The 72,089-nt window shown below is 35.8% G+C and overlaps 1 protein-coding gene across 1 annotated transcript; it reads left to right on the forward strand.

The window, feature by feature from the left end:
• Positions 1-10,170: 10,170 nt before the first annotated feature.
• LOC149259975 (uncharacterized) lies at positions 10,171-52,907 on the forward strand. The gene is made up of 7 exons (XM_089455992.1): positions 10,171-10,319; positions 44,570-44,635; positions 44,706-44,873; positions 47,355-48,623; positions 48,689-48,957; positions 49,039-51,063; positions 51,118-52,907. The coding sequence occupies exons 1-7, from the start codon at positions 10,171-10,173 to the stop codon at positions 52,905-52,907; spliced, it is 5,736 nt and encodes a 1,911-aa protein (XP_089312118.1).
• Positions 52,908-72,089: the final 19,182 nt, after the last annotated feature.

Raw genomic sequence — 72,089 nt, forward strand, 5'->3', positions numbered from 1 at the left:
TGACAAACACCTTCATGCTTCATATTAAATTCAGGCATACTTATGACCATCTTCGTTGCCTAAGGTAAGGCATTGTAATGTAGGTGGGAAAATCTTTGGTGTCATAGCTCAAATTTAGAAGAGAAGTATTGCTTGTCGAATCTCCCAAAGGAATTCATCCAACTTGATAGAGACCATCAATCCTATATCTAAAACTAAATGCATCTTTTGGATTTCTTTGCCAAATACGTACATTTCCATCGATGAATTCTACCTTGAAGCCGTTATCTTCCATCGCAAAAACAAAGAACATGTTCTTCTACAAATCGAACACATACAATACTTCTTGAAGATGAATTGTTTGAACTTTATTCAAGTGAAGAATGGCAGTACCTATCTATTCCGTTCTGTCAGCTCACGGCAGGGTTAGGGTTTGAGCTGCTGCGCGCGCGAGCCTGGAGACTGCCATCGCTGTCGAACGCCGTCTGAAGATCCCGTGCCATGGACCCTCCGGATCCGCCTGGAGGGGATCCGGAGCTGCAACGAGCATTTTCATCTCTGGTTAAATCTCTCCCTCTGCAGAGACCTAGACCTGCAGCATCTAAGTTTGTAAAGAAGCTGGATGTTTTACAGGAAGTTCTCCTTCCTCCGACCATCCCTCGCATGGCAGCCCTCTCCCTTGCTGAGAAAGGGTTAATCGGGCAATTTACAGGACTATGGCCTTCTCCCAAAACTGTGCAACGATGGGTCGAACGAAACTAGTCGGACAAGATCCAAGGCAAAATATCAATAAGATTCTGTGGCAGAGGGTATTTTACCTTTCACTTTGAAACCAAGGAGGATAAAGACCTTATTTTCAGAAACGGACCATATTTTATGGATTCTAGGGGCCTCTATCTTAACAAATGGACCCCGTATTTCGATCTAGAGCTAGACATTCCGAATGCAGTTCCTGTCTGGGTCAGATTGCCCCATCTTCCTCTTCACTGCTGGGGGGACGATTCGGTTAAAGCAATAGGAAACGCGGTGGGAAAATATATAGATCGCAGCGAACCCAAAGACAACATGCAGGCTTGTGCGCGAATCTGTGTTGAGGTTGATTTGGGCCGCGGACTGCCGGAAGCAATCAAACTGAAAGTGGATGACTGGTGCCATATTCAGCAGCTGGACTACGAACAGATTCCCTTCAAATGCAAGGTATGTCACGAATATGGACATTTTGCAAATAGATGCCCTAAAATAGTTAATGTAGAATCTGAAGAGCAGGAAGGACAATGGGAAACTGTTAAAAGAAAAAAATCATCCCTTCCTCTCAAATCTATGGATTCTGATGTCCCTGGCCCATCCCATCAGCCCCCTCCCCTTCATCATCCCCCCCCCTCCCACCCCTCCTCTTCCTCCCAACAATCCCCTATTCAGCACCCTTCATCTCCCCTCCGGACCTCCGACCCTCCATTCCCCCTTCTTCTAATCCCTTTGCCTCCCTCTCTGAGGAAGGAACTGAGCCTGAAATCCCCTTCTCTGAACCTCCCCTTCATCCCTCCCCCCCCCACATCTCTCATCCTTCCCCTGATACCCCTTCCGCTCAGGTTACTAGAAGCTCCTCAAAGGAGCATGGAGCTCCCAGTGATATCCCCAAAAAGCATGGGCCGGGCAGGAAATCGGCCAAGCAGCATAGAGAAGAAAGCACCCAGAAAGATATCGCCATGGGCTCCCAGACTCCTATAGAATCCTTTATTCTTGGGCTCTCGGACAAAGAAAATAATAACAAAGGCAAAGAGAGGCGGGCACCTCTCCATGTAAGCAGTAAATCATGATGAAAATTCTTTCCTGGAACAGCAAGGGATTAGGGCACCCCTCTAAGATAGTAGCCCTCAAGGACCTAATCCAAAGTGAAAACCCTGAAATAGTACTTATTCAAGAAACAAAGCAATACCAATCTGAAATTAATAAATTCATCAGCCAGCAAAAGCGTTACAATGGGTGTGCAAGCGAAGCAAGAGGAGCCTCAGGTGGCATTCTAACAATGTGGAATTGCAACAAATGGAACTGCCAGTCCTCCAGAATACATCAGCATTGGATTTGTGTTAATCTAGAGAATAAGACAGATGGAACAACAGTAAAGATTTACAATATATACGCCCCGAATCATTATAGAGAGAAAGAAGAGTGTTGGAACACTTTGGAAACAAGTATAGGAGAAGAGCAGGATAACAACCTCATTCTTGCAGGGGATCTAAACTTGGTGCTGCATTCCAATGAAAAAAGAGGGGGAAATTTCAACCCCGATCCTTTCAGGAATCGACTTGAAAACATAATGCAGGAGCAAGATCTGGTCGATATCAGACCCAAGAACCGAAGGTACACCTGGAGCAATAGACGAATAGGAGTTGGCAATATTATGGAACGTCTTGATAGATTCCTCATAAGTATTGCTTATTTATCTTCCTTCACCACTGGCCAGTCGAACATCCTCAATGTCTCCGCCTCTGATCATTACCCAATCACGCTTACTCTGCATAGTCAATGCCAGCTAGGACCTCTTCCCTTCAAATATTGCTCCATTTGGAATCGTATCCCAGCAGCAAAGGATGTGGTCTGGCAGGCTTGGTCTCAGCATGTGGAAGGCTCCCCAACTTTCATATGAGAAACAAAATTAAGGAGAGCAAGATAGGCTCTAAAAGAATGGGCAAAGAACAACTATCAAGAGCCTGAGTTGAGCAAGAAAAAAATCAAACAAGAATTAGAGGATGTGCAGCATCACATAGAAGCCATTGGGCTGTCCCAACAAGCCAAAGAGAGAGAAACAAAATTATACTCTCAGCTGCAGCAAATTACAAAGGATGAAGAAATAAAATGGAGACTGAAGTCAAGACAGCTCTGGCTGCAGGAGGGAGATAAAAATACTTCCTATTTCCATAAGCAGGCTACAGTACGAAAGGTCAGAAACACTGTGAATACAATTAAAGATAATGAGGGGAACAACTATTATACTCAGGAAGCGATAAAAGAAGCAGCCACAAATCACTTCAAAAATCTTTTGACCGAGGACAAAAGTGAAGAGGATTACTCAAGTTTTTTACAGCACATGAATAAGGAAGTCACTCACGAAATGAACAACAGTCTCAAGAAGGAAGTCGAAGAGGAAGAAGTTCAAAATGCAGTTTGGAGCCTACACCCAGACAAGGCCCCTGGACCTGATGGGTTTCCAATCAGTTTTTATAGAGAGTATTGGCAAATGATCAAGAAAGACCTCTTAAAGATGATACGCTGGGTTCTAAAGAAAGGCAAAATGGGGGGATTCACCAACTCAACCCATCTTGCTTTAATACCAAAAGAGAATGAACCTTCCTCCTTTTCAAGATTTCGGCCAATTTCTTTATGCAACTCATCTTACAAAATTATCACAAAAATTCTGTCATCCAGGCTCAAACCTCATCTCTCATCTTTGATCTCCGAAAACCAAGGGGGATTCCTCCCCAATAGGCACATCTCTGACTCTATCCTGCTTGTGCAAGAGGCCATTCACTCCAGCCTAAGTAGAAAGGAGAAAGGGTTTGTCCTCAAGCTGGACCTTGCCAATGCCTTTGACAGGGTTCGGCATTCCTTTCTGTTCGCTGTCCTTCATAGAATGGGTTTTGACTCCTCCTTTATCACAATGATCAAAGCTTGTATTTCAGACCCTTGGATATCCCCTTTGATTAATGGAAGACCGTGTGCTGCTTTCCAATCCTCTCGAGGCCTTAGGCAAGGCTGTCCCCTGTCTCCCTACTTGTTTATCCTCATGGCTGAGTCCCTTAGCCAAACCCTGGATTTCAATCGAAGAATAGGCCTTATCACTGGTATCAAATTTGAGCATGGCACAAAAAATATTAATCACTCCCAATTTGCAGATGATACCCTCTTAATAGGAGGAGCGTCCATCACCATTGCAAGGCGCTTCAAGAAGATCTTAGACCAATTTATGGAATATTCAGGAGGGAAAGTTAATCAGTTAAAAAGTTGTATCTATGGTTGGAACACTCCCAGCCATACCATCCACAGCATTGCAAGCACTCTAGGAGTCTCCTACAAGCTCAATTGGACCCATTTCACTTACCTTGGAATGCCAGTAAGTTTGGGACCATTGAAATCTGAAACCTGGAGTGAAATCCTCGACAAAATAAAGAGGAAAATCCAACAATGGGGCACCATGTGGCTCAACCCAGCAGGAAGACTTGTTCTTCTGAAATCAGGCTTGGCCTCTCTGCCCATTTACCGTCTCTCTTTATACCAAGCACCTGCATCCTTTCATCAGAAAATGGAAAAGAATCTCAGGCATTTCCTCTGGCAAGGAGGCAAAACGGAAAAAAGAAAGTTCAACCTTGTCAGTTGGAAGAATGTCATCCAATCTCAAGAAAAAGGCGGGCTAGGAATAAGATCACCAAAAATACTGAATTTAGCTCTTGGAGCTAAAATAGTTTGGAGAATGATCACTGGTCCCACAGCTTGGTGGAAGACGGTCTTAGAGGCGAAATATCTGAACAGTACGAGGCAGCAACTTTTGGATACCAATATTCCCAACAGAGACAACACAAAAATATGGCAACTCTGCAAGAAAGCCATACCCTTCATGACTCAAAATATCTCAAAGGTCCCTGGAGGAGGGAACAGTGTCAACTTCTCTACAGATAGAATTCTCGGACAACACCCAATTGGAGCACAAATGGAGGCAATCCCCACAATAAACTGGCTCAGCAGTAAAGAAATAGTATACCTATCCCAAATATCACAATGGGGAAATTCTACACAAGCATGGATAGGTTGGGATTTTCCGGAATACCCTAGAGAGCTAGAGACCAGCTTTGCTGCTCTCAAGAACCTCCTTCACAGCAAAGCCCCGACGCAAAAAGGCAAGCAAGATGGCTACCGTTGGGATCCAACTGGAACACAGTACACGACCAAGGCTGGGCACCAATACTTATGCGATAACCTCTCCCCACAGGATGTTTGGAGTCAATGGAAGCTGGTATGGAGAGCAGAAGCACCCCCCAAAATCAAATCCTTTATTTGGCTCCTTCTAAAAGGGAAGGTTCTAACAGCAGAAAACTTAATAAAAAGAGGCATAATGGGACCCTCTCGATGTCCAAATTGCTGCATATCAGAAGAGACACTACAACATCTGTTCATAGATTGCCCTGTAGCCGAGGAATGCTGGAGGACGATGGCATCTCTCGGGAATGCTCCATGGGAGCCTAAGGCATCTATTGCAGACACTCTTTATAGCTGGAAGAAAAACTGTCCCTGGAAAGGAAAACAGAGTAAATTAACACAAAGGATTTGGAACACCATGGCAATAACCCTCCTTTGGCGAATCTGGTTAGCCCGTAACGGCAAGATCTTTCAAGAAAAAAATTGCAATATCAGAGTTATGTGCCACAAGGCTAGGATCTTAGCGGTAGAGACAATCACAGCCCATACCAAAGGCAAGATAGAGGTCACCAACTGCAGTGTCGAAGAGAGAAGTCTGATTAGCCATGTATAAGAAAACATAATCAGTGCTCAGGAGATAAGCCAAAGAAGGGTGCAAACGAAAGAGACACACAGGACATGGAAGCTGAGATTAAAGGAGGAGGAGTTCGCAACTTGGCTGAGGAACTGTAATAGGTTTTTACTGTTCTTTGATGGCGCTTCTAAATCTAATCCTGGCCAAGTAGGGGCAGGGGGCCTAATCTGCAATGCGAATGCGAAAAAATTCTTCAATTCGAATGGGGATTAGGAGAATTATCCAATAACAGGGCAGAAGGATTGGCTTTGTACCAAGGGCTCCTCCAGCTGATCAAGATTGGGATAAGAACAACAGTAGTCCTCGGGGATTCAGCAATCATCATCAGGCTCATGGTGCAACGACAAAGCACGCCGAACATCCTCCTGCAACAGATCAACTACAGGAACCAAATCCTCCACGACTCCATGCAAGAAGTCCGTTACTACCATATCCTCCGTGGACTGAATAAGGAGGCTGACATGCTTGCCAGCAAGGCTTGTGAGCGCTCCAAGGGCAACATGTACTGTAATAACATCTCCTCCTTCCAACCGCTCCCATGAACTACACGCAACCAGTCAAAGCTCATTGTACCACTGCTGACAGTATCTATGACTCCCGGCAAACAATCAGTGCAATGGACAGAACATGTATGGTTGATAGGAATTTAATCAGAATTCGGATTGGGAGATCTGCTCCGAGCGTGGGAATCAGGCGAATAGCAGGGGGAAATCGTCCCGTCAGACAGATCCCCTGTGCCTATCAGGATTTGCTTTGGGCTGAGTGGACCTTCTTTGGAAGTCGCAGACGGGCTTGTTCCTGCCTCAACAGCATGTATTCATTATATATTCCTATTTTGAGCTTCAGGATCCTTCATTCTGGAGAAGCCTTTTGTGACTGTAATCACTGCTTCAGAGACGCTACAGTCTATTCCCCTTCTGCCAGAGGTGCCGATCACAAGAACTCCGAGTATTCAGCGGGAGCCACTAGTGGCAAGCAGCAAGTCCAGCGCCCCCGCATCAGAGATAAGCTCAGAACAGACAGGCATACCCCAGTGCCAATGGAGCGTCCTGAACAGTGCTTCCACTGCCGTGACCTGCAGGCAGAATTTGAGGAGGTGCGCGCGCAACAGAGGACCCTGGAAGACCATGTCCGCAGTATGGAAACAAGGCATGCAGACCAAGTTCAGAATCTGGAAGCAAAACTCGACGAACAATGCAGAATTTTACATGAAAAGTATCGAGCCGAGATGAATCTCTTCCTGCATAGAGTTCACTCTTTGCATGAGCAGTTCAGCAGCCTGAGCAACAGATGTGCTCATGCTGAAGAATCGATCACCGTCCTCAGATACATGATGGATAAAAAGTTCAAAGAAGCGTCATCCTCCTCCAGTGCAAAACCGAACGAGCCAGACCCGAACCCGGAAGATTCTACAGCAAGGAAGATTAGTCACATAGAGATAGATTAGCCATGTGTTGCAGTTGTAAATTTTGGTGTTTTCAGTTTGTAAGAATCTATAGTAGTAGAAGATGCCTCATAGGTAAGAACACTAGAATCAGGATCAAGGAAAGGAACTTTTTTGTAATTCCTTGGATCCACAAGGCTCAAGAAGCACTATATGTATGGAAAACTGCCTCTCTTTTCTTTTTTCAGATTAATACATAGCAACCGAACTTGTTTAAAAAAAAAGAAGAAGAATGGCAGTACCTATCCCTTTCACGAGGTAGGTGGCATTATATCCAAGTATGATCTTCAAATTAGTATTCTTTTCAACCAAATTTGAGAGGGCCTCCTTGTACCCAATGAAATGCATTAAGGCTCCACTATCAATCAACCAATGATCCAATGTATCCGGAGGAAAGGCAATAAATAGAGCATAAATAAGATAAAATTCATCTTGTTTATCTACAACATTACTTTCATCATACCTAGCATTTCTTGTCCTCTTGGAGGTTGACCATTTCCATTTCGACCAACGGGGACATTCCCCTTTCCTTTGTTATTAAACCTATTGTTCCTTTGATTGTCATTGCTTTTTAAATTGTTGTGGTTGTTGTTATCATTATATTTTGGAGAATTCTTCTTGTGAAGACACTCTTTGGCATAGTGGTCAAACCTATTGCAACTGTAGCACCTTCCTTTTCTTCCTTCCTTGAATACCCTCTTAGATCCTTAACCCTGTCTCTTTGGACCGACATTATTCTTCTTCTTTGCATGAATAGAAAAAGCAATAGGTTCGTTTCCATTTGAGGGTTTGTCTCTCTCCATCATCCTAGTCTCCTCTTGAGTGCATCTAGCCAATAATTCATCAAAACCAAGTATCATGTCATGTTGAGAATAGTGGTGACAAATAATCCCAAGGTCTTGAAAGAGCTCCAAGTGCAATGAGAGTGAGCTCCCTGTTAGCAATAACTGCTCCAATAGATAGTAGATCATTCTTAATTTAATTTATTCTCATTAAGTAGGATTGGATAGACTCCCCTTTATCCATCTTGATGTCTTTTAAATTGTTTTTGAGAAAGATGATTTGATTTGCATGGTTTGCTTTGAACATCCCAACCAACGTATCATACATCTCCTTAAATGTTTCCAAATCAGCGATATAAGAAACCAAATTCTTTTGAATGGAGTCAATGATAATTTTCTTAGCTTTGACCTCACCTTTTCTATACTTTGTCTTAGCAACAACTGGTGTATTTGAAGGAGGCTCCGCCATTTTTCCCTACGCATAGTTCATTGCATCATGTTCTTCCAAAATCAAGTCCAAAGTCATTTTCCATGCATGACTGTCATATTTTCCATTGAGCTTATCCTTAGTCTTGAAGTAAGATGTCGAAGCCATTGAGGCTTGTCCTTAACTAATGGATCTCTCTTAGTGATTATTTTTATATCTCTTGCTTGGGATTTGTCTTCTGGGCTCTAATACCATGTTAATTTTAATTAACAATGGTATGTTCTCTGCTTAGCACCATTACTTCAATATCCTTTTCGTACTCCAATGAAAATTTCCAATTTAGTTTCCAATAGAAATCACATTGACAGTAACTATAGATAGAACATGAATAACAAAATGCAAAAGACAAGCCAAGACAAGAGAACACCATATTTGGAGAATGTCGAGGAAAAACCCCAAGATGGAGAAAACTCTTTGATCAATTTTTCTTATTACTATATCAAATGTTCAACAGAGAGAGAAAATATAATTAAGTCAAAATTGACTTGCCAAATGATAGTAAAAATAGCCTTGTCAAATCTGAAGTCAACAACAATCAAATTATGCCCCTAACCAGAAAGTCAACACTGATCAATGTAGCAGCGAACAATCCTTTATGTAGCTTAATCAAACCTAGTCAAACCTGACCTTCTTTGTTGGTCAAAGTCAGCCCAACACATTAATGAAAACAATGATCAAACTCTGCAGTCAACCTTGTGATTGGTCTGCAGTCAAAGTCAACAAAATGGCTCAATCACTATGCTAATAAATGTGGCCTGCCAAAAACAAAATTCTAACTCAAAAATCGCAGTCAAATGTGGTCAAAACATCCCTGGTCAACACTGGTCAAACCTGCAATAGACTCCGAAATTTCGGCCCTTTAATTCGTCTTACAATTTGTCATTCTGTTGCCACACATGTGAGGAAAAGAGATGCCCAATAAGTTGTACATACCAATCACATGATGAGAGAGAATAATGTGTGAGATGAGATGATGTCAAATGAGGTTTGAAGTCTCTCATATTTAGACAAGTCATTGAGGGTGAAGTGACATGTCTCTTGGGCTTCATGAGCCTACATGATGATGTGGCCGACCTTGACAATTTGCACATGTGTGGGCATAAATTCAAAAACACATCTCTGCTTATCCAAATTTAATGATCTTTAGGTTAATTTTGGTCCTCTCGAAAAGAGGAATTCAATGCAATAATCCTTTCCATCAAATGAGTCATTCAAAGTGGAATTTGGCCTTAGTTTCCAATTTTAACATCACTGAACCATTATGTATAGTAAATTAAGTTACGTTAAAAAAAATTACCATGTCATTGGTGCTCACTATGACTAGTCTGAATTTTGATGTGAGATGATATGCATATCTTGGTGCAACATACTTCCACCTAGTAATTATGCTCAAATAACGACTAAACATAGCTACTAAAAGATCAAAGTGAAGAATCTCTAGTTTGAAGTGGATTTGTTTGAAATTTGAATTTCAATAAAACATACATTATACGATGAGTAAATAGAATTTAAATAAGCTTATGTATACCAATCCAAAAAACTTTCATCAAACTATATTTCACATCAATTAGAAACATAGAGCAAAGAATTAAATCAAATAAGAAACATTATAAATTTCTTCATACTCAAAGATTAAACTCACATATTTCCAAATCAATGCAATTGTGATTGCATTAAGAAAACGACTATTAATGTCTAAATGAATATATCAATATCAAATGATTGGGCAAATCACAATTTTGCTAAATAATGAAAAGCTTGAATTGTAAATCAACAACATAAATTTTAATATAATTTAAACCATAGATAACTCTTTATATTATTCCATTCCTCTACATTGGGGAAAGAAAGCCTTACCTCGTGTATGGTGTCGAAAGGAAGCTAAGCCACCATAGAGTTTGTGGTCAATTTTTCTAGACTTTCTGTGAGCATCATGTGGCAGAAGCTTTCAGGGCGTGGGAGATACATAACAAAAACCATTGCAATTAATTGGAAGAATGTGGTATACAGAACTATGGATGCTCGAGGACTGGTATTATTCCCAACAAAAATTGCTGCTGCACGGGCTTTACCTCGTCCCTGGTAAGTGTCTGATTTTCCAAATCATGATATTAGTATTAGGCTTTAACTATGTTGCGGAGCTTTATAGGAATCGATCTTGTGACCTCGGAGATCAAATTATTGAATTGTTTAGTGTCAGTCTATAAATCGTAGTAATTCATAACCGTTTTTGTCTGTCAATTTTTTTGGAGGTTAAATTTTATGATTGTAAATTTAACCATACATATACCAGCAGAATAGGAGCTTTACTTAAATATTGAAGTGGATTAAGACCAGAATTTTGGTTTCTAATTTAGTGGCTGATAGGGAGCATTATCGACTCGGATTTGAACCTCAATCTCTCTGTCTGTAATTAGTGTTGATTATTGATAATATTTCCCCGGAGAGAATTATGTTCTATTGATTTGATTTTTCATATTTTTTTTTGAAATATTAATAATAATAACATTGGTAGGATTTGTTTAATTTAGTAATTTTTAATTATAATTTTTTGGAAAGTTTTTCATTTTATTTTTTAATCTAATATGTTTAGAATTTTGGTAAAGATTTATTAAAATCACAAGTTTGATAGGTGAATTTTTACAATTATAGTGTTCTAGGATTTTGGAGAGTACTAACTCTATATATGCACTCAAAAAAACCAATTTAAACGAGACAAATCAAAATTTGGCCACAAATTTTCCTCAAATTCCTACCAAAAACCCATCAAAAACTCTAAAAATTCTCCTTAAATACTACTTCTAATTTAATTTTCTATACAAATCTTTTCCAAAAAAATATTATCAACCTAAATAAGTAATCGTGAAAATTTCCATGCACACAATATTGATTACCTAAATGGCCAACTTTAAATCCCAACCTCATGCTCACTATCTATAACTAGGGTTGAGTATTTCAATGAGTAGCCAACTTAATACCTGGGTTGAGTATTTCAATGAGTAGCCAACTTAACACCTGAGCCGGGGTTAGAAGGCATTTTTTTGTACAATTTGTAACGATTATAGTTGTTTTTAATGCGATTTTCTGGATTTTCTAGTGATTCCATTATGCTGAAAAATTTGAGGTGAAATCTTGATTTGTGTTATTTAAACTGGTGTTTTCACTTATATATGGATTCAGCACTTGAAATATATGGATTCACCATCTAAAAAATCTCTAGAGTTAAATTTGATGGAATTCCGGTGTTTGGATGCAAATGCGGAAATATTTAATATTATAGGAATTTCTTTTGTTTGGAAAAGTTGGTATTCACGTAAATATTATAATAGTAAATAGGTGTATTTTAACTTGTAACGAAATAGCATTTTTCCCCGGAATCCATACAATTTCAATTTGTAAGAATATAATTTTATGTTGTTTAAAATACATTTTTGAATGCATAAATAGATTCAACGTTTTGAAAAACTTTTTGGAGCTAGGATTCTACAGATTAAATAATTTAAACTCAAGTTTTTAAAAATCTCTGCCGAATTTTGATTAAAATTAAGGAGAAAATATGTAATGAAAAATATCATTTAGCATATAAATTAGAATGACATAGTAAATATTGAACATGACTGGAATTTGTGAAATGGTTTTTTCAAATCTATTTTTACTTTTTCAAAATTTTGATTTACAGGTGCTTTTAATAAAATAAAGAAAACTGAAATTGGTATTTTATATAAATTTTAATTAAATTTATTTCAAATAATTATTATAATTTAATAAAAATATTGAATCTATATTTTTTGAAAATAATAATTGTATTAATTTTAAAAATAAAATAATTCTATTATGATGAAGATAGATGTCAAAATAATAAAAGAACAACAAAAGGGTCTGGATTTATTTGCAACACTATGAGGGCTTTGTAGTGCTCAATGGGTCTCTTCAAGCTTAATAGCCACTAGCTTGAGTGGCCTTGCTTCACCACCCCTTTCATCGACGCCTAATATAGCTGCCTTCAATGTTGTAATTTCCAATAGACCAAAATTATAGAAGAAGAAGCGTTTACACTTGTCCAAAGGCTTGAGGATATTTTGAAGGTAGAGATCAATGATTCTTAGTCCAAAATAGGGGCTCTTCAACTTGCGAAATGAGGTTTAGTAGGCCAGTTCATGGGGATCTGGTCTTCCTCACACTTCTTGAAGCAATCGGTAAATAAAACTTGGCAACGACTAATAAAGTGTCAAGTTTCCTTTGAGAACAAATAAGATTGATACTTGATCTTCAAAATCATTCCTTATTTCATGGGTGTCGAGGGTCTTTATTTAGATTGATAAAGCTTGGAATTTAACTCGGAATGTGATGTTCTTTCAACAATTCCAATCTAGGTTAACCCCCCTTGCTTCCTTTGCATTGTTGGAAACGATGCCATTTTTAAAAGTATTTGAAATGCCTTAGGTAAGTATATTGATCATGCCAACCCACAAGAGGGTTTGTTTTCATGTGCCAAGATCTGTGTGAAAATAGATGTGGACAAAGGACTTCTAGTCATAATACATCTCAACTTGGATAACTAGTCCCATATCCAAGAGGTGGATTATGACCAACTTCATTATAAGTTCAAGCTATATTATGAGTATGGACACTTTGCTACAAATTGCAAAAAAGAAGACTGAGGAGCAATGAAATCAAGTGTAAGAATGGGCTCAATGGAAACATTCCAAAAGGAGAAAAGGACCATCCAAATAGACTAACAACTAGCCATGACAGATCGATACAACAGGTAATAAAGGCAAGGGCATGGTATCTCTAGCCCAAGCAAAATCAACTCTATGAGAGGGTACCAATAATCAAGGCGCAACGAATTCTAATAGCAACAGTTTCAAAGCACTTAACCTAGATGAAGAGGAAGATGAGATTCCCTCAAGCAATATCCCTCCCTCTCTTTGGATGGACTCCAGAACCTCTCTTGGCCTTCCCAGGGATGGAATTTTGCCCCTTGAGGATGCCCATATTTATTTGACGAGCGAGATCAACTCTTCCTCGGATGAGGGTGAATTCCACCCTCTTAGGGTGGCTTGAATTGACCCCTCCCTTACCAGTTCAGTTGATGAAAAATTGAAGACAAAAAAAGAGAAGGAAAAAGATCACATTCATTGTAAGGTGGGAAGAGAAGAGAGGTTCGAATTGACAAAGTTGAAAAGGACAAAGAATTGGGAATAGGGGTATTTTCAATAGACACATCGCATGGAAACAAAATACAAGGAAAAGAGGTAGTTCATGCCCTAATTAAGGGGTTGAGGTATCTAATAGAAAATGATGAAATTAATCTCCTAGAATTGCATGGGGTTGGGGTCAGATAAAATAATTCCAGAGGTTAAATCATTAGTTCAAAAAGGAAACCCCCTTTTCTACTACTCCATGAGACTAAATTAAGATCTCTAGTCAATAATCTGGTCTTAAATGTGAAAGATGCAGTTAAGTGTCCAAACCTAAATGATCTAGTCGATCCAAGGAAATATATAGTAATCAAGGATTATATTTTGATGTAAGTTATATGTACTACAAATTTTGTTTAATTTTGGGGCTTTATTGGAATGTATTCGCCTCCAAAGACCCATATATGCTTAGTAGTGGTTGTATTCCTCTTCGAAGGATATTTTTTGTTCAAGAGTCTATAGATGATACTGAAGATGGAAGAAAATCACAATGTAACTCCCGGTGTACACCTACCATCCGAGCACAAATTTTGCAATTAATATAAATATTCTCATTGCAGTAAAAAAAAAAGATGACAATGATTAACATCCACTAAATCTACATGGTTTAGCATACCTCAAGAATGTAAAAGATTAATCAGAGTTCTTTAACATTTTATTTCTATGTTCAAAAAAAAGTGAGAGAAGTGATCCCATATCACCATTGTTTTGTTGAGTTAAAAGATTAAGAAGGTTGATAGCGTGACAAATATTTTGAAAATTAAATGGAATGTGAGCACAAGATGGACAATGACAAACTGCATTTTATCTTTTAACATTTTTAAGACAACATCAATGACAAACTCTTTCATCCCAGGGCTTTTTGGGAATTGAACAACTCTCAGTGTCACTATGAAGCTCATGGGAATTAGTTCTAATCATGACAATGTTCATTTTTTCTTAACACTAGTGAGAGACATAATTTTGATTTTAGAGAATGAGTTGACCACCTCCTTATAATTTTATAGTTTCATTTTTTCCTCTACCTCTTTATTCACCCACAATTTTAAAAATAATAATATTTTTAATATTATCAAAAATTTTATAAAATTATCTCCTTTCTTTATTTTCCAATAATACAACAAAAATAAACATAAATTTAAAATTGGATAAAAATTCCCTTATTGCATTATATTTTTATATAAACCTGATGAAAAATCAAAAATATAAAATAATATTTTGCACCACTTTCAATGGAGATGTCCCCACATAATTTTACTATCATTAATAATAATTTACAATTTATTTAGTGAATTAAGTCACATTGCAATAGCTACAATATTGAAAAGGTGACAACAGCCTTGGAGTTGGTTTTTTGGCTTGAGTGGATAACGACAAACTATTTCCCAGTGGTCCTGCTTAAGTTAACTTAGGAAATTTTTCTATTTTTCTATTAGAGTCCTTGTTCACAACCACTTACGAATTTTTCATAATTATAATGTCAAAAAACATTTTATTAAATCTCACATTTGGAAAACACATTCACCGGCCGAAATGAAATTTCGGATTGAATATGCATTTCGTTTGTCGTATTATAATCAGCATAGGCAATAAACCGATATTTAAAAAGCACACATGACACCACTCATACATCCATGCTTTAGTATCACGTGTAATACATATATATATAAATATAATTTTTAAATATAATTTTTTAAATATAATTTATATTGTCTTTTAATATATAATATGAAATTTAATAATTGTTTTAAGAATAGCAAAGTTTTAGTACTTTTAGACGTCCAATAGGTACGGAGTAAAGTTAATAATTAATATATGTACTAGTCCACAAAAGAGGTGTTTTAGAATTTAGTATGGTATAGACGTTGTCATCAACAAACATATCATTACATTAAAAAACTAAAAAAAATACAATGTTGAGTGTTTTTATAATCAATGCTTTTTTAATGCCTAATAGATTTATATAAAATAATTTTAAAGTGATATGTGGATAAAATCCTCATAAAATAAATTTAGATTGATATTTTAATCAAATAGGATAAAAAAGGTGTTGAATAAACAAAATTAGGGAATAATGTCGTAAGAGGTTAAATGTAATTTTCATTTTTATGTTTTTTTGGCATCTCTCCATGTATTAAAAATATGAGTTTGTAGCAAATCCAGGGTTCAGTAGATGCAATGGCAAGGAATGTAGGTCTTCGATGTTTTGGAGAAATGAAGAGGAACCAGTGCAAGACTTGCATGATATGGAATTTGAAGATCATAAATTTTATATTTATCTATGTTAGATTTTTAGCGAACCTAGTGCATGATACTTAATTTCTAGTAGAAAATTGATGAAAAAGGGCGGATAACTCTGCCAGGCTATGAACAAAGTCACCAAAGTCACCATAGAACTCTGCTGGGCTAGTGGGGGCAGTGGAAAGTAAGTATCTGTCACTATGAAAGTAAGTATCTGTCTGCTTCATATTGGTTAAGGAAATGTATTCCAAAGGGATCTGTCCAGGAAAGGAACAAGGTCTGCCCAGGATCTGTCTGAACTAGATGGCTGAACGAGAATAGGGAGGGATATGGATATAAGGTATCGGAAGAAAGAATACGAGCGGTTATTTGGCTAAAAGTAAGGGCTAAAGGAATGGTTATGGTGGGTGCCGAACTGCTACCTTAGCTGCTGGGGGATCTTCTACTGGTTCAGGATCAACAGATGAAATTGCTCCTACTTTTGGATCTAGAGCTATATGTTGCGGATTAAGTGCTAGGTACAGATACAGATACGGAACCCACAGAGGAGGTAGAGGCAAAGGCAAAGACGGAATTCAGCAAGTGTTTTTTATGGAAGTAAGTGAATGCTATATCGCTGCTAATCAGAGGTGTATAGGGTGTACTACGTGATGGTGTTATGTGCTGGGTAGTACTCCAGGAAGGGGGGTAGTGTGATCCGGTCCTGAGATGAGAAGAGGGCTTTAGCTGTACCTTCTAAGATCAATTCATCAAGTGGTCTAGAGCTAACAGTTCTACTAGGTCATAAGGTGAGGTTGTATGAACTTAATCAAAGGTAAGGCAAGGGTAAAGGGTTAATAGTAATAGTGCCATACCAACAAAGCATTAATTAAGCAAGTGTGATAAAAGGCCTATCCTCTCCTAGCAATGTCTGAAGCCCGTCCAGCTCTTCTATGTTGAAGTGCTTCCATCCCTCCCATCTATCCGTCCAATGCAGCAGTAAGTCTAAGTAAGGCAGTATCTAGGAACACGGTGGTAAGAGTCAATAAAAAGGTCAAAGTAGGCAGCATAGTCCCGGTGAAATGGTGGTAGTTATATATGAGCATGTGGTAGTTTAGGTTCAGTCAGTTCCTTGCACTAGGAAGCGCAAGCCCCTCCGGGACCTTGCTTTCCTAAGGATCAATGGCTAAGGCGAGCCTGGTTGTGTAGGACCGTAAGAAGAGAAGTGATATAAGTGTTGGTTGCCGCTATAGAGCAGCTTTTCAAGTTCAATCAGTTGCACATTCCATGGTGATATAGCTAGCTCTAGAGAGTCTGATGGATGATTCCGTGGTGTTCTAGCATGCATCCTTTGGCTTGTTTGATCAAATGTGCCTTACCACGACTTCCACCATCAGTGCCTTTGGAGAGATTTCAATTTACTTATTGGGTTTTGACTTAATTTGGGGGGGCCTTTAAGTCAAAAAAAGGGTCGAGCGACTTCGTTGATGGCGTTGGTCGAGAGTTCGACAGGCTCACGATGGCGGCCAGTCGAGCGATGGCGGCCTTAACAGTCGAGCGTTCGTACCTCACCCTGCCGGGGGCATGATGGCGTTGGTCGAGAGTTCGCTTGCTCACCCTTTTTCTTCAGTTCGATTCAGTGCGCGGAAAGACAACCGAGTTAGCTTAGTGTGTTTACTCGGTAGAATGTCTTCCCTTCTCTTCCCTTCCCTTATCTGCCTTGACCATGACCAGTGTTGCCTTCGCAGCGTACAAGCTTGACCAGAGATACTTGGCTTGAAGGCAGTATGGGGTTACCTCTTCGCATGACTATGGCTCGATAGAATCCTACGATCCCTTACGATCCAATCATCTCAGCAGACGTGTCCTAGGTGTGCCTGTTCGCTGACTAGGCCTAGAGAGAAACAATCCCATCATCCCATACGTTTCCTAGGCTCTGCCCTTGAGCATAACCTCCAACACCTTCATTCCGGTCATGAAAAGAATCCATCATTCCATTGGGTGTTCCTTCTCCGGATTGGAGGAAGGAGCGCTTCTTTGGTGTGTCCCAAAGTCGCTCAATAATTAAGACCTCTCTAGAATTTCCTTGCCCCCCCCGGCCCCTCCTTTTTGTTCTCTGGGCTTGCCTAACTAGAATGAGGACCCGAGATTTCTTATATTCTTGCCGGGGGTAATGAAGAAAAGGGAGGTTGGGAGGTAACAGTTGTTCTTCTTGCCGAACAGGGGGTGTTTTGGGCAATGAAGGAGATGGTAACCCCGTTATCGTTATCAGCCAAACTAAGAAACGACTTTCTTCCGGATGGATGGCCCGGTTGAGTTAACACCTTCCGGCATCGACTAGCTGCCCTATCTAGAAAGCCTTCTCGGACTAGCTATTATGGTTCTTCTCCCCTAACTTCTTCCTACTCCTACCTTCTACACCGATGGCATCTATAGTTAGAGATCTCGCTGGTCCTCCTCTATCTAGTTTGCTCTCCTCGCTGGTCCGGGGAGATCTCGCTGGTGCCTACCCCCACCCCCTGGTAACTCTGGACAGGAAAGAAACCAATTCCTTGTCGGATGCTCGCCCCCTACTCTTTTTGTTGGCGGTTGTTGACCGTGGGTGAGGGATGGGCCGGTTAGCAGAGCACCCCACCGAGCAGAGAAAACTTTCCTTTCACCAGCCAATCAGGGTTCCAATGAGAAAGGTAGCATTAGCCCTTACTGACCAGAAACACACCAAATTCTCCTTTAGGTGCTTCAACTGCGGTATGGGTAGAAGAAGCTGGTACGGAAAAACCTTCTGTATGGGGTTCAAAATGGTGAATTGAGGTAGAGTAGACTGATGATCCCGTAGTCATTCAGGCAGGCCGTTCTTTGGACAAGCTTGCTCCTGCTCCCCCAGACCATCTTTCTCTCTCCAAACCTAACGTGATAGTTTCCCATCATAAGGCTCTCTATCTATAGATTGAGCCATTACCAGTTGGACAAGAAGCTGATTCGTCCAGACAGAACTCAGTTGACTGAAAGAACCGGTCCGCGAGGGGTTATCCCTTCCCCGGTTATCCTCGCCGCAAGGTTATACCCCTCGCTACTATAGGTCTAACCGAGAGGTATTACTGATGCTGCATAGCGCTTTTTGCTCCAGACCCCTCCCTAGTTCCCATTCTCTCGCTTGTTGAGCGAGATCTGCTACTACATGATATGATCAAAATGGGGCGGGCGCTACTTATAAAGGCAGAACAGAATTTGTGTAGGCGCTATAGATCTATAGTGCATGCACAAATTATGAACCTCCACAAATGCATAACCTTACCTTTACGGTGTATTGATTAAATTCACAAGTAGGTCCCTAACACAAATTCAATAGATCACTTAATAACAATTTGTTACTCTTCCATTACCAAGAGGACAAAATGGAGAGGAGTGTTAGTGTTTTGTCTTCTTGTTGTGATGCACAAGGTGCCATTGATAAGTTTGAGTTCACTCCTAGTGTTCTCAATGTGACATGGCACGGGGAGGTTGAGCTCTGCGTCATTCATGGCATCAGTCATGGTCATCTAGTGTTATGTGTCAAAGGATATAGGATACAAAGGGGGTTTTAGCCCGTTGGAAGCTTCCATTGTATGGGCCCGCTTCAAGAATGATACACGTCTTCAAACCACCACTAAGAACCATTTTTAATATTTCTATGGCATTTCCTCATTTTCAGAGTGATCGAGGTGGGAGTTTTCATTAGGTATTTTGATTGTTTTCTCCTCTCCCAAATATTTTATACTTTGTTGCTTTTATGCTTCGTGCTTTTCTGTGTGCCTGATCCTGATGGCTTCAAAGTCTGCAAAGTTATTGTCATCGGTGCTCCCTTGTGCTCCATCCTCTTACGGAGCATTTCCTCTCTCTCCCAAATCTGGTCTAGACCATACCCTAATAGAGCTGGCTCAAAACCCCTTCCATATTTTTCTTAAAAACATAAATGGGAAATCCACTATTTTCTGGATTGGGGGTTTTGATGAGGTGGTTTCTTTGAAGAAATTGATTAAACTCAAGTTGGGAATCCCTGTTAAATCTCAATGTGCATCATTTGAAGGAAAGGTGCTCTGGGACCCCTTCCAGATTAACAATTATCACATCAGGAGGAAATCTACCATTTTTTGAGCTTAAGATTACATGGTGGAGCTCCAATCCATAGAAACTCCAATGGATCTACTTCTTTCAAGGATGTAGTGCAAGGGAAGTCATCTAATTTATCAGATCAACTAAAATTTAGTATAGCTCCATACATCATAGAAAAAATGAAGCAAACACCAACTATGGAGTTGAATATTCGAAAGGTAAACTCATCTTTTGTTGCTCTTCAATCCAAGACTATTATTTTCAGGTTCAATGGCTTTTGGCCTAAGTCTTATGCTCTACATCAGTGTTTATTTTCCTATTGGACAACAAATTGAGACATCTATTTATGCTCAAAATGACCTTTTATTATTCAATTTGATACACTCAAAGATTTAGAGACCATTATGAAAGATAGGCCCTAGCTCTGGGGAAGAGTTGGGCTCTTCATCACCTCATGGTTCTCATAGTTTCATGCCACAAGCATGGTGGTCTACAATGTCAATTTGGATGAGGCTTCCAAATCTTCCTCTCCCATTTTGGCACCATAAAGTCCTAGAGGAAATTATAAACACACTCGGAAAATACAAAATGATGGTTTTGGAGAGATTAGAGAATGTTCTATTTTCCTTTGCTAGAATTTGTGTGGAGATAGACTTTAGTAAAGGTCTACTTGATCACATTCAAATGAAAAACCAAAAAAATCAATGGAAACAAGTATTACACTATGAGAATATGACATTTAGATGTCGTACATGCCTTCAAACAAGGCATCTACAGAGCACAGGCCCATAGGCAAAAATATCCCTAAGAAGAAAAAGGGGCAAGTTCATAAACTAAAAGGTTGGCAGACCTACCTGTCAGAAGAAGAAGAATAAGAGGTAAACATGGAAGCTCCTCCAGGCTAAGTTGAAGTGGTTTCCCAAGCCTAGTATGGGGCTATGATCCATGAACAGAAAGACATTGAAATACAAGAGAACTCATGAATCACATCTATAGAAAAATGAGGCCCTTTTAAAAAATGGGTTGGGCAGTACAAAGAGAGAACATGTCTCTAAGGGTTCAAACTTAGATAAAGAAAACCCTCTACTGACATCTGCTATGGAATTGTCATTGGTACCAATTGACCCCAATCCTAAGGGTTGGCAAAATGTCGAGAAAAAGAAAGGAAAAAAGGAGAAGTTAAGTGATTTTTATCACACTTAACTTTATTTTTTTATATTTTACTTTCATTTCCATGAGCCATGAGGCTTATCTTTCTGAATGCTTTAAGCATATACAAAATGTAATTTTGTTACTTGTTTCAAGTTGAAAAAAAATGGATGAAGGTGATGGAGGTTGATTTCTTGGAAACCGTGCACTATAATTTGCTGAAATTTCTTGGGCATGTTACCATCATCCATGTACATCTCCCCATGAAACATCTTTTTAAATGGAGACACGGATATCGAGAAAATGAAAAAATATTGTAGGTGATAGAGGCTGATTTCTCGAAAATTGTGCACTGGAATTTGTTGAAATTTCTTGAGCATGTTACCATCATCCATATGCATCTCCCCTTGTAACATATTGGCAAATGGATGCATGGTTTTCAAGTTATGGCAAAAACAAATTTATGCTCTATGTATTTTTGTTTCTTGTAGTAAAACGAGCATCCTGCAGTTTTTTAGGAAAACAAGCAAATTGAATGGTAGAAGCTTGAGAATGATGGGTGGATGGTGGAAATAGATGAGGGTGATGGATTGACACGACCTTGGCCTTGTTGTGGAATTTGAGTGAAGGAGGAGAAAGTCAAAATTTGACTTCTTTTGACTAGGTTTGACCTATTTTTTCTTTTGTTTCGTGCCAACTTCTTTTTGTTCCTTGCAGATGTTGGAGAGTACATACATTCATCAAAGAGATGCATGGAGCAAGGATTTCTTTTATTTTTTTTCTCTTTTTTTTCTTCTAGGCCTACTAGCCACCTCAATGAGGTTTTCAGCTAGTAGGTCTGCCTAGGCGCCTCAAATGAGGTTTTCACCTAGGACCTTTTTCTTTTTTCTCTTTTTTCCCAACCCATTGAACTCCTCATGGAGGTTTTCAATCAATGAACCAATCTCAGGCGCCTCCAAGGAGGTTTTCACTTGAGTTTTTTTTTTTTGACCCTACTCTACTTGAAAAAAAATCACCTTCAAGTAGAAGAATACTTCCAATGGAGCCATGTGCACATCAAGATGACAGACAAACTGATGTGTAGGCTTGCAGTATATGATTTGACATGTATCTAGATTTCAGAGACCAAATGATTTAACTTTGAAAGGATCAAGCATAGTTGAAGAAGAGAGTGATGCTCCATCTTGTTGATTTTTTGGAACCAAACCTCAATATAACTTTGATGTCCTTGGTTTTCTTGTATATCTGGATCATTATTCATGTCTTCTTCTACCATGACCTTCAAATCTTCCCCTTTTTGCTGATTTTTCTCTTGAATACATAGAGGATTTAATTGTAACCATGAGGGAGCTCTCTCAATCTCTAATTTTGATGTTGCTCTTCATCAAGTGCAGCCCATGATTCCGTGGTCTTCTCATTTGAATATTCTTCTTCTGTATGTGGTACTTCAATGATATCGAGATAATCTTTTTTTCGCAATACTCTTCTTGAGCTGTGGTGAATGCCATTGATCTCAAGAGCAGATGTTTGGAAGTGTTGTACCTCGACATTGTAAGTGCGCCGAGCTACTTCAATTTGTGGGTTTGGAAATGGTGGTACAGGTAGTTGAGTGGAAGTGTATATTTGAGATGGATGTGGTTGTAGTTGTGGTTATGGTGGAGATGAATGGTAAGGATAACATGGAGTTGGGTATGGAGGATATTGAGGAAAATACTGAGGATATTGTGGATGGCTCCCATAAGTTCCTTGCCAACCTTGTTGCCAAGATTGGTTTTGGGGTTGAGATGGCCAATGTTGCCAAGGAAATTGTGAATTAGGATCTTGCATCATATCATGTTGAATAGGCTATCATGGTCATCTTGGAGCTACATAACATTGTTGCATTCACAATTGACTTGCTCCATTGTCCTCTTGGTGAACTTCCTTCAACCCTGGTAATGAGGAGCAACATTTAACATCATGTGATTCTGCATGGACAACACAAACATCTTATTTTTGCTCATTTTGTATTCCTAACATTTCTACTTGTTTGGTTAGATTGCTAAGAATTTCTGTTTTAAATTCATCAAACAAATTTCCAAATTTAGCTTGACTTACTGATCTTGATGTTGATTTACTTACTCTTTCATTTCCTCTTGATATGTGTTTGCATGTTTAACAAATTTCTTCAAATGATAATTGATATACATCACCTCTACTCATGAGATCAAGAATAATAATCCACTCATCCCTAATTGTTCTAAGTAAAAGGGTTTTTAGTGTGTCGGATCCCAAATGATTTAGTTTTCCCCTCTTAACATTATACATGAACCTCTCTATTAGATCCTCTAAACTCTCATCTTCTCTTTGATTCATTCTAAAGATTTCTTCTTTAAGATCATGATCTTTATCTTTTTCTATAAATATATTTTTCATATCATTCCATGATCTTATTGAATTAGTCCCTAAACTCATGAATCATTTAAGAGCTCTATCCTTCAATGTTGTCGGAAGCAATCTCAATTTTTGAGTGTTCAATAAGTAACCATATGATCTACAAAGGATTTCAAATTTAAAGAGAATGGTTTTTGTATCCTCTGACCTTGACCATTAAATTTTGAAAGAAAATATGGAGGGATGTTCTTCATGTGCACATTGCTATCAGTATCATGAATGGGGAATCCGAGAGGATCTTCCTCATTGTCATCATCTCCATCCATTTCTTCTACATTCTTTTCGATCTTCTTCTTCTACCTGCAAAAGTGAATGGTGAAGTGGATCTTACTGTACCATGTGATCAAATGGGGGGTGGGTTGGTGTTGGAGATTTTTTGTTTCTATGATTGCATGAAAACTATAGTGCAATGTGGTTTTCTACTTTTGAAATGAAATATGCCTAATGCAATTTTTTTTTTTTTGCAAAAAGTAAAAAGAAATGAATCAACTAGGGAAGAAAACAATGCATACTTTGACACCTCCTCGACAACCACGCTAAATACTGATGAACCTTGGTATTGCAACAAGAATGCTGCAACTCTCGAGGCTACCGACTTTAATTATCAACCCGAGGTTCGTACAAACTTAAGAGGTATCGACACTATATGTGCAATATATAATGTGTCCTTCCTTTAGTGTCATGATGTAATGGAGTGTAGGTACTGAAGTGAAATCCTAAATTAATTGCAGAAAATGAAATGTTCGAAATGGAACCTTAACCTATTCCAAGAAAGAAAGTACAAGGAAAGAAACCTAGTCTAATTGCATAAAGATCATGAACTAAATGTGAAAGAAACCTAGCTTAACCATATTTATCACTTGTGATGATTTAAACTAACTGAGCATGAAATCAGATCTGGAGAGTACTAATTGTTGTGTGCATGTGTAAATATAAAATAACTCATTTTTAAAAATATTTTTACTTTATAAATGAAAATGTTAATCTTCCCTTGATCTTTGGCAGGGGAGACAAGTGTGGAGCAAGAGGGTTAAAATGGTATTGATGGCATGGAGGTCAAGTAGAGTCCTAATCCCATCTTCAATGATGATTTTTCTCAATTCGGGCTCAAAACAGGCTTTCCTACAAGATGTAGATTTCCTACAGGATGCTAAAGTGATTTCCTACAGGATCACCTGATTTATTATAGGATGTTACAGATTTACTATACGAAATTATAATTCATCGAATGAACAAGCAAATCAAATCCAAATTGGATGGGGAATTTTTTTATTATTAATTATGATGTTATAGGTCCCCATTCCAAGTGGAATCACTCAAAAAGACCTTTGTTAATCCATGCTAAAAAATAGAAAAACATTACTAGTTGAAAATCTAGAAATTCGAAAACTAGTGAGCTAGTAAATCTAAAAAATGCCTAGCTTAATCAAGTGTGAATGTAGTGGGGTAATTTTGTTATGAACTAGAATGTTTTTTTGATCTAATGCAAGTGGAACCAACTCGATTGAAGCTCGTTAGCATGCTCTAAAAAATAGCAGAAATTTATTATTCTTTGCCACAAAGGAGTTCAAGAAATCTAGATTTGGGAATAAGAAAGCTAATCTAAGTAGCTCAATGATTACTATGACCTCCCAAATATTTTCCAAGGATGAAATAATGCTTGTGATCCTGCAAAAGAACTTACATTAACCATTTAACTCAATCCTACAACAAGAAATCATTAATACTAAATGCAGAAGTAGAAAGAAATAAAAACAAGAGATGCAAGTGAATGAGCAGTGAAAAGAATGAAAGAAAATGGTACAAAAGGGCTCTGAGGCTCCTGGGATGGTCAAGCCCAAGGAAACTCAGATACCTATGGAGGAGAACAAGATTTAGAAGTTGAACATGACACCAATCTTCATTATTTTCATCAATACAATTACATCCTTGCAATAAAATATAATGGAGCTACAAAAATATGAGTTCTCTCCACAAGAACACTAATGAAAATCTCTCCCTAAAGGAAAATTTGACTTGGTACTTATACAAAATGATTAGGAATCATTCTCCATGAATGGAGGAAGCTTTCCCCACCAAAATCCCTTGATTAGTGGATCTGGTTCCCAATAATAGGAATATGCATTAAATGGCAGGGAACACATTCCTAGATTTTCTCAATCATTGGAGTTCCACAATATGTTCCATAATTCCATAATATCTTGTTGATTTATTATTTATTATTGATCCTCCTATGGTAGGGAGCAAGCCCCTAAATTATCTCCTCCAAATCTTCATAACATGCCCAATATTCTCATAATATTCAACAAAAATAAATAATATTAGACACAAATATCCAATTATTCATAAACCTTCCTAATGAATATATTAAAGTTAAAAATACATTATCTAATGCAGAAAGAGAGGTTTAATGTGTTAAAGGATGGTCATAGGCCTTAATTTATGTTTAATTTAGAGGCATGGGCCTTAATTTATGTCTAATTTAGAGGCCCATCAATGTGTCTTTTGCCTCTCCCTAGACTTTATTTTATAACTTTACATTCAACTAAATCCATAACCCCAATTTCAAAAGTGATTAAAGGTTGAGATTAGATCTTGTTATCAATCAATTCAATTGCACTATAACTTCTTTACATTTAATTCATCAGTTTGAGTTAATAAGCTTTTGAAGTGTAAGTGTTAGGCCCTTATACTACTAGTGTAACCCTTTATTGTTATTAGTACAACCCCCTTATTATATTGTTGTACCCATGCAGTCCCCATATTGTTGCTATTGTGCCCCATAGAAGCCCACTATTGTTATTATTGTGCCCTTACATTATTATTGTTATGTCGACTCTAATTATATTATGACTCCTTAGACTCCTATATATATAGAAAGGATGTCTTGTCATTTGTATATCCAAGAATTGTTCATTTATGTAATGTAAAGGAGGTTTCCCCCTCGAAGAGACTGAATTCTAAGGCGTTGATCTATATTTTCTATCTTTTTGTGAGTTGGTTTCATAACATTTGGTATCAGAGCTTTGGATTCTAGGGTTTCGCTACTCCAAATAGGTCATCGTGGCATTTTCGCTATAACTTTTTTTTCTGCGACGTTTCAGAAGCTAAAAAAAAACCCATTTGAGATGAAATCATACTGAACCTCAGATCCGAATTTCAGAGGTTTTCACACTATATTGGTGGAGATATGATTTGAGGAAGTTGGTATTTTTGCAGATTCCTCAATTACATTCCAAACAGGTGACTTAGGGAAAATTGTCATAACTTTCTTTATGAGCATTGGATTGAAATTTTGTAAGAAGGTATAGAAACAGGATAGACGATAGTTTTTTGTGTATATTTTTCAGATCCAAATGTTGAAAAGGTGACACGTGGCACGTCGTACAAGTTTGCTCTACTGAACTAGTCTATAATCAGGTCACTGTGGGAGATTTGACATAACTCTTCCTTAGAGAATCCAATTTGGATCAGACTGGTGGCATTGGAAAGAGGAGGCAAAGGGCTACTGCAGGTCACTATTTTAGAACTTAAAGATCTGAAAGTATAGAGCTACAATTATTTCAATATCGAGCTCCTAAAATCAAGAAAAAGTAAGATGAGGAAGTGTGATGGCAAGGATCCGGTAAATTGGATACTTTAGATGGAGCAATATTTTGATCTACATGGTGTACCACTGTTACAAAAGGTATGTATTGCATCTTCATATTTAGAATCGGATCAATTTTTATGGTATAAAGGGCTTTGTTCCGTAAACAACTTGTTACGTGGTCAATTTTCATGGAGGAAATGATAGCACATTATGAGGATACAAAGAGCAACACCCTCTTTAGAGCAACACCACAACAATTAGAAAGAGTAAAAGAGCTTTGTTACATAATGGAAAGTAAATTTATGGTAACAAGGAATTCTACCCCTCACAACTATAATAATGGAAGTGTTGTTTCTCCTAGCTTTACACAACCTACAAGGGTTACACCACAACAATTGGAAGAGAAAAGAAAAAAAGGGCTTTGTTACAATTGTGATAGAAAATGCACTAAAGGTCATAAGTGTGCTGAGAATAAATTATTTTACATAGATTATGAAGAGGAGGAAGAAAAGGATCAAGAAACATCAAAATAAGAGTATATACACCAATAACCAACCCCAGAGAAAGAAGAAATGAATCCGACCATATCTTGTAAAGCATTGGCAAGAATTACCACTCCTTAAACTTTCAAGATAGAAGGACATATCAAGAAGAAAAAGGTTCAAGAAGTGAACGATCACATTGAGAAAGAAGAAATGAATCCAACCATATCTTGTAATGCATTGGCCGGAATTACCACTCCTCAAATTATCAAGATAGAAGGACATCTCAAGAAGAAAAACGTTCAAGAAGTGAAAGATCACATCGAGCATCAAGAAATGAATCCGACCATATCTTGAAAATCATTGGAAGAAATTACCTCTCCTCAAACTCTCAAGATAGAAGGACATATCAAGAAGAAAAAGGTTCAAGCAGTGAAAAATCAAATCGAGCATCAACAATAAGTTCTCCAACTTTTAAAGGATAACGCCACTTTGGTGCAAAATCGAATGAAACAATAGGTAGATCAACATTGTAGTGAAAAATGTTTTGATGTAGGTGATTGGGTATTTTTACTGCTACATCTCAAGCAAGCTATTTATGAGAAGGAAATGTTGGAAATACTACATGCACTTAAGAAATGGCCCTTACCAAATGGGAAGACACTTCAAGGTAAAAATGGATCATGATAGTCTTAAACACTTTTTAGAACAAATATTATCTATAGAAGAATAGAAAAAATGGGTCACAAATATATTGGGTTATGAGTTTGACATCATGTATAGAAAAGGGAAGCAAAATTTTGTTGCAGATGCACTCTCAAGAAAGGATGAGGATGTGGAAGCATTGTTTTTTGCTATTTCTATTATCCAACCAAATTGGATAAATGAAGCAAGGGATGAATGGAAGAAGGACAAAGAAGTGTGGCCACTTATTCAAAAGTTGCAGAAGATCTCAATTCAAACAATATTTCCCCCTCGAAGAGGCTGAATTCTAAGGTGTTGATCTCTCTTTTCTATCTTTTTGTAAGCTGGTTTCATAACATTTGGGATCAGAAACAAGAACCTGACAGCTACGAAATCGATCAATTTCAGAGTATCTCATCAAGTGGAAGAACTTACCCACTGAAGATTCCACATGGGAGGACAAGAATATTCTACAGAAGCATCAAGAATCACTCAAGCATTGAGGACAACACTTTTTGAAGGAGAGGGGCATGTTAGGCCCCTATACTACTAGTGTAACCCCTTATTGTTATTAGTACAACCCCCTTATTATATTGTTGTACCCATGTAGTCCCCATATTGTTAACATTGTACCCCATAGAAGCCCACTATTGTTATTATTGTGCCCTTATATTATTATTGTTATGTCGGCTCTGATTATATTATGACTCCTTAGACTCCTATATATAGAAAGGAGGTCTTGTCATTTGTATGTCCAAGAATTGTTCATTTATGTAATGTAAAGGAGGTTTCCCCCTCGAAAAGGCTGAATTCTAAATCGTTGATCTATCTTTTTGTGAGCTGGTTTCATAACAGTAAGGCACAATATATGTTAAGTCTTATTTTCTAATTTTTTAATCTATGCAAAAAATGATGAAAATAAATTTTGAGACAAGTTCCATAGATTACACAAGTTTTTGCATAGGAAATTTTTATAGGGTTCTATCCTTGTGATTCAACTGAGCTAACCTATTTAACTATGAACATGAGCTAATTTATTTAACTATAAAAATGATCATCAACTTATAATTTTTTAGTTGAGACAAGTGCCACAAGTTACACAAGGTTTTGCATTGGCATATTACTCAAGGTTATGTCCTTATGATTCAACCAAACAAAACTCTCAACTACATAGATGAATAAAATTTGAAGCAAGCAAACATTTTAACTATAAATGACTATGTGACCAATTTTAGACTAAACATAAACTAATATAATGAATTATAACCAAATCTATTATAATCTGCAAGAAAATAGAACTAAGCCTGCATCACAAAGAAATTAAACCATGTAAATAAATGAAAGCAACATGTGTCCTCGTCACAGGGGACCCTTCCTAGTTGGGTCACACGTTCTAAAGTAAATTCAGAGCTTTTAAAATGCTTGTAACTACAATTTCAAACTAAATCATAAACGTCATATGATACATAAGAATAAAATACCAACAAACTTTATATTAATTGCAAAGTGTTCAGATACATAAGACTTTCTTCCATGGAAGGAATCACAAGTATTTATAAAGTTAACAGACAATAATTAGTTGAGAGTTCCAATTCTTTACTCCAAAAGAAAATAATTGAATCACATTATGTGTGGGATATAAGGATCGAGTTGTTGATATGAGAGATTCGTGACAAGAGCATGAATCTCTCTTGTAGATTAGATGACTCAATTTTGTGGGATTTAATCCATTGTGTTGCTCCAACAAACTTATGCTCTATCACGTTACTCTGCCACTACTTAAGATTGTTGATTGACTCATTGACCAAGCCTTGGTGATGAAATGGATGTATTTTAGTTGTGATCCATAGGTGGAAAACCATCTCCTTATTTTGTGCCATGTCCTTTAGTTTTTAGTTTTGTTGGACCATGTTTGGAGATATGATAACATGTGTTTTGGTTGTAGAAAGGAAGAGTAGTTGCATAATATGTTAGTTTCTACAACCATGACATTTAAATTTTTTTATAAAGAAACATACAAAACTATAGATATTTGGACATTATTATCCTAAAATTCTTCACTTATAACCTCAATATCTTAGATATCGTTTCTATGCACAAATGATAGCATAGGATTGTGAAATTATGGCTATGGTAGCCTTCTAGGAGTAAACATAGGCAAAACCAAGGACAACAAAATGAAAAAAAGAACTTGTTTTGACCTCAACATTCCCCCATGTTGAATATTTTGAATGTCCTCATGCACAAGAAAAATTGCAAAAATTTGTAATTCCTTCCTTGTCACAGTATGCTCTAAGTAGCTTGGATTGGTATATCCAAGTTAACTCCTTGAACTCCCTTCTTCTCCATATCTATAGACCATCTTGGCATTCTGAAGAGGAATTTAGCATTTAAACTTTTGATCTTTGAATGCATTTTTTGATTGGATTCCTTGAGTTTTAAATTCTTCTTATATTAATGTTGCATCCTCTTTAACATCTTCTAATTTTGTGCCTTCAATATTTATTTCCATTCTTGATGTGTCTCTCTAAGACCTTCAATTATCTAATTTCTTGTCTCATTTTTTTCTATTGTATCTTTTTCTTCAAAAACATCAAATGGAGAACTATATATAAGCAATGGTATTAAATTGTGAATAGGAGATGTTGGTGTGTTAAAATAATGGAATAAACAATGGATTTTTGTAGATGGTTTTGTTGGGATTCCTTTTAAGGAAAATCAATACATTCATACAATTTCTATTTAGCAATATTGGTTCCTGGAATGGTATCCCTCTATTGCGGTGATGTTGTATCTGACAAAGGAGTAGAAATGTCAATTCCTAGGCTATATCCTTCTATTATGGAAGTGTTGTAGATGAAAAAGGTGTAGAAACCCTTGGTTTCTTATTGCTTCTTTATTTTATGATATTATATTGTCTTCTTCATCAAATTTTTCAATATTGATTATTGGGTGATTTGCAAATTGAACATTTTCATGCCTTGTCAATTCCTCAATCATACTATGAGTAATTATTCAAGGTATGTCTTCAAAATTAGGGTTTTTTTCTTTGAAATTTTTCCTTTTACCACCTCTTTGACTATGACTTCTTTAGTGGCTAGATTGTTCTTCAATTCTAGTACAAGTGTTTTATTCTTTTTACTTTTCATTACCCCTTTAACTGATGATTTCTTCTTTTATGTTTTTGCCCTAGATTCTGTGGTTCTGCAATTAAAACCATCTCTTCAATTGCCTCCTTGACTTGAGAACCTTCATGTTTGAAATTATTTATAGGCCCAGTGTTTTCTTTAAATTCACCCACGAGCTCAATCATTGGCTCATTTTCTCTCTAGTACAAGCTCAAGGTTTTCCTCAAATTCTCCCATAAGCTCAATCATTGGCTCTTTTTTTGACTCGCTATGGGCTTAATGTTTTCCTCAAATTTTCCCACAAGCTCAATCATTGTCTTATTTGCTGAATTTGCTATAAGCTCAGGATTTTGAGTCTTGGTCTTTGAAACCCTAGCCCAAGTGCTTCTGTTTTTATGACCTTGAGTACTTTGTGAAGCTTCAAGATCTTCTTTGAAATGATTCCTAAGAGGGATATCATCCCAATTGTCCCCCTTTTTACATAAATTTGCTTCAATTAGAATTTTAACAAGCCCAAATTGATATAGAGCACTTTCTATATTTTTAGGAAATTTAGGAACTTTTGATGCCATCTTTTAATATTGTTAAGGAGGTAATAAGCTAACTTTATCGCATGACCATTTTGAAATTGTATCAAGAGAAGAACATGATAAAACATTATCATACTATACCTACCTTCACAAGCGATACTTTTTTTAAGAAAAAAAAGAATGTCCCCCATTTTCCTTTGAATGTTGAACTAGCATGCCCTTTCTCCACTTTGTTGTTGTCATCTCAGAGTTTATCAAGAACATCCTCCATGTTTCTCCTTTAATTCTCTAATTTTTAATTTGGCTTTAACCAATCCTAAGAAATTCAATGGCTTCAGCTAGGAAATACTTTGTTAACTTCAATCGAATGTCTCCAATGTTTTCTTCCACTCCATCAAAGGATCGAGAGAAGGACCTTGTAACTTTCACATCATATCCCTAAAATTTCTCTAAATATTTTAACTAGCCTGTTTTGGAACCTATCCCAACATTTTGGACATGCTTTTAAAAACTCAATCCCTATAGGCTCAAATATTAATATAGATGTCAGCCTAGACGTTCAAGAAGTTTTAGTTTTCGTTCTTATGGAACTACTATCAAAGGTTGTTAGTTTGAAGCATAGAACAAGTGATCGGTGGAATGAGTATAATGAAAAGGTGGCAGAGAAATGAACGAGTTTGCGTTTACTATCTATGTTGGAAAATACAAACCATTTTTTATAGCAGTTGTCTATAACGCGACTTTTTGAAAGCTTTTCTGGCAGGTTTTTCCGGTGAAAATCCGGCAGCAATTTATTGGAATCGCAAGTTTGATAGCTAGTTTCTGCACAATCAAAGCGTCCCAGGGGTTTTTCAGGGTGTTGAATCCAAATATGTAGTTAAAAAACCATTTTAACTGCAACAAATCATGATTTAATCTCAATTTCTTCCACTGGATTCCGTCACCGGAATCTCCAAAAAGTCGCATTATAGACAACTCCTTTTTTATAATCATCAAACTATTAACTATTGATGAGATTGATAAGGTGGTTCCCAAGATGCTTATTTAATGATGTGATGGTTTGGAGTGAGATTTGATGAATATTCAAAATTATATGACCTGGGTGATTAAAATAAGGTTTTGAAGTTATGCCTCTTGAGGTTAGGTTAAGTTTGAAATATGTCAATGCATTCTATGCCTTATAGTTTCCTAAATAAAAATTATTAAAATGTTATTCGATGTTTCCTTTGACCAGTTTGGATTGGTTCATCGTGCTTTGAAAACAAAATTGCTTAATGTTGTTAGATACCTTAATGCAAGAGCTTTTGATCTTGCTACATGGAATTGATATGTGATTTATGGTGATCTTTATATCTAATGAAGTTTATCAGAGTAAATTTGTAAAGTCACTTCATTATTTTTTAAGGTTTTTCAGTAGCTATTGAAAGTGTTCATATAGAAAGTCTATAATCTAATAAGAAATGGTTGTGGGTTAAAATTTCTCTAAATTTAAATGAACAAATCCATGAATCCTTGGATTAACATTATTTATATGTTGTATTACCATTTTTTTTGCTTTTTAGCTTCTAAAAATAAACTTTTGCATGTTGGACATATAAAAAAATATGATTTTTTCAAAAAAAAATAAAAATATAATGGGAATTATATCTGCCAAAGAAGGGTTTTCATTTAGAATTCATGTATAGTTATGCCAACATCCCAGTTTTCATAACTATACTTTATTATTATTATTATTATATATAGAAAAGAAAATTAAGTTGAGTTAGGAGGGAAAGAAGAATTATCTCATTCTACCAACTCCATCTCTAAATGTTGAAGCATATTTTGAATAAATTGTTCTCTTGTTAGGGGCTTGTGATATAGTTTTAATTTATGCCCATTAACAAGAAAAGAGACACCCTATTTATTAATAGTTTTGATTTGAATTGATCCATTATCATAGACTGTCTTTATTTCATATGGACCTAACCAATGTGTTTGGAGCTTTCCTTTAAAATCTTTAAATCTAAAATCAAATAGGAGGGCCCAATCACCTGTTTGAATTTATGTAACTTGATAAACCTTTTATGCCATTTTGTCCTCTATTATTGGATGACATTGGTTCTTTGGATTGCATCTTGTCGAATTTCATCCAATTCATTAAGTTGAGCTAACATTTGCTTTTGTGCCTCTGAAAGATCTAGTCCCAATATTGCTACTGTTTTGAAGGTATTTATTTGAATCTCTATTAAAAACAAAACTTGTTTTCCATACACAAGTTCATATGGTGTATGACTAGTAATATTCCTCCATATAGTCTAATATGCCCATAATGCATTCAGAAGCCTGTATACGCAATCTTTTTGATGTAGCTAAATTTTCTAGGTCAAAATGGCTTCAATGACCTTGTTTGTTGATTCCACTTGTCTATCAACTTACGAATGATATGGAAAGGACTTTCAGTACTTGATCTTATACTACTCCATAATTTTGTACACAAACTTAGATGTAAATTGTGCACCCTGATCTATAAGAATCACTCTTGGAACATCAAATCGAGTAAATATATTCACAAAAAAAAATATTTTCAATGGCATAAATTAAAGGTTTAGCTTCTACCCATTTTGTTACATAATCAGTTCAAACAAGAATATAAATTTTCTGTCTAAATACTAGAGCAATTGGTCCTACAAAGTATAGAGCCCATTTTTTAAATGGTTTTATAAGTACCTATGCTTGCAAGGGAATTCCCTCTGCTTGAACTAGTTTTCCCATTCTCGGATAACTATCACATCTTTTAACATATTCCTTGGTATCTTTGAAAAGGGTAAGCCAATAAGATCCTGAAAGAAGGACTTTATTTGCAATTCTTCAGTCAGGAAAATTTCCTCCACATGGTTCATCATGGCATGCTTTTAATATATCAATTACCTCATATTATCTTACACATATTCTAATGATTAGATTAGATTATCTTCAAAAGTGTTATCCATCTATCCAGGAGTATGGTGCAATTTGTATGACCATATTTTTCTTTTCTCTTGATGTTAATTATTGGCGAAACTTCCTGGTAGCCAAATAATGAACCATATCTACATACCAAAGATTTTTAGTAGTAATTGCAAATAAATGTTCATTAAGATAGCTATCATCTACAAGAAATAACGTATCCTCATTTTGGATTCTAGAAAGGAAATCAACTGCTATATTTTCCTTTTCAGGTTTATCCAATATAGTAATATTAAATTCATGTAACAACAAGAGGAATCTAGTAATTATGTCATTAGTTATAGGTTTTCTTCATTAAGTATATAATAGTTGAATGATTAGTATGGATAAAAGTTTCATACCCAGTTATGTAGTGTCTGAATTTATTCATGGCATGCACTACTAAAAGAAACTCCTTTTTTGTAATTGCATAATTTAACTCTGCAGGTGTAAAAATTTTAGTTACGTAATAGATAGTGTAAGTATTTTGTTGTTCTTCATATCCTAAGAGAGCTCCTAAAGTTGTATTTGAAGCATCTATAGAAATATGGAATGGGAGAGACCAATTTGATCTTCTTAAAATAGGTTCTTCAGAGAGGTTTTTTTTTAAAGTATCAAAATCAAATTAACATAATGGGTTCCAACAAAACTCACTATCTTTGGGAAGTAATTTAAATAATGGCAAAGCTACTTTTGTAATGTATTCTATAAATCTTCTAAGTAGCATGCATATCCATGAAAACATTTTACATGCTTTTGAGTCTTAAGCGGTGAGTACTTGGTAATGACTTCAATCTTTGTCGAATCGACCTTAATCCCATTGCTTGAAATATAATTTCCAAAAATAATTTCGTTATTTAATATCATATGACATTTTTCATGACTTGAGGAAAGGTTAGTTTCTTGGAACTTTATAATAACTTTTTCAAGCCTTTCTAAAAACCATATACCATAAAATTATTCATATAAACTTCAACACAATTATGAACCAAGTCGGAAAATATACCTAAACTCGCTCTTTCAAATGTAGTGGGGGCATTGCATAGTTCAAAAGGTAAGACACTGTAAGAATATGTGCCCCATGGACATGTAAATGTAGTCTTGTCTTGATCTTCCAGTGCAATTTATTTTTTATTATAGCTACTAAAACCATCAAGAAAAGAAAAATATGCCTTGCCCTCTAATGTATCCAATACTTGATCAATGAAAGGAAGTGGAAAAATGATGTTTTAGGGTATCCTTATTTAGTTCTCTATAGCCTATACATACTCACCACTTACCATTTTTATTTGGTCAATTACCAATGGTGAGACCCACTCACTATTATAAATCGAATAAATGAAGTTTACACTTAACAAATTTTGCAATTAATCCTTTAGAATTTCCCTCAAATTAGGGTTCATCCTTCTCCGGGTTTGCGTAATTGGTTTATCATTTTACTATATGTGTGTGTGTGTGTGTGTATGTTGGGGTTTGTACTTCTTATATTTGTATATTTCCATGTAAAATCAAAGGTATGTTTTTGTAGCATCTATATTAATTGAACTTTTTGAGGATTTTCTATGTTAAAGTTAACATTTAAGGTTTTCCCTGGGTTATTCTCTATAGGAACACTACAAAATTTTGTCATAAAATTTAATGATAACATAGAATTAAATGATGAAAAATATTATATGGTATGTAACAACCCCTATTTAAAATATATAAATAATTACATCAATTTATGTGATTAATAATCAACACCCAATTATTCAACTATTTAACATAGAATTTTCAAAAAACACGAGTAGAGACAACTTACATGTATCGACAATATTCCTTACTTGTGCTTTTGGAGTTGAATGCTCTTTGAATTATTCTAACCACAATAAATATTCTTGGGATGACTCTCCACATAAACTTTCTACAGTTGTCTACCTCGGAGCCCCTCAATCAACATACTACTGCCAGGGAATTCTTTGTCTCACAAGACTTTTCTTCCAAGAGAATGGATAAAAGAATGGATGAATCCCATCCTCGTCATCATCCATTAAATAGACAAAAAAATGGAAAGGGATTTGCATGTACACTTTCCATGTGTCAACATGCCAACTTTTATTTCTTTATTTTAAGTTTTACTTAATTTAATATTTCTCTTAATTTAACTCTTTCTTATCTTATTCATTTTTACTTTTTGTTAACTTTACTAATTCTTTATATATATATATATGTATGTATATATATAAAACTCTAGTTTATTATTTTCTATCTTATTTATTTATTATTATTATATTCTCTTAATTATTTATTACTTATTTACTATTATTATCTTTTCTTTATTATGTACTATTTACTATTATTATCTTCTCTTTATTGTTTATTATTAATCTACTATTATTATCTTTTCTTTATTGTTTATTATTTATTTACTTATATTTATTTATTGTATTGTATTATATTATATTATTTATTATTATTATTATTATGAGTATTACATACTCCCCCTCTTTAAGGAACTTTGTCTCGAAGTTAAGTTGAATTATTTAACATTTTATTTTATTTAGTTATTTATTATTTCACATTTGCCCCACACCCTCTGCTGAACTAGTATAACCAGTAGGCATCGAAAGTTTCCACAACACCTGAGAAATCCCAAGGAATCTTTGTCATTTTTCCCACTTTTGGAACTAGGCATAAGGCTCATTGGTCTATACCATAGCCTATGGCTAGTCCCAAGGCTTAGACCTCATCTGCCCCAAGGCAGGCATCCGGTCCTAGTACTCAATGACTATGGGCATCTCATAAGGCTGGCCCACTTCATCCACACTCACTAAGGTGTATAGCCCCAGGCATCGAATTCCTTACACCCCCACCAGACTTTGGTATCCCTATCCAATATCAGGCACTTGGCCTACAATATCAGGCACTTTACCTCCTCAAGATGGTTCCATAGCCCCTCAAGATCTATCCATCAAGGCAAAGGAACCACTAGCATATGTAGTGTTGATTTTTTCCCCATCCTATATGGTGTTACATATTCTCCCTCTCAGGTATGGGATCCCATGAGATCATCCAATAAATTGGCCCTCTCGATCCATTTGTGGATTTCATGTCAATAACCACATCTAAACATACATCCAATTCATTAGCTATAACATCATATTATCATAGAAAATAATCCACATGCCAAGTATTGCATGTCATCATGAGAACATAACATCATTGTTATCACAAAATTATGCATGTCATAAATCTACATACAACTACCACATGCTTCACATCATAATATCCTCCTAAGTTATAACATCGACATTCAACATCAAAGACATATCATCACATAATAAATGAACCACATGTCAATATACCTTAACATAACATCATAATCCCTATGCATATCATATTCATCATAAGCATACAACATCATTATCGTAACAACTATATAAATAAGAACCACATGTGCATCATTATCCTCACACCATCTTATCATGAAACCTCATCCCAAGTTAACTAGAATCATAGTATATGATTTAGATGTATCAATAAAATTTAAACAATAAGACATGATCTAGATGCTCCATAAAAGTATCTACCTTAGCTAAGTTAAGCACTCTAATCTAGTTCACCATACAATTCAAATAGATAAGGAAAGTCATTAAAAATAACATTTGCATCTTCCCAAGTAGTTGACCCTAGGCTATATTGGTCCCATTATACCTTGACTTGCTCAAACTCATGATTCCTCAGCCGATGAACCAGATAGTCCAGTATACATAATGGTTCGGCCTGAAGAATTCCTTCTCGGAAACCTATAATTTCTCAAATTTCAACACATGGGATGGGTCAGGTACATATTTTCTAAGCATAGAAACATGACACCCATTACGAATATTTCTTTGATGGAATGGAAACTTGAGCTTATAAGCAATTGGTTCGATCCTCTCTAGGATCTTAAATGGGACAAAAAATCTAGGGTATAGCTTTAATCCCTTACCAAATATAAAGGAACTCTTAGAGGGTTTGACTCTAATAAAAACTTGGCTATCTTCATCAAAGATTCTAGCAATTCTCTTTGCATCAACATAGCTTTTCTGATGATCTTTGTCTTCCTTTAGCTTATGTTTAATTGTAGTCATTTGTTCTTCCATTTCTTGGAGCATTTCAGGTCCCAATATGAATCGATCCTCTAGCCGCTCCCAGCTTAATGGAGTATGACATGGTCTTCCATATAAGACTTCAAAGTGAGTTGCCTAAATTGAACTATGATAACTATTGTTGTATGAAAATTCCACTAAGGTAAGGTATTTCTCCCATTGGTTTTGTTAATCCATGACATACATTCTTAGCATGTCTTCTAATACTTGGTTTACTCTCTCTGTTTTCCCATCTATCTTTGGATGATATGTAGGACTGAAGTTGAGTTGTGTACACATAGATTGTAAAAGACTTTGCCAAAATCTCATAGTAAAACGTGCATATATGTAGATATACTCCATGAAGGAAAATTAATTCTTTTAGGAAAACTTGAGCAATCTCTAGTGCCTCAAAGGTTCTCTTAACTAGAATTAGGTGAGCACTCTTAGTTAATTTATCAATAATGACCATAATGCAGTCATGTCTTTGGGAAGTCATAGGCAAGCCTCTGACAAAATCCATCGAAACAATTTCCCACTTAGTTTCTAGTATATCATGGGGTTGAAAAAGACCTCCAAGGTGACGATGTTCAACTTTAACCTGTTAACATTTAAAACATCGGGCCACAAACTGCATTGTATCCTTTTCTCATTCCTGTCTTAAAAAACAGTTCTTTTAAATCTGCATATATTTTTTGGACTCCTGGATGTGCATCATATGGAGCTTGGTGGGCTTCCTTCATTATTAATTTCCAAAGTTCATCATCAGTCAGCACGTACATATTAGCCTTATATCATAGCAATCCATCCCACTTGGATGCCACTCGTACTCCTTGTAAGATGAATTTTATTTGTTGGTATTGTTGGTCCCCTATTAGGTGGTTTAGAATCTGGCTTCTCAAGCTTACCTTCATTGATAATATTGAATGAACTCTGGTTCTCCTACTTAAAGCATATGCAACCTTATTTTCCTTCCCCTTGATGTAGGATATCCTGAAATCATATTCACTAAATAGCTCACTCCAACGTTGTTGTCGAGCATTAAGTTCCTTTTGGGTCAAGATATGCTCAAGACTTTTATGATCTGTTCTTAATTCAAATGGACACCCCATTAGATAATGTCTCCATAATCTCAAGGCCATTACAATTGTACCTAATTCTATCTCATGTGTGGCATAATTGATTCATGGGTCTTGAGTTTATATGAAGCATAAGCAATAACCCCTTCATCCTGCATCAAGGATGCACCTAATCCTTCTCCTGGTGCATCTATACATACACGAAAGTTCTTGTCCATGTGGGGCACCTTTAATATTGGGGCAGTTGTTAATCATTGTTTTAGCTCATTGAATTTTGTCTCACACTCACCTATCCATTCAAACTTAACCCCTTTCCTTCGAAGGTTTGTGATGTGGCTGGATATCCGTGAAAATCCTTCTACAAATATTCTATAATAGCCTGCCAACCCCATAAAGTTATGTACTTCTTTGACATTCTTAGGAGTAGGTCAATCCATTATAGTTTCAATCTTATTATGATCCACTGCAATGCCTTTTGCCGCTAATGGTATGGCCTAGATATCAAATTTCCTTCTCAAAGAAAGAAAACTTAGAAAGTTTCTCGTATAGCTTATGTTCTCTAAGGTATTGAAGTACCAATCTCAAGTGCTCTTGATGCTCCTTCTCATTGCAAGAATAAATGAGGATATCATTCAAGAACACTTGAACAAAATGGTCTATATATCTGCGAAAATATTATTCATCAAGCTCATGAAATATGTCGGGGCATTAGTCAAACCAAATGGCACAACAATAAACTCATAGTGTTCATATCATGTTCTGAATGTTGTCTTAGGTATGTCCTCCTCTTTGATTCTTAATTGATGGTAACCTCACTGTAACTCTATCTTGGAAAATACTGAAGCTCCTTTTAGTTGGTTAAATAGGTCATCTATGTGAGGAATGGGGTACCTGTTTTGAATGGTGGCTTTGTTTAGATCTCGGTAATCAATATATAACCTAATATTTTCATCCTTCTTCTTCACAAAAATCATTGGCACACCCCAAGTTGATACACTAGGTCGGATGAATCCCTGATCAAGAAGTTCTTTAAGTTGTATACTCAAATCATTAAGCTTTGGGATAGTCATTTGATAAGGTGTTATGGACATGGGTTATGTTCATGGTTTCAAGGAAATGGAAAAATCAATTTCTCGAACAGGGGGCAAGCCTAGTAGCTCTGTAGGAAATACCTCTTCAAATTCTGATAGTAGCAGGTGCAACTTATTAGAGGACTTCCCATCGGCATGAACCATCTCTACTGCGTAAATATTGCATCCTTTCCGCATACACTTATTAACCTTCTTGGATGATATGAGGCGCAACTTAACATCATGTTTAATTCCCTTGATTACCATGGGTTTTCCCTAGTCATTTTTGAAGAGAATTGTCTCATTATAGCAATCCACTATAGCTTGATGAGACTCAAGCAATCCATTCCTACAATTAAGTCATAAGTCCCCAGAGTCGTGCTTTACAGGTTCATCTTAGTGTCACATCCCCCAATGTTAACAATGCAATCATTTACTAGTGATCTTATAGATTATTGAGAGCTTGATTCCATTTCTACCATCCTAAAGTTACTTTGTTCACGAGTTGTCAATCCACATCTAAGCAGTGTTGAAGGATAAATAAAACTATCATTGGCACCTAGATCTATTGACACAGACAGGGGAATGTTATTTATCATACCTGTAGACTCCACAATTGTGGCTTGGTGCTCGACTTGGTGATGGTTTATGGTGGCATGAATTCGATGTGGGTTATCTGGTCTTCCTCCTTTTTCTTTATGTCATTGTTGTTTAATCCCTACTTGATACCTCGAGCAGTCCCTTCTATAATGTGGACATTTGCATTCCCAACATTCTGGTTGAGCTTGATTCTCACTTCATCATTGTCCTTGGCCACCAAATCCTCTACCTCCACCATTAGTTATTCTCAAGTAGGGTTGACCCCTATGTCCTCTTAGAGGCAACCCAAAAGTTTCACTGGAAATCCAAGAAACATTATTTCATCTTCCTTGGAATCCATATGGGTGCCACCTTGTTCTGTTTACCCTCACCTTGGGGGTTTCCTTCCTTGTGCTTCCATCATCCACCATTTTCTTTTTCATATTTATCGTCCTCAGGACTTGTTTGGCTAAACTAGTGGTTGCTTCCATAGTGGTGGATTTCCACATGGTGACCTCCGCTCGAACCAAAGGATCGATCCCACACAAGAATATTTCATCTTAACTTTTATATCTGCCATATAGTCCACATGATGGACCAACGCATAGAATTCATCTTCATAGTCTTCGATAGGTCTACCATTATGTTGCACTGCATGGAAAGCCCTTATTTGTTGGTGTTTTTATTCCTCTGATAGGTACTTGGTTCTGAAGGCTTCCTCAAACATTTCCCAATTAACTTGCAGTGGGGTGACTCACGTCTTCGTTTCTTCATTTACCCACCATATTAAAGCTTCTCGTTTTAGTAGACTCATTTTTATTTGGGCCTTTTCCCTTTAAGTATATGACTTAAAGCTAAGTGCTCTATTGACACTAATTACCCAAGCTTCTGCTATTGAACCCCCATCTTGACCTGTGAACTTTGGTAATTTAAATTTTTTTACTTCTTTCATAATATCGAGGTTTGTTTTTCTATCTTCGGCATTGAACTGAGAATTTAAGTCTTGTCTCCATTTTTGTTCCAACTCTCCTCATTTACCTTGATCATTTCTTTGACCTTGACTTGTGACCCAATCATTAAAGATATTTGTCATTTCCCCAAGGGAACATAATATAGTTTGCTCAGCTAGAGTTCCAATCTTTGTAGTGGCGGGAGGTGGGGTTTCCACCTTAGGGGTGACTTGGGTTTGTCTTCGACGCTTAGGAGCCATGATCTCCCTTGTATCGAACCAAGTTTAAATTCCACATCACTTCCAATGTTACATTTATCCAATACAACATTGCATAGCAAAATTCACTCTTACACAAAATAACACATTGAAATAAAATAAAAAAACATATAATCAATTTAATTTATAGTCACAAAATTAAATAATAAATAAATATAATAAAAAATTATCTATTTATAAACTTTATTATATAAATTACATTTTAGTACATAAATAATATTAAATAATAAATAAATAAACACAACTATTGATTTATGAATTCAATCACTAAATTGTAATTCAAAACCAACTTTAAAACCTAAGCCTAATTTATTGCAAATTTCAATAACATCATAATTTATTATGAATTTCAATAACATTAAAAAACAAATATAACAAATATATGTGAACACGTCTATTATTAGTCCCTGCCGGGGACTATAAGCGATCGATAGATCGCTGACTTTGGGTTGACCGTGGCGAATTTTGCAAATATTTGCGGTTTTTCCTAAGTTGCACTAAGGTTTACGGGGCGGAAGCGAATGGGGGTCTTATTACGCGCTTCGCATGGATCGAGGCGAATGGCAGGTGGCGCGCGTGAGGGGCACGTGGTTGCATGCGCTCTGGTGGTCTGATCGCTCGCAAGGTGTCTGTCCTCGAGATTGGGGAATGTTCTGCCTGTGTTTTACTGTCTTCGCGACATTTGGGTTGGTATTGTTAGTTGCTTGTTTGGCTGTGCAGTCTGTGCGATGTTTGGTCTGCGGTAGAGTTGCGCTTGGGTATTGTTATTTGTAGTCTGTGCGATTTTTTGCCTGCGGTGGAGTTCCTGCCTGCTGGGTGTGCGTTTGGTAAGTTCGGCTAAGTTAATGGCATTCTGGTTGAATATTGAGGGTGTGTGTTCTGGTTAAATACTGAGGGTTTCTCTTACCTGCATGCAAGAGTCCATGGTTATTTGAGAATTATAAGTTAATGGCATTCTGGTTGAATACTGAGGGTTTGTGTTAGCTGTGGTCGGCATGCGCTGTGGTGATCTCATCGGCGGCCAACTGTTCCTCTTCGAGATGCTGGAAAGTTCGGCTTGGGTTTTACTGTCTTCGTGGCCTTTGGGTTGGTATTGTTACTTGCTTGTTTAGCTCTGCAGTCTGTGCAATTTTTCGTCTGCGATGGAGTTCCTGCCTGCTCGGGTGTTGTTACTTGCTTGTTTAGCTCTGCAGTCTGTGCGATTTTTCGGCTGCGGTGGGGTTCCTGTCTGCTCGGTGTGACTTTGGTAAGTTCGGCTACTGTATGGCATTCTGGTTAAATACTGAGGGTTTCTGTTACCTGCATGCAAGAGTCCATTGCTATTTGGGTTTTACCCTGTTCGCAGCCTTTGGGTTATTATGATTGCTTAGTTGTTTAGCTGTGCGGTCTGTGCGATTTTTCCTTTCTATTTGTTCTATTGTCTGCGGTGAAAACACAATGCGGTTGCTGCGTGCTGTGTTACCTGCATGCAAGAGTCCATGGTTATTTGAGCATTATAAGTTAATGGCATTCTGGTTGAATTCTGGGGGTTTGTCTTAGCTGCATGGGTTTTATGCAAATTTGCGTAAATGTCTGCGGGAAGCTATGATTGTTAGTTGTATTGTTTAGAGGTTAAGTTCGGCTACTGCATTATAAATTAATGGCATTTGGATTATTATTGTGAATACTGAGGGTTTGTCTTCTGGTTGAATACTGAGGTTTTCTCTTAGGTGCATGCAAGAGTCCATGGTTATTTGAGCATTATAAGTTAATGGCATTCTGGTTGAATACTGAGGGTTTGTCTTAGCTGTGGTCGGCATGCACTGTGGTGGTCTCATCGGCAGCCAGCTGTTGCTCCTCGAGATGCTGGAAAGTTCGGCTTGGGATTTAGTGTCTTCGCGGCCTTTGGATTGGTATTGTTAGTTGCTTGTTTACCTCTGCAGTCTGTGCAATTTTTCGTCTGCGGTGGAGTTCCTGGCTGCTCAGGTATTGTTCCTTGCTTCTTTAGCTCTGCAGTCTGTGCGATTTTTCGTCTGCGGTGGGCTTCCTGGCTGCTCGGGTATTGTTCCTTGCTTGTTTAGCTGTGCAGTCTGTGTGATTTTTCGTCTGCGGTGGGGTTCCTGCCTGCTCGGTGTGGCTTTGGTAAGTTCGCCTGTATGGCATTCTGGTTAAATACTAAGAATTTCTGTTACGTGCATGCAAGAGTTCATGGTTATTTGGGTTTTACCCTGTTCACGGCCTTTGGGTTGTTATTGTTACTTGGTTCTTTGGCTCTGCGGTTTGTGCGATTCTTCCTTTCTATTTGTTGTATTGTCTGCGGTGAAAACAGAATGCGGTTCCTGCCTGTTCTGAGGGTTGCTGTTACCTGCATGCAAGAGTCTATGGTTATTTGAGCATTATAAGTTAATGGAATTCTGGTTGAATACTGAGGACTTGTCTTAGGTGCATGCGTTTTATGGAAATTTCGGTAAATGTCTGCGTGAAGCTGTGATTCTTAGTTGTATTGTTTAGAGATTAAGTTCGGCTATTGCATTATAAGTTAATCGCATTTGGATTATTATTGTTACTTGGTTGTTTAGCTCTACGGTCTCTGCGATTTTTCCTTTGTATTTGTTGTATTGTCTGCCGTGAAAACACAATGAGGTTGCTGCGTGCTCGGTTAACTCTGTCGCAAACGTTTGGTTGCGGTTCTGTTGTTCTAGGTGTGGTTTGTATCCCGCAACTTTGTGCTGTCGCTTTGATAAGTTCGGGCACTGCATTATAAGTTAATGGCATTCTGGTTAAATACTGAGTGTTTCTGTTACTTGCATGCAAGATTCCATGGTTATTTGAGCATTATAAGTTAATGGCATTCTGGTTGAATACTGAGGGTTTGTCTTAGTTGCATGGGTTTTATAGAAATTTGGGTAAATGTCTGCGTGAAACTGTGATTCTTGGTCGTATTGTTTAGAGGTTAAGTTTGGCTACTGCATTATAAGTTAATGGCATTCTGGTTAAATACTGAGGGTTTCTATTAGCTGCATGCAACAGTCCATGGTTATTTGAGCATTATGAGTTAATGGCATTCTGGTTGAATACTGAGGATTTTGTGTGCAGACTTCGTTAACCAATTTCGTCATTTGCACATTTTCTCATGGTACTGGCATAGGCTGGCTTGTGCATGCATATGGTCTGGACGAGAAGGAATTCGAACGCTCGGCTTCGTTGCAGGTACGGTGTTATTCTACTAATTGCTTTTTGTCAATAAGTTAAACCTTAGATTAAAATGTCATGTTAGCTAGTTATAACCAGATTGGTTCTGATATGATGTTTAACTACCTTGTTCTCCTTAGAGAGAAAAAATTGTTTTATTATGAAAACAAAATTACATTTATTATATATGTTTCTGCATTTCACAGATATCCTTAAGCATAGGAAGTGATAAAAGTATTGCTAGCAACATATCTTGTTTCATAAACAGTTTCCAAAAATGTCAATATGACAGCCCTATCATAGTCATTCTAACATATATCGGAGCTTTGAAACGAGTTTTATCTCATAGGAAATTAGCTGCTAGATATGTCCATAAACAGTCCCATAAAAAAATATAGATATAGAGATATGCTTAAGCATAGGAACTGATAAAAGTATGAGTGAGAAGATATGTTGCTTGATAACCAGTTTTCAAAAATGTCAATATGACAGCCCTGTCATGGTCATTCTGACATACATCACAGGTTTGAAACCAGTTTTGTCTCATAAAGAATTAGGTCCTGGATATGTTCATAAACAGTGCCATAAAAAATTATAGATATAGATATTGACATTTAAAAGACATTCGATCAGCTCTCCTTCCACTCTCTGTTGAATGGGCCAAGCTCATGGTACCAAGTATAATCTTGCTTTTGACAGTCCATCAGTTTGCATGTTCCTGTCTTTGTAAACATGTTCAAACATGATCTGTTAAATACTCTGTTTAAGCAAGTCGAATCTCCTGAAATATAGGTTGAAGTTTATAATTATCCAATCGATTTGTTCCATTCATCCGATTCACCACAGTTTGTGAATCATCAAAGATCTGTAATTTTTGCGCATCTTCTTTCACATGCCACAATTGCCAACAGTCTTGCGACAATTTGCTTAGGCAGATTGTTGCTGTGTTTGCCAAAGCCGTTCTTTGAACATATTACATGTTCATCATTTATATGGATTGTACCTGCAGTGTCCGATAATGATGGATCTTGTTGAGAAGCGTTATGGAAGTATGCTTATGCACTACTCGTATCTGGTTCAGTTTCCAAAAATGTCAATATGACAGCCCTATCATAGTCATTCTAGCATATATGGGAGCTTTGAAGCGAGTTTTGTCTAATAAGAAATTAGCTGCTAGATATGTCCATAAACAGTCCCATGAAAAAATATAGATATAGAGATATGCTTAAGCATAGGAAGTGATAAAAGTATGGCTGAGAAGATATGTTGCTTCATAACCAGTTTTCAAAAATGTCAATATGACAGCTTCTCAAAATTTATTCACAATTTTGGACTTTGCTGCGCGCGGCCCGACCCTTCGCTCTCAAGCTAGGGTTCTGAGTGTCTGCGGCGTCGCTCAGGCTGCTGCGCCTCTGCGCACAGCCTCGCCCCTCCCTCTGCAGCCAGATGGAGGCTCCTGAGAGCTCTGCCCCCCCTGCGGATCCGCCCCCCGAAGTTAAAGCGTTCAGAAACTTGATAGCGAATGGAACAAATCGGTCTCCCACAGCGACTCAGCAAAAATTCATCAAAAGGATGGATTCGATTCCCTCTGTTGCCCTGCCAGAGGAGGACACCTGCAAAGCTGCTCTGAACTTGGCAGAAAAAGGCCTCATAGGCCAGTTTACAGGCCTATGGCCCTCCCCCAAATCCGTGGAGGATTGGACCCAAAGAAACTGGCAACCTCTGATAAAAAACGGAGTGAAGAGTTACTTCGTGGGCAAAGGGTACTTCGTTTTTGTTTTTGAAAGCTCGGAAGACAGAAGCTTAATCTTCAGAAATGGCCCCTATTTCATGGGGCCGCAGGGACTGTATTTAAATCAATGGAACCCAGACTTTGATCCCTCTCAAGACGTCCCATCTGCTGTGCCGGTGTGGGTAAGACTCCCCCATCTGCCCCTTCACTGCTGGAACCAAAAATCGTTTCAGACTATTGGGAACGCATTAGGCAAGTATATAGACCAGGCTGTAAGAAGAGACCAATATTCTTGTGCGCGTATTTGCGTCGAAGTGGACCTTGAAGAAGGATTGCCTGAAGCGATCAAGCTTACGGTGGCAGGATGGACGCACATCCAAGAGCTCGATTATGAGCAGCTCCCCTTTAAATGCAGACACTGTCATGGCTACGGCCACTTTGCCAAGAATTGTAAGAAGAAAGCTGAGGACCAGGCTGAAAAACAGAATGGAGAGCAATGGACCCTAGTCCAGAGAGCAGCCCAAGCAAAGAAGGACACAGGAAAAAGTGCAGCAACAAGAGACAGGAACAAAGTCATCCCAACTCAGGAGACAGGAGAAAATGTAAAAGGAACCGAGGAGGCGCAACCAGATCCACCGATCAAAGACCAGGCAAAAGAGAACCATGAGGAAACCCATCCTGTAAGCAATGAGGGAGGGGGAGACATTCACATCGAAGTCACCCAAGGCAGCCCCTCAAGCCCCACTTATGCAGAAATCACGAAGAAAAAGCCAGCTGAAAGCTCTGAGTCCTCAGAGAAAGAACTCTTTGAGAGACCTTTAAAAAGACCCGGAAGGAAATCCCGCAAGGAAAAAAGAGAAGAAGAAGCAGAAAGGCTCAAAACACAAGGGAGCCAATCCACGATAGAAATGACAATCGGAAGAAGTAACAGGCCCAGGTCATCCAAGGGCGGCTCCACCCCAAGCATAGGTAAATAATGAAGTTAGTCTCTTGGAATTGCAGAGGACTGGGGAACCCCGCCAAAATAGAAGCAGTTAAGGACCTCTTAAAATCGGAACCTACTGATATCCTCATGCTCCAAGAGACTAAGATAGCAGGACAAGCCCTGCTAGATACCAGCAAATCAAAATGGAAGAAAAACTCAGGCATAGCTGTCAGCGCTCGGGGATCCTCGGGAGGTCTGGCAACGCTCTGGAACGAAGAACAATTCCAACTCATCAGCACTCATGAGACCTTGCACTGGATATATACAGAAATAACCCACATTTCAAGTAAGTTATCTATCTCTCTAGTCAATCTATATGTACCTGTCAATTATTCAGAAAAAAGAGACTGCTGGAAATCTTTGGCAGAATTTCTTGAACAGGAAACCCCTAATAACATCATTCTCGCTGGAGATCTCAATATTGTTTTGAAAGCAAAAGAAAAAAGAGGAGGTTCTGACTCCAAGGACCCTATGGTGGGTGTAGTGGAGGAACTTGCTCAGCTCTGGGATCTCCAAGATTTTAATCCAATCCAAGGCTTATTCACCTGGTCAAATAACAGAACTGGAACAGATCATATCTCTGCTCGCCTTGATCGTTTTCTAGTGCAATCCCTCCTCATGAATAAGAAAATCATAACAACAAAAATTCTGCCCAAGTTGTCCTCGGATCACAAGCCAATACAGCTCTGTTTAGAAGACGAAGAGGATTTGGGTCCCATCCCTTTTCGTTTTTCTCCTCAATGGATTGAAAGAGAAGGCTTTATGGACACGGTGAAAGCATCTTGGAACATATCCATTTCAGGTTCCCCAAGCTTTGTTTGGGAGCAAAAATTGAAGCTCACCAAAAAAGCATTGAAGGAGTGGATCAAGAAACCAACTCCCAACCCCACCTCTCTTAGAGTTGCAGCAGTCCAGGCTTTGCATTCCCTTCAAAATGACATGGAATGTAAAAACATTAATGAAAACCTCTTGGACAAGGAAATAAAAGCGCAGAGAGCAGCCTACCAATCTTTTAGAAATGAGGAAGAATACTGGAGATTAAAGTCTAGGAGCCTGTGGCTGAAAGGAGGGGACCGCAATACCTCCTACTTCCACCGGCAGTACAGAGCTAGATTGTCAAGGAATCATATAGCAGAAATAAAGACTATGGCGGGCCAAATCTGCAAGGGCAATCAGCAAGTCAAAGAAGCTGCAGAACTACACTTTCAGAATCTCTACAGCTCGGATGACCAAGGTGAAGAAATGGAGGAAACAGAATTTCTCAACCATATCCCCTCCTCAATCTCTCTGGAGGACAACGCAGAATTATGCAAACCTGTTACAGAGGAAGAAATAATCAAAACTATCTGGTCCATGGATTCCGACAAGGCCCCCGGGCCGGACGGATTTACCATTCACTTCTACAAAGTATGCTGGGATATCATAAAAAATGATCTACAAAAGATGATAAAGGGATTCACGTCTAAAGCCAAAGTAGGCGGCAACACTAACTTAACCTACTTAGCTCTGATTCCCAAAGATTCTAACCCGGAAACATTTACCAGATTCAGGCCAATTTCATTATGTAATGCTTCCTATAAGATCTTGGCAAAGTTGTTGGCCAACAGAATGAAGCCCTTGCTCCCTAGAATCATCACTACATCTCAAGGAGGCTTTGTGAAAGGTAGACACATCCTGGACAACGTCATTCAAGTTCAGGAGACCGTACACTCAAGCAAGCAGAGAAAAGAGAAAGGTATGCTCATAAAGTTAGATATGGCGAATGCGTTCGACAGAGTCAATAGAACATTTCTAAGTAAAGTCTTGCTCTCCTTTGGCTTCTCCATTCAGTTTGTCAATCTTCTAAAAGCCTGCATGAACAACCCATGGATAGCTCCCCTCATAAACGGCAGACCTGCAAACTTCTTTAAAGCCAAGAGAGGCATCAGGCAGGGATGCCCGCTCTCTCCCTATCTTTACATCATACTGGCTGAAGCATTAAGTCGAAAACTTGAAGCTGAAAGACTGTCAGGATCCATTCCGGGCCTCAAACCTTCCAACAGAGCAAGCCCTATGAACCATGCATTATTTGCAGATGACTCGATCCTTCTGGGGGGCGCCTCAATCAGAATTGCAAAGGCCTTCGGCACGGTCATTAGGAGCTACTGCAAAGTCTCAGGAGCACTGGTAAACGAAAGCAAAAGCGAAGTCTACAGCTGGAATACAGATCAACAGGAGCTCAATAACATAGCTAACTCTCTTGGATTCAAAGGGCATTCACAATGGGAGAGAATCAGATATCTCGGCCTACCCATAATCTCAGGAGTGAATAAGAGATCGCTTTGGACCGACATAATCTGCAAATTCAAGTCCAAGATCTTGAAATGGGGAGGATACTGGCTGACAAAAGGAGGTAAGGTCATACTAATCAAATCTTAGCTCTCTTCTTTAATAATTTATCAAGCAGCCTTTCTGCTCGCCCCCAGAAATATCATGGACCAAATCTCCTCTCTCCTTAGAAATTTCCTCTGGCAAGGAGGCAGGGGCAATGATAAGAAACTTCATCTTGTAAATTGGGAAACGGTCAAGAAACCCATCGAGGAAGGAGGATTGCAAATCCGAGAACCTTCTCTGGTCAATCTCGCCTTAGGCAGCAAAATCCTGTGGAAAATGTTTAAAGAGCCAAGTCTTCCTGTAAGTGTCATTCTACGATCAAAGTATACAAACAGAACTGATTTGAGAAACCTCCATCTGGACTACATAGCAAACAGTACTCTGCTGTGGAAGCTCTGTTACAAAAGCAGCAAAATCTTCAATCGAAACATCTACAGAATCCCAGGGAATGGCAAGAAAATCCGACTCTGGCAGGACAGGATAATGGGGCGAAATCCTCTAAGCGAAAATGAGGAAATCGCAGGACTAAGAGACTGGTTAATTACAGGTGGGAAGTTAAGTCTGTTTGACATATCCGATTGGGATCAGAGAGGCGATTGGGTAGGTTGGGCAATCCCTGCTCCACCAGCACATCTGCAACAGCAACTGAATTTATTTCTGGACCTGATCGAAGAGGCCGCACCGATACATAGATCGATGCAAGACCGATGGGGCTGGGGCCATTCTGGAGATTACACAGCAGCTGAAGGCTATAAAGCATTCCAGACATCGGGAAATAGCAAACACAGTCCGGCGTTCTGGAAATACGTTTGGGATCCCACAGCGCTCCCGAAAGTCAACTTCTTTGTCTGGACACTGATACACAATAAGATTCTAACAGGTGACAATCTAGTAAAAAGAAACTTCGCTGGCCCTCACTGGTGCGCCCTTTGTAGAAGCAACGCTGAGACAGCTCAACACCTCTTCATCGACTGCCAGTACGCAAAGGATGTATGGAATTTTACGCTCCAAGATTTGCTTATAAGCTCCCCCGCTCAGATATCAGTTCCAGACCTCTTTGCCGAATGGAGCCACCGTTACTCTCGGCATATCCCTCAAAAATCGATTTGGTATAAAATCTGGAACGCATTGCCCAAATTTGTCTGCTGGAAGATCTGGTTGGCCCGTAACCAGAAGGTCTTTAAAGATTACCATCTAACTCGCTTGCAAGTAGCAGCTAAGGCTAGATCCCTTCTTCTAGAAACGGTGCAGCAACAGTATTATAAAGAGGATGCATCTCTTCAGCAGATAGAGAAGCGGTGGATTGGAAAGCTTGACTTACAAAACAGAAAAATCCTCTTTTCTCCTAATCTAGAGCTCCCACCCTGGAAGAAGAGAGACGCAGATGAAACATTCCAGATCTGGTGGAGAGCCCAAAACTCTTATACAATCTTCTTTGACGGGGCTTCTAAAGGAAACCCCGGTCCCTCGGGAGCCGGCGGGATCATCTTCTCCCCTGAAGGGCGCTCCAACGATTCTTTCTACTGGGGTCTTGGTTTGAAGACTAACAATCAAGCAGAACTGCTCAGCCTTCTTAAAGCTTGTCAAATTGCCAGAGATAAAGGGATCAGGGACATTCAGATTTTTGGAGATTCGGAGATCCTCATAAAGAAGCTGAACGCTGGAGAGTTATTCAGAAATGCAGGTCTCAATAGAACACTGGAAAGACTGAAAAGAGTGCTCTCATCCTTTGCATCTTACAAATTCTATCATATACTAAGAACTTCAAACACCGAAGCGGACTTGATGGCTAACAAAGGGAGCGCTCTGGACAGAGGGTGGTTGTTCATCAATGAGGACAAATTTGTAGAAACTCCTCCATAAATGTTTAGATATAGCTGCTGTTTTAGAAGCACAAGCAGGATGTAATCAGGGCTGCTTCGGCAAAGCCCCACTCTTTTTTCTCTGGATTCAATAAAAAAAACCATATCCGTTAGAGTTAAAAAAAAAAATGTCAATATGACGGCCCTGTCATGGTCATTCTGATAGGCTCATAACGAATAGCAGGAAACTTTTTACCTTGGTATATGTTAGAGTTGCAACCTAGCATAAATCAGAGACAATACTTTTTATATTTTGACAGTTGAATTGGTGCACCACTTATGTAAAACTCATAAATAGGCTCATGGTCAATTTATTTGACAAATGCAATTGACAATGGTGTTAGCTTTCAGAAATATTCTTAAAGTTCTGTTGCATTTGTTCATTTTGTCTTTCCATTGCTTCCTTTTGTTAACTTCATTTTGTGTTTCGATTGTTCCCTTTTGTTTACTTGCAGAAATATTCTTAGAATTATGCTCCATTTTTTTCATTATGTCTTTGCATTGTTTGCATTTCCAATTTCTTTGTTATTTAAAAATATGGCTTGCTAGAAATTTGATATTTGTTTACCAAGATAATGCAATAGCGTATTTTTTTAATATACATACATTTTGTTCAAAACAGTCACATTCAGTTTTTGCTAACTTCATTAATTTTTTTTGCAAAGCTGTACAAGACAATTGCAAAAGCCAGCTCTGGTAAGCAATTGCAAATGATGGAACAAATAATAGATGTTGACAATTACAATTTCAGATTGCAATGCATTTTGCCTGAGAACATTGATATTGTATTAAAAAGAAATGGTCTTTTTAGACTAAATGCATTTTCATATACTGTAGGAGATTGTCTATTTGACTCGTTCGAAATGCTTCTACATTTTCGTTATACTTCAAATGAATTGCGAAATGGGTTAATAGACCACTTTCTTTTTTGCTTAAAGAACAATGACGTTGAAGCAATACAGTCATATCAATATGAACTAGCACCTGAGTTCCTATACGAGTTACATGATGTTAATGATATTGGTACATATCTTCATAAAATGCGTTATTCTGCATCTACAAATATAAAGGAATCTGAACGAGGTTTATGGGGTGATACCTTTTGCATACGTTGGTTAGCTAAATGGCTAGATATATCAATTGCAGTTTGGTCATTGACAAGAAAAACGAGATATTTGCTCTTCAATCAACATGAAAATGCAATTCCATATTGCATTCTCTTTCATGATGCAAATCCTGTTAGTGGTCATTATGAACCATTGGTTTACCAAAAGTTTCCAATTTGCATTTGCAATGAGTCTAATATCTACCTATCACCTATTTGCAAAGATGTTGAAAGCAATTGGATGCACATTGCAAATAATATGCTTTTAAATGGACTCACAATTGCAAAGCAAGTGACATATAATTGTGGTGACAGTCTCTTTAATGCAATTTGCTATTTGGTAGCAACAGAATTCAATGCAGAGTCTTTGCGACTTTACATTGTGCAATCTTTTTGCAATGCAGTTATGCATAAGAATCAAGAGGCATTGCATTGTTTACAGCAATACCTGGTAGTTGATGCGATACACTATACAATGAATAGCAATTGGCAACAATATCTGATAAATATGGCAATGCCATATGAAAAAGGACAAGTGGAAGGCGGACCATTTTGCCTGCAATGGATATCTGTCATATTCAAAGTCAATATCCAAGTATGGTCCTCTGTTACTAATAGCTTTGTCAACTACAGTTGCGCTTATTCAAGATGCAATGATATTGTTAACATCTTGTCATTCATGAAAAATACATCGCATATTCACTATCATGCAATGATACAAGAATATGTTCACAGTTCTCAACAATTGTCCATGGAAGCAAATGATGTTTGTAATCAATTGCACCATGGGCATGTACTAGAAAAAGAGCAATGTATATCTCAAGTACATTTTAGCAATAATATTGCATTTGAGATAGCATGTCATTTAGAGCAAATGCAACCAACTAAGGATTGTAGGCTGAATTATCACAAGCTAAAGCAATTCATACGTGCAAAACGCAAATGCAATGACAAATGCAAAAAACCATTTTCTAATAAGAAGTCAAAAAAGAAAAATGCAATACAAATTTATATCGAAAAAGTTGAAGACACGCCTAGGAATATATGTGCAGTTTGCAACAAATTGCATTTTGCAAAAAATATTAGGTTCTTCACTACAGATTTGCAAGAAAAGCATATGGATTTGACGTTGAACAATAGGACCTTTAGCAATGAAAACATATGTGTTTCTTGCAAGAAAGCACTCGACAATGGAAAGCTACCACAATTTGCAGCACCCGAACAAATAAGACGTAACATTTCATTGCCAACTGTAAATATACTTTCAGACCTAGAAGAAAGACTTGTGTCATTGAGAATTGCATTTGCACAAATCAGACAATGGGGACATAGACGGTCACAAATTGGCTTAACAGGATCAATTATCAATGTACCAGTTCATATGGACATTGTGCAAAAAGCATTGCCACAATATCTAAATGATACAATGACAATTGCAGTTGCATTGAAAAGAAGATTGCAATACAAAAATGCATACCAAACAGGTAAAGTACGTCCCATTATTGTCATGAAGGCATTGAACGAACTATGTTCTAGAAGTCTTTATAAAGCTAGAAACATTTGTATAAATGAGAATTGGGCCCATGTTTTACAAGAGGATAATGAATACATTGTACAAAATTCAAACAGTGACAATGAAAGTGATACAGATAGTGATGCAAATAATGAAGCACCACATGAAACATTGGTGCATGGATTAATAGAATCACAACGCATCTACGATCTGCAAGACAAGATTATTGAAGTGGCCCCTGCTGAAGGACAACGACCATTAGGCATCTTCAAGGACAAATATGCAGAAGAAATGAACTTTCCAACATTATTTTATGGCGATGCACGTGATCATGACATCACAAATAGGTTTACTTACCAAAAAATTGTGCAATGGGAATTGTTACAAGCAAGTGGTGACTTCCAATATCATACAAGAAATTTGTTTTTCAAGACAATGCGAATAATAATTGATAAAGTGCTTTCTTGCATATGGGTGCGAATAAGAAAGGGACAACTAAAAGGCAGGAAAATATTAGCAAAAGATGTCAAGTATCGAGCAAATTTAGAAAAGTTATTGAAATCTGACATTGGATACATAGATTTCAAAAACATTCGCATATCTTCTGACCATTTGGAACAAATTAGGAAAAACATATTTGCAATGATACGACAACTAGGCCCTCCAACTTTCTTTGTGACATTCACAAGTGCAGAACATCGATGGAAACCATTAGTAGATACACTTGTCACATTGTTTAGAAATAAAGCAAAAAAAGTGCTATTGATATATTAGAAGATGATGACATTGACTACCTTATATGAAAATATCCAGTCACATGTAGCCAATACTATAGACATAGAATTAATGCTATAAAGCGATTGATATCTCAAGATACTACATTCTTTGGAAAAATATCTGATTACTATTTTGTAACAGAATTCCAAAATAGAGGAACTGAACATGAACATGGACTGTTATGGATAGAGAATGCTCCAATATATGGAAAAGAAAGCAACTCAGAAATTGAGAAGTTTGTTGACAATTACATCACTTGTAATACAAATCATTTGGAGCCAGATGTTGCTAAATTGCATAAACATCACCATACAAAAAGTTGTAAGAAGCGAAAAAATTCAAATTGCAGATACAACTTCCCCGTGCCACCAATGAAATCAACAATGATCATTGAACCAACCAATGCAGAAAATACAAAAGTTGTAGAGAAATCAATATCGTTTTTTGCATTCTTGGGGCAAACAAACTACAATGATTCAACAACACATGATGATTTCCTCCTAGAAATAGGGCTGCTACAAAATGAGTACATAGAACTATTGCAACATACAGTAAAGCAACCAACAATTTTCTTGAAACGAAAACCTTCGCACATTTGGAATAACAGTTTTGCAAACAATATCCCTGCTTTATGGAATGCAAATACAGATGCACAATTTGTGCTAAATGCATATGCTGCAGCATCATATTGTAGTTCATATATGGCCAAAATTGACAAGTCTATGACAAATGCATTTAGAAGAATACGGAAAGAGCATCAAAAAGATGAAATTGATGCTATGCAAATGATTCGTAAACTTGGAAATACATTACTCAATCTACAACAAATGTCAGCTCAACAAGCAGTGCATATAGCACTTTCATTGCCATTGAATTCTAGTTCAAGGGAATGTATATTTGTCAACACGTCTCCAGTTGATGAACGCACGTTTATGCTTAAACCGCCTATTCTTTTTAAACAAGAACCTGATGATTCAGAAGATGTTATGTGCCATTCCATTGTTGACTACTACATTGGACGACCAAGTTCCATTAGCAAAATCTGCCTTGTAGAATTTGTATAAAATTACAAGAAAAATGGCAAACCAATATCTAAAAGGAAAAAACCAAATGTTATACGATTTGTCAAATATAACAAACACAATGATATTGAAAACTTTTGTCGAGAGAAATTATTGTTATATATGCCATTTGAAAATTGTGAAGATACATTGAAACAAGAATTGCCTACATGGCTCTCTGCATATACATTACATGAAAAAACAATTCAAGTTAATGAAGCCAAATTTACATATAACATCAATCCAACATGGGGTGATTTAGAGACTGCAACAAATGAGCAAATTAGTTCTTTGAGTACTAACGAAATGAATATGCAAAATCAAGAGAACAATTCCCATTATGAGGAATATGATTTGCAATCGGACTTGCAATTTCCAAAACAATTTGAAATGAAGAAAAAAATCAATCTTGGATTTCAAATTACTGCCCATCCATTTTTAATGGAGAACAATGAATATTACAAACTTAGAAGAATCTTGAACAAAGAACAACAAGCAATTGTAAAAGACATTGCAATTAAAAAAAAAAAAACCCCAAGGAACCAATTTACCTTTTTATTACAGGTGGAGCAGGTGTAGGTAAAACGCTCACAGCAAAAGCAATTTTCCAAATGCTTATACGAATTTATGATTCACAAAACACAACTGATCCTATGAAACCAAAAGGTCTAATATTAGCATACACAGGAAAAGCTGCATATAATGCAGGTGGAACAACAATCCATTCTGCATTGCTAATGCCTTTTAACAAGTCTCAACTGTTCTCGCTGAGCAAAGAAGTATTGGACAACTTATCAAAGCTATATCAAGAATTGCAAGTAGCTTTCATAGATGAGATCTCGATGATTGGAAGTCGGTTCTTATATTCTATTGACAATAGACTCAGAAACATAAAACATGTCCAAACAAAATACTTTGGGAACATTGACATCATATTTTGTGGTGATTTCTATCAATCTCAACCTATCCAAGACTCTCTTATTTTTGAACAACCAACAATCAACAATCAAACAATAACACATGATTTCTGGAAGGATAATGTCAAGTGCTTCCAATTGCATATGACAATGCGACAAACAAATAAGAGATTCATATCAGTGTTAAATAGAATGCGAACAAATTGTCAAACATCTGAAGATATAACATACATGAATACAAGTTGCATGCGCCCTGTACCAAATGATCCAACATTTCCCTACTTATTTTACAAAAACAAAGATGTTGCAATGCATAACAACAAAATGTTGATGCTAATGCCTGGCAAAGAAATTTTGATTCATGCAATTGACGAAAATCAAGAGAATAACGACAATTTCACAGCTCATCAACATACGGCTATTTTGCCACCACAGCTTTTGATAAAGTTGAACATGTTAGTTGAAATGTATGCTTGCAATTATGATGCAGCAGATGGGCTAGTGAATGGTGCAGATGGAATAGTTAAAGCATATACCCATACAAATAAGGTCGATGTTCTATGGATTAAGTTCCATGACCCTAACATTGGTCATCGACAATCTAGAAAACTAGGTCATTTGTACACTTCAGAGATAGCGCATGATTGGACACCAATATTGCGAATATCAAAACCAATGCCTATGACATCAAAGATGGCACCATTGAAAATACGAAAACAATTTCCAATTCAGCTTGCATGTGCACGCACAATACATAGATCACAAGGCTTAACCTTGGATAGGCTTGCATTCGACCCTACTGGAGTACAGGTGCATGGCCTAGTATACACAGCACTATCACGTGTCAGAAACATAGAATCATTGTATTTGCTTAATCCTCTTAAACATAGCAACTTCAAGGTCAAGCAAAAAGTAAATTCTGAAATGCAACGTTTGCAAACCACTGCAAAATGGCAACTAGAATATGACTGTTCATCAATACAGTCATTGCGATCCATCTTTATTCTTTCATTGAACACTCGCAACCTTCATGCGCATCTTACTGACATATGCAATGACTATGACACAATGCAATCTGATATCTTGTGCTTACAAGAAACACATATGTTGCTGTCTATGCAAAATGAATACTTCAAAAATTTCAATTGCATCTCAAGTTGCATTAAGCATGGAGTAATGATATTGATAAAGAAAAATATCATTATCCTTGAACATACCCATTTTGAAGACTGCTTTGTAGAAGCATTGTTTGCAAAAATAAAAGTTCACACATTGCAAATTGCAATACTCAATATATATGCATCGCCACATGCAAACCTAAACAATATCCTCAACGTCATTGCAAAAGCCTTATACCAGTTAGATCTGAACAATATCACAGTTATACTAGGGGACTTCAATATTGATATGGTGCATTGCAATCAAAAAACAAAGCAACTAGAAACCTACATGCAAAACAACAATCTTCATTTCCTAGTTGACAAAACTAATAGCATGCACAAATCATTGATTGACCGTGTTTGGGCAAATCTAGGCAATATAAAGTATAGAATTTTCATATTGGATGCATATTGGTCTGACCATGATGTAATATCTCTTGTCCTTGAGCTATGATATACACATGAAACAGTTTACAAAATTCCAAATTTTGGCATTTTTGCAATACCTCATTGGTTTTACCATATCTATTTTACTAAAGCAAACTATAATATCTTTTTGTGATAAACGAAGTGATAACAGCATACATACTATGCATTCTATTCTACATTTAGATATATGGAATCCTGTATTGATCAATGCAACTTGTTCCAAAGACAGCCTTTTCAATTAACCAACACAACTATCCTACCATAAATTTGCAGATATGAGCTCATCTATTTATGCATGCAGATTCTGCTTGTAAAACCCTTTTCAATTGAACAGAACGACCAAGAAAAAAGAACAACAACATGCAACATAAACAAACAAAGTATATTCTTTTTGCCTTTCCTCTTCTATGGATCTTGTCTTTTTGTTCAAGTTTACTTTTATATGTTCTTTTGACTTGTACTAAATATTTCTTGCTATTCTATAACATAGCATAAATCTTGAAAAAGGAAATGAAACAATTGAAGAAATAGAATGCATAAGCCAATTAGAAAGCGCAAACGAACCACTTGTTTTCCAAAGGTATGTCTATGAGAACCACACAAAAATGGTAATCTGTATTTAGAATATTAATGTCTAGTATATATGCATTCTATTTTTAGTTTTTACATATGTATGGTTCTATGCTTTTAATGTTCTTGTTCAGTTTTTACTTCTAGTTTGCACTAAATATATGTTACTATTCTATAACATAGCCTAAATCTTCAGAGACGAAACGAAACAATTGAAGAAATAGAATGCATAACGCAATTAGAAAGGGCAAGCCAACCACTTGTTTTGCAAAGGTATGTCTATGACAACTATACAAATATGCTGATTTGTATTTAGAATAATAATGTTCAGCAAGGCATGTTTATGACAACTATACAAATATGCCAATTTGTATTTACAATGTTAATGTTTAGTATATATCCATTCTATCTTTACATATGTATGGTTCTATGCTTTTAATGTTCCTTGTTAACTGTTTACTTCTATATGCTCTTTGAAATTGAACTAAATATATGTTCCTATTCTATAACATAGCATAAATGCTGAAAAAGGAAAACAAAAAACTGAAGAAATAGACCACATAAGTCAATTAGGAAAGGTAAACCAACCACTTGCTTTGAAAAGGTATGTATGACAACTATACAAATATGCTATTTTCTATTTAAAATATTAATGTTTACTATATATATCTCCTCTTTTTACATATCTATATTTAAATGTATATATGTCAGATTAGTGTTTACTATATATATCTTCTCTTTTTACATATCTATATTTAAATGTATATAAATTAGAAAATCTTGGACGAGTGAAGAAAGCACTAGTAGTAAGTTCCCCCAAACAATGCAGTAAGAAGACATGTACAGGTTACATATCACAATTTCTTTATTGATTGCTTATCACAAAATACATGTGATAATATCCACACCATATTGAACCATGCGTTTGCTTGTGTTAGTCCAACTCAAACAATCGGAGCCAAACTTCATTCAACAAACGTGCAAAATGATACATCAAAAAGGTATGCATATGAAACACAATACTCTAATCTATTTCTAGTTATTCAGTCTTTAGGAGAAACATAGTATTCTACAAATGTTTATAGCAATTTCTAACTAGGAAATTTTAATAGGCAAAAACAGATACTGCCAATTAAAGTATCAATTGAAGATCTCAATAGTCGTAAAACTGGGCAGATATTTGTTGGAGACATAATGGTTGTCTATAGTGCATTCCTTGATAAAGCAAACAAATCACGTAAAGTATTGCGAGCTGATTTGACACATGATCAAGGAATGATGACTATAACGTTGAGTGTACCTGCACATTTGGTCGAGCGACATGAACACAAAATTTTGCAAGGCAACAACATCTCAATTACAAACTTCAGGATATTGCCTAAAAGTGTTTATGATCGCGGTGACTGTGACAAAATAATATTGCTTACTGAATCAAGTATCATAGAAACTGTACCTGAAGTTTGCAAAGAATATCATTTCATTCCCAATACGACCATTAGGCAATTTGCAAACAAAAAAGAAATGTACCCAATTGGCACAATCGCTGCTGCCGTTACACTTGCCAAACGAGTTGGATTGCATTACATACTCCATATCAAAGACGAAGATTCTGAAGACGACAATGCAACTGTATATATTCAGATGTTACTTATTCCTAATTGTCAGTAAATAACATGCATCACTTCAATAGATAGTTGTTCTAATTTGTCCATAGTTTTTGTAATTTGTCTTCTGCAATTGCAATCTTTCAATGCATACGAACAATGTAGTTGCATATTACTTTTTGTATTTTTCAATACATAACAATTTCTGTTCTGCAGTTGCAACTCTTTGACACATATGAACAATTTTTCGTTTCAATCGAAAAACAATTGCAAAAAGGACACTTTCCGCTCATTCTTTTCAAAAATTTAACAAAAAAGGTAAACACAACAGAAACAATATTCAGAGCATCGAAGTCAACGTTCATGACTGAACTGAACATAGATGCACTCAACAATCTCACAAAACTAACTACATCTACCTATGCTGTAAGTATAGCAACAATAATGTTTTTGCTGCATTTGCATTTGGCATGTAATAATGAAAATTAACGTTTGAATGTTTTATAAACAGGTCGAAGGTATTCTGACCACAACAAATCCATATTCAACTCCTTTCGAACCTGTTTGTGGAATTTGTAACTGCCCAGTGAATTCATCCATAGCAATATCCAATGCAACAATTTTCTGTTCACAATGCAATGATAATTTCCCTTTCGTCTACAAGCATTGTATAAATGCTGTAATAGAATCCATTACAAATAACTTTGTCCAGTGCATTATCAGGGAGCCCTTATTACATGACTTGCTTCCTGATTTAAAATCAATGTCATATGAGACATATTTGCAACAGAAAGCTACCACTGCTTACATTTTACGTGACTTCAAAATTCAGAGCAAGTTCACACTCAATGAAGATAGTGAACTATTACATGTCAACTAACAAATGGAAGGTATATCAACATATGCCTTAACATGTTTTCCCTCAAATATGTCCTCTCTTCAATTTACAGTGTTATCTTTTTGTTCTAACTAACCATTTGATATACAGATTACAAAATCCAGGAGCATGGCAGCCTTCAGATCCATAACAACTGCAAAAGTAATATGGACATGTTTCTTCATATTATGCTCTCACGATAATACAAGTATTTGACTTGCAATTTTGAGTCATTTACAAAGATTATGTAACGCAACAGTTGATCAAAAAAGGCTACAAAGTCTTTATCCATATGTGTTTGTAATGTTTCTGTTTCTGTTCTCTATCTCAAAAAAGGCTACAAAGTCTTTATCCATATGTGTTTGTAATGTTTCTGTTTCTGTTCTCTATCTCAAATGGAACACATTCTGCATCATGCTTCAAGCTTGACAACGAGAGATTGTCTTGTCAGCTTTTGTATGTATATTTTTGTCGCATCTTAAAAACTGCCATGTTTGGTTTAAACTATATCATTGAATATAGCAAATGCAACATCAGTTGAGCAATAATTTTGTATCTACAGCTGCTGACTGCAAACAACAAAGATTCCATAGATTGATTAAATGACAAATCGTATATTGAATCGGCTAGTCATTTCTGTCTGCTCGTATGTTATGGCTGAATGCTATGTTAGTTTTTGTTTCTTGCATAGTGTAGCTAACCGTTCAGGAAACAGGCCTAGAAAGTCTTTATACATGTCTATTTGTATTGTTTCTGTTTCTGTCTTGTATTTGAGATCGAAGGCATTCTACAACATGCTTGAAGCTAGACTTTATAAATAGCATCAAACTATATGCACTTTAAAATGAATATATGTTGTTTGAAAATGCAATAATGGCATAATGCATTTGGAATTATTACTCCTTACCTGGGACTATATGCAATCGATCAATTGCTAACTGTTGCTTGATATGCATGATTTTTCATTATAATAGCATTATAACCTTAAGCCAAATGAAAGTTTTGGGCTCGAAAGGTTTTGTTTTATATTACCTATGTTTCTGTTTACTGTTAGCTCTACAATTTGCTTAAATTTTTTCCATGTTGCTAAACACATCTGATTCAAAGTCAAATGTAGAGTTATATTTTCAAAACAAATGCTACAGGATAACTGCTTTGCATAAAATCTGGTAACATTACAAGGAAACAATTTATCCCACAGACCATCTGAATATGCCATATATCTGGAGACTGCTGACATGATTTGCAGTTTACAATCTGAACAATGCTCACATGGTTTCCAATCTACAACGCACAAAGGACACAATGGCTAATGTACATTTCTGGTAGCTTCCACTCATTCCATTGGTATTCTTGCTCGGACTCAATGCTGAAATTCAAATGAGTAAGTTTATCTGAACCCATTTCATTTTTTACATCATTTGAAGTCGAAACCTTATTTCAGAAGTCTATGGCTTTGTAGCTTCATGCTTTTGATCTCTCCTTGTGCAATGCCATGTTTAACTAGTTAGCATGAATATGGAATTTGTGTTTGTTGTTGGTGGAGTTCCTGTTCTGCTTGTTTAGCTTGACATTATTTTGAAATCTTGTTGTCTAATTAGCAGGACTGTTGCAATGACTTCTGAAATGAAGCACACAACAGCTGCCAATATTAGAATATTACCAAGAAAACGCCTTGCTCACTGTGCTTTCGAAAGTAATCAGTTGGTTCAGGTATATACAATACTAACTTTGTAATAAATTGTTTTTGCAAATTAAAACAGATCTCGTCAAGATTGCAAAACTGGAACAAGGCATGTTAGAGATCTATTTTACTCTTATACAGCCATAAGTATTGCAGAAAAAGCCTTAGTTCACATAACTCCTTAACATGTTTCCTCTCAAATATGTCCTCTGTTCAATTTACAATGTTACCATTTTATTCTAACCAACTGTTTCTTTTACAGATTACAAAATGCAGAAACATGCTGGCCTTGAAATTGTGTTGTTCCCTCCTCACAAAAGGCAAGTACAATCTGCAACTATTTGATGGTTCTTTCTGTTTGCAACTATTTCAGGTTTTTTTGCAAATACCATATCCAGACATCTTTGTTTCATTTATCGATCAAGATATTATTAAATGCAAAATTGAGTTGAGATGTTTTAGGTTACACTTCCATGTTATTTCAGTCTTGCATAATTTGACTACTGTTTTGACTCAACAAGTTTATATGCATCAGCAAGTGCAGTTGATGATATAAAGTGCAATTCGTGACAGAGCATGATGATGATCTCACTCGTGAAAGGTACACAACATTTGCAAAATTTTGTCAATTGCTGCTATCATAGTGGTTTTGCTGATCACTATTTCTGTACTAATGTCCTTGGCATTGTATATCACCTTTGGCAGTGTAACAACAACTGGTCAGCTTATCACAACAACTACAGTTGAAGTTGTAACATCTGAATGCACAGTTGCAGCCATTCTAGGAAAGTCCGGAAATGATCTTGTTAAAATTCAGCAGTTAAGCTAGTATAAAGAAGCATAAATTTCTGCAAATTCCTTGGCATCCCCTTCAACTGAAATTTTTGAAACATGCAAACTTGGAATGAAGTGCTGTCATTGCTGACAAAATGAGATTGTATTGACAGAATGACAAAATGTTACAGCACAAATCCTATGTTCTTAAATGATCATCTTGTATCTGAACATTCATCTAGTCAAATGTTGTATTAATTATTAGTTGATAAAAATTGGCATTGCCAATTTTTATTTTGTCTCTATGACTGTTGACTCATTATGCTAATGTTTAATGCATTAATTATTAGTTGATAAAAATTGGCATTGGCAGTTTTTATTTTGTCTCTATGGCTCTTGATTCAGTATGCTAATGTTTAATAAATTGGCATCTTTATCTGTTATATATTTGATTTTATGCAGAAAACCAATGTTATAATTCAATTTGAACAAGTTCCATAAATATAAATTACTATCTGCTATATTTAGTTACTTGAAATCATTTATCTAATATTTGGGTTTGTTTCTTTCTAATATTTGACAGCCATGTTGCTCATGCTTTACCATCATTTACTATTTTCTATCTACTATATTTAGTTACTTGAACTCATTTCTTTAATAATTGGGTTTGTTTATTTTTTATATTTGTTAACTACATTGGCCCATGCCTTAGCATCACAACGATGTTAATTATGATAAACACTTTTTACTATTATTAATCATGATACACATGTCAATTATAATTAAATTTCAATATCTTTCATCCAATATAAAAATATTGTTATTATTTATTTTTATTTGATTATAATATCACACTCTATATTTAATGTTTAAACAAATAATGCATTTTATAATTTAAATTAGCCATATAATATTAAATACTGCTTATCCATTCATATTTAATTATAACTATTAAACTATTTATAGTTTTAACTAACTATAAATTTCCTATAATATTTTTATTATTCAGTATTCATAATGCAAAGATTACACTTCCAATCACAAAGAAATAAAATTCCTTGAATAAAAAGATTCCCACATTGAAATGAACTCTTATCTATTTTTTAAAACACTATTAATTGAATATGACTTTCATAATTTATAACATGTAATATCATTTCTCCTAGTTGTGTTAACCTGCAATAATTAGCTTATCCCAAGGCAAGCCTTTCTTGTCACCACGTATAAAGTTTAATAACATAATAACTTTTATAAAATCAAGCTGCCAAAACATTATTTCTAACTAAAAAATAGAGTAATTTGAAGTGCTATAGTCAATCTCCATTTTTTTATTATTTTCAATTATCTCAATTTTCGTCATTCTATATGTCATCATACCTCCTATGCCTATGCTATGCCAAATAAATGAATTATATTGAACTATGCCCCCTTATTAAGATAATCACAAAATAGAAAAACAACTATGTTTAATGGCCTCTGTTTATCTGTGATGTAAGTCCTTTCACAACACCAAAAGATAATGAATATTTTCTTGCAGATCATGATTTGTTTATTTTAGTTTTTAATTTATAAAATAAACTTATCAAAATTGCTTTGCTATTGTACTTAGATCCAATATTTGCTAACCCAAAGCTATAAAAAAGACCAAAAGTCATGTCCTTTTGCATCACAACAAATTATTAATTAAATGCAACAAATTACTAATTAGAAATTAGATACAGGGTTTATTTTCTTTGCTAATTTGTAATTGGAGAAATTTAAAATTCACACTAAAGTTATGATAAACAATATTTTAAAATAAATATATCTTTTGTTCTTTTGACCATGAAATAATTCGCCAATCATTGACATTAACCTGAATGGTATCGCTTATGTCCAAACATGTTACTAGATATCTAATCTTTCAATCATGGGTCCAAGACTCCATAATTTTTAAATGCTTAAGTTCTTCTTTATCTTCCGACAATCATTTATCTAAATATTGAACACTCTCCACCACAGATTTAATTATCAAATTTATATTCATAATAATGTTTATTTGCTGATTATCATTTTATCAATATTTCCATAATATTCAAATGTTAAAAAAATAACAAAATTCTATCTTTTATGCACCATTAAAATAGATAACTTACTTTAACACTCTTTAATTCTTCATACATTATAATGCATTATTATTACCTTTTATAGTTTTTTCCCGTCAAAGTTTCCATGATTCAATCTTAAATTTTATTATATTTTAATTATTAATCTACACATTTTCTAAATCATGACACATTGGAATATTACATCTAAAACTAATCTTACATTTATCACAATTCTTATTTAACAAACGCAAAGTTCATTATATTTTACTCTTTGCATAAAGTCAAAAAGTCCATACAACAATTCGCTATTCAATTCACTAAACCTTAATACAAGTAAACATGCCTAAAACATACTAGTAATGCAAACCCGCTCTGATGATAATGCAAATTAAACACAAGTTAAATCTGAACCGGCAGGGACTAGCGCCACCACAGTGGCTCCTTGTTTATTATAACATACATCAAGAATATAACATTTTACATTATGCCACATAATTGTTGATATATTATTCTTATACATAAATCTCAACTTTTTGATTACTAATAAATAGAATAAAAGAATCACAGCAAATCACCCTGAATTAAAGTGATTTATAACCTAATCCTAGGCAAATGAGAATCTTTAATAATTTTATGGTTTCACAAGCATACAACTAAATCCTCAAAGCATTGAAATTTCTCGATTTTGCATGTAAAATAGGAATAGAATGTTTTCATAGAGAACCATTTGTTATCCTCCTGTGATCTCTGGACCATATGAATTCCAACCAATTTTCTATATTAAAATATATTACTATCATACCTAATTAACAGGTATGTTGGTAACGTGAATTAATTATTTTGCTAAAAAAATTGTTGTTCATTGATCTATGTCATAACCATTCAAATGCTTAATTTTATATAATATTTAGATTTTGTTTTTTTATTTAGGTTTATGTGATTTATAATAAATTAAATGCTTAATTTTATATAATATTTAGATTTTGTTTTTTATTTAGGTTTATGTGATTTATAATAAATTAAGTAAAGTTTTTCCGTTTTAATATTTAGATTTTTTTTTTTATTTAAGTTTTTGTGATCCATAATAAATTAAGTAAAATTTTTCGATAGAAATCATATAAGAGAAATTTTTGGCCCACATGTTTCATAACCATTCAAATGCTTAATTTTATATAATATTTAGATTTTGTTTTTTTATTTAGGTTTCTGTGATTTATAATAAATTAAGTAAAGTTTTTCGGTTTTAATACTTAGATTTTTTTTATATTTAGGTTTTTGTGATCCATAATAAATTAAGTAAAGTTTTTTGATAGAAATCATATAAGAGAAATTTTTGGCCCACATGTTTCGAACCAACAAGTGTGGTTTGTCATCCTATCTCGATGATGAACCACTAATTAGATTTTGTTTTTGTATTTAGGCTTTTGTGATCCATAATAAATTAAGTAGAGTTTTTCGGTAGAAATCACATAAGAAAATTTTTTGGCCCCCCTGTTTCGAACCAACAAGTGTGGTTCATCATCTTATCCCGATGATGAACCACACTTGTTAGTTTGAAATGCATAAGTGTGGTTCATCATCTTATCCCGCATTAACCAAAAATTTCTCTAATATAATTTCTACCAAAAAATTTACTTAATTTAATATTTTTTTATTTTTATTTTTTTAATACAAAATTCATTTTATACCAAATTCATTTTCGAATAAAATATATTTATAGTTTCAAGCTCTCTCGTTTTAATGTTTTAATGAAACAAGAATTAATGGTTTAATGTTGAATTATTTTGAGATTGCATTGTAGTGTTCGCTGATTAGCAAAACCATACTTTCTTTGCTCAGACTTAAAATTAGAAAATATTTAATACGAACTTCGACTTTGGTTTTGAAAAATGTGCATGCTTATCCTGATTAAAAGAATATAAAATTTAATTTTATAATGGTGAAATTAAAAATATATATGAATGCAAAGAAATTATAGTTCAAATTTTAATGACATGCATGGAAATAAATATATTATTTTTTTTAAACAGGGAGGAATTAGTAAGTAAATAACTTGAAAAATAAGAAGGTAGTAAATAAAAAAAACGGTAATATCTGACTACGTTCTTTATTGCAATATTTTTTCCTTTTAATCTTATTTGAGGTTAGTGTTAAAAAAAATGATTTTTTTTTTTTTTAATTTATTTTAATTTTTGTTATCTGATAGGAGTTTTTTTACGGATTTTCAGCAGGGTTATTTTAAGTGGTGTGGTTTTCTTTAAGTAACAGTGGTGATGAGTCATCTTGCATTCGTGGATAGCTTATTCCAAATGGCGTCATTTTCCTTAAGCAATGATGGTGATGAGTCAGCTTACATTTATGATAGTAGTTAGAAATGGTTATCCTCACCGCTGGTTTGACAACTAAATTATAATAAATTTTCCCACTGTATAAAAAAAAATCTATAAAAAATAAACACCCTTACCTAACTATACAATCTATAAAAAATAAACACCCTTACCTAACTAAAAACTTTTGTCTACTTAATTAAAACTAAATATAGTATTATATTAATTAATTATATTGTTCCTGTAATTTAAAGAGGGAAACATAACTGTTGGGTCAATATAATTATGTAGATGTAGTGGAGGGCGACTTTACCTCACTCGGTAGAGCGGAGGACAGTAGCCGGAGGGAAATTCTGGTTGAAATCCACAAGTTGAAGTTTTTTTCCTTTCATTGAAAAGAAGTATAATATATTTGAAGTATGCATGTATGCACTATCATATATAAAGTTAATTTTTTAATTTAATTTTTTAATAAGTATATTTATACCAACTAGAATTGCACCAATTTTATAATAAAGAAATGCACCAATTTTATAATAAAGAAGAAAATTTTATTTATTTTGAAATTTTATTTATTTAATAATTTATATGATAACTATTTTATTTAAAATTATTAATTTTAGAAAATATATACAATTTTATATGTTTTTATATATTATTTTAAATGTATTATAGAAAATTAAATTATTTTTTATTTTTCAAATTTATTTGATTAAATTTTGATAAGTAAAATTATTGATAAATTTGATTAAGTATTTTTCTCAAAATTTTATGTAGAAGTCACATAGAGTCGAAACCACTCTGATACTAAAAATCTTGATTTAAAATATATAAATAATTACATCAATTTATATGATTAATAATCAACACCTAATTATTAAACTATTTAACATAGAATTTTCGAAAGACACAAGTAGACACAGCGTATTCGTCTAATTATTCAACTATTTAACATAGGATTTTCCAAAAACACAAGTAGACACAACTTATTCGTCTTGACCATATTTCTTGGAGTTGAATGCTCTTTGACTTATGCTAAAGGCAACAAATATTTTGGGGAGGACTCTCCACCCAAACGTGTATTGACCATATTTCTTGGAGTTGAATGCTCTTTGAGTTCTGCTAAACGCAACAAATATTTTGGGGAGGACTCTCCACCCAATCGTAGGATTAGCTAATATTTCTAAAGTTAGCCACTGAGGAGCTCTTAATCAACGTACTATTGTCAGGGATTCATTTGTGTCACAAGAATTTTCTTCCAAGAGAATGGATGAATCTCATCTTCCTCATCGTCCATTAAATAGACAAAAAATGGAAAGAGATTTGCATGCACAGATTCCATGTGTCAACATGCTAACTTTTATTTATTTATTTTAAGTTTTACTTAATTTAATATTTATCTTAATTTAACTCTTTCTTATTTTTATTTTTATTTTTAATTTTTGTTAACTTTATTTTATTTTAAGTTTTACTTAATTTAATATTTATCTTAATTTAAGTCTTTCTTATTTTTATTTTTATTTTACTTTTTGTTAACTTTATTTACGATGAACCACATTAGAGGGTTCGAAACGTTGATGATGTGATGATTCTGAAAGCCATTCCAAAGAAACAATATGGATTACAAAAGTCTGGAATAAAAAAATTACTTATTATTACTATATATATATCTATATATATATAAAACTCCAATTTATTAATTTCTATTTTATTGATTTATTATTATTATATTCTCTTCATTATTTATTATTTATTTACTATAATTATCTTTTCTTTATTATTTACTATTTACTATTATTATCTTCGGTTTATTGTTTACTATTTATTTGCTATTATTATCTTTTCTTTATTGTTTTTTTATTATATTATTATATTTATTTATTAATATTATTTTTATTATTATTACGAGGTATTACAATCTAAAAATCTTTATCCATCATATTCGCATAACAATTTGTGAAATTGTTAGAATAAGTTGCAGTATTTCATTATCATTTTCGTCATCAATCCATTCATTGTTTTCTAATTCAATAATTGTTTTGCGGGAGGATAAAGTGTAAACTTCTTTGTTGCATTTCTATTAGAAAGTGTCATGTCTCTAGACCTACAACTAATAAATGCATCAATCATGGCTAGCTAGGGCTTTCTCAATATTAATTAATGTCCTCCTAAAATGGTTTTAGGTGTAAGAACCATAAAATCAATTGGGTACTCCCAAAGACATGAACATATCTTCTAATACACCTTTTGGTTTTATAATGGATCTATCTTTTAATTGTAAAATAGTTAATGTATAGG

Source organism: Pinus tabuliformis, chromosome 6 (genome assembly GCF_031772625.1).
Source record: "Pinus tabuliformis cultivar Carrire ecotype Pingquan chromosome 6, CPIR1, whole genome shotgun sequence".
Taxonomy (NCBI): Eukaryota; Viridiplantae; Streptophyta; class Pinopsida; order Pinales; family Pinaceae; genus Pinus; species Pinus tabuliformis.

Excerpts from the sequence above, each read along its gene's own strand:
- LOC149259975 (XM_089455992.1), top strand. The coding sequence starts at position 10,171 with ATGTGGCAGAAGCTTTCAGGGCGTGGGAGATACATAACAAAAACCATT. Across the intron at positions 10,320-44,569 it reads CGGGCTTTACCTCGTCCCTG|CTGTGGTCGGCATGCACTGT; the intron begins GTAAGTGTCTGA and ends GGTTTGTCTTAG. Across the intron at positions 51,064-51,117 it reads ATACTGGCTGACAAAAGGAG|CCTTTCTGCTCGCCCCCAGA; the intron begins GTAAGGTCATAC and ends TTTATCAAGCAG.